Consider the following 72,089-nt stretch of genomic DNA (forward strand, 5'->3'; position numbering starts at 1 on the left):
GGGGCCCAGGGGCATGCATGCCCCAAACTGCTCTGTTTTAATAAAGTAATTACCAGCATCACCACCCCAGTTGTTACTGGACAGAGGATTTGACATTGTAAGAGGCATCGCCCATTTCCGGAATGGACAAGCTCAAGTGCTGGTAATCAACTTCCCCGAAGAATACTGGCATTACAATAAGGAACAACGGTCGCCTTTCTCGACGAATCATCAGACAGCAGCGATGCCTTTGTCCTCCCCGGCGAGCCCGCGAATGCCCTAAAAGACCGAGACCACCATCCCAGGTTCTATATTAATCCAGCACTACCCCGAAGTAGGAAAGACGAGATACAGGCCTTTCTTCAAAATTCCAGCGAATACTTTTCGGCAGCTTCGAAAGTGTGGCAGACTCCTTTGACCAAGCACCGCCTCATCACGGATGAACACGCGAGACCACTGCACAAAGCCACTACTATGTATTCTCACGAGAATGCCAGGCCATCCGCAATCAAGTAGAAGAAATGCTTCGGGACGACGTTATCCAGCAATCAAGGAGCTCCAGGGTGGCGCCAGTCGTTTTTGTACAGAAAGACGGCACCTTTGGCTTCTGCTTCGAGAACCGGCGCTTGAATAGCATAACGAAAGAAGACAACCACCCCCAGCATCGACGACACACTGTACCGGCTGTGCAACGCTAAATACTTTGATGGAATACATTTACATTGATGGACCTGAAAAGCGGCTATTGGCAAAAAGAAGGTCGACGAAAGAGGTCGCGAGAAGACCACATTCCACCCACTGGGCGGCTTATTTGAGTTCAAGGTGATGCTATTTTGCCTCTCCTCCGCACCAGTGAAGTTTCAACGGGTAATGAACACTGTGCTGGTGGACTTGAAGTGGAAAATTTATCTGGTATACTTGGATGATGTCGTTGTCTTCTACTCAAGCTTTGAAGACTACCTGAAAAGGCTTCAGACAGTGCTCGAAGCATACGAGACATCAGCGTAAGCGTTGACAGCAGAGAAATGGTACTTCACCTACGAGGAACTACATTTCTTCGGTCACATTGTTAGCAAGGATTGCATTCCCCCTGACCCAGAGAAAACAGCCGCAATCGCGCAGGTTCCACAGCCATCCGACAAGCAAGCTGTGCACAGATTCTTTGGGCTGTGCGCTTACTATCGGAGATTTTTCAGGTTTGTTTCGCGCATCGCCTGAACCGTTGAAGTTGCATACAAAACCTGACTAACCTTTTTGAATAGGAAGGGCTCAATAAGCACCTCTTACATTCCCCTCCTGTACTCGGGTATTTCGACAAAAATACGGAGACAGAAATTCAGTTCGACGCATGCAGCTTTCGCCTACACGCCGGTTTCTTCTGAAACTTGATTTACACGTAAAAGTTATCACGCACGCTAGGCTTTCCCTGTCGAAAGCTGAAGCCAAAAATTCGATGGCGGGAAAAAATGCCTTGCCATCATTGGGGCCGCATTAAAATTCCACCCACAATTAGACGACCAATGAGGGGTGTGAGCGACCATTATGCTCTGTGCTGGCTCGCCGACTTAAAGGATCACACAAGCCACCCTACGCAAAGGAGTCTGCGTCTTCAAGGATTAGAGATCACAGTCGGCTACAAGTCTGGCTGCAAGCATTCCGACGCAGACTGGTTACCATGAGCTCCCGTTGACGCGATGACAACCGGTGAGTGCCAGCAGTATTACACAGTATCACCGCGCGGACCCTGAGTTGAAAGCCTTAGCTGACTACCTCGAAGAAAAGCTTGCTTCTTCTGCTATGTTCAGGCGTCAGTTATAGTTATTCGTGTTAAACAGTGACGTCGTCGGGAGGAGCAACTTCGCAGCCAACACAATCGCGCATCTCCTTGTTCTCGAAAACCTCGGACAGAAAACTCTGCAGGTGCTTCACGAAGAGCTGACAGCCGGGCATCTCGGGTTGTCGCGCACGTTGCAAAGGATACAATGTAAATATTACTGGTTACGCTTACTTTCGACCTTTGCTCATTATGTGAAAACGTGCCGTGAGTGTCAACGACGCAAGACGCCCTAATCAGACGAGCTGGCGTACTGAATCCAATACCTACCCCGTTAAGCCCTTCAACAAGTTGGGATAACCTCCTAGTTCCCTTTCCAACTTCATCAGCGGGGAACAAATGGACCATCGTGGCAACCGATTACATGACCCATTACGCCGAAGCGAAAGCCTTGTGCAACGGTACTGCAGTGGAAGGTTCTAAGTTTTTTGTCGAGCGAATTCGCCAGCGACAAGGCCCAGCTGAAGTGCTGATCACGGACAGAGGAACTGCATTTACGGTGGAGGTCACGCAGGCAGTCTTTCACTACAGCCAAACGAGTCACCCAAGGACAACTGTTTACCATCCCCAGACCGTCGGACCTAGGGAGCGCCTCAACAAAAAAATCGCAGGCTACATCACAATGAGTGTCGACAGCGAACACAAGACCTGGGACGAAATACTGCCGTACATGATCTTTGCGTATAACACGGCCGTCCAGGGGATGACCACAGCGACCCTGTTCAAGATTGTGTACGGCTGGGAGCCCACGACGAAGCTAGACGCAATGCTGCCGAAGGCAACCGACGAAGAGAACCTGTCGTCACCGCACAACTTCACCGTGGAAAGGAAACCCAACGACATTCCCGGTTCCGCATAAAGGACCGGGAATACATTGACGCCCGACGATGTAAGTTGCAGCGAAGAGACGGGGTTTGACGCAGATATACCACCGCGAACTGAGTGTAAGACTCTTGCGGCGGTACTTCGGGAGATACAGCATCCTTCGAAACTTCGGACAGCTCCACTACGAAGTCATCCCCGACGGCCCGACCACATGCCAAAGGAAAAGGGCGCCCCCAGAAGTCGTCCATGTTGGGCCTCTGTAACCTTAGTACGCGCGCTAAGTTATTTTATTATCTAGTGTTTTCTTGACCTTGCTGTGTTTATTTCGTATCGATCGGGCCGATTCCTTTTTAAGGGGGGATTATTGTCTCAAACCGTTCATATTGCTCCGGCTCATCTGCGCTCTACTGTTCTCGCCCAACTTCACGACGCCCCTACAGCAGGACACTTGGGAGTATCACGCACATATGACCGTGTGCGACGACGATTTTTCTGGCCTGGTCTCTACCGCTCTGTCCGTCGCTACGTCGCCGCTTCTGAGCTATGTCAGCGCCGTAAGACACCATCGCTTCAACCTACTGGGCCCCTGCAACCAATCTCAGTGCCGACTGAACCGTTTTCTCGTATGGGCCTCGATCTTCTTGGGCCTTTTCCGACGTCGTTGTCATCTAGATATTGCGCACCGTAACAGTATCTTCATTTGTTATTTTTGTCGACAGCCGCCGGCATGCGACCTTATTACTCTCATTCCGGTACGCGTATCAATTCTGTGTTTTTTGCTTGATCATGTCAAGTTTAGTGGTATGTTACATGTGGGATTAGCCATGCATGTTCTGCCGGTAATGTCTGCACGGTAGCGTCACTTATAAGTTAAAAAATCCTAATATCCGTGAAATGTGCTACACTACGCGCACAGTCACTCATAGCACTGCACATTCTGCGTGTGCCGACCGCGAGCAAGATCAAACAACTGCTGGATTTGTTTAATTATGCTCGCAGTCGTCAGATGTAGCTTTTATCAGTTTCTGTGTCGCGTAAGATTATCCGAGATGTGTCTCGAAAATTCCGGACACTCGCGCCTGTTTCGGCGATGTTCTAGTTTGTGCAAGTCATCATTTTCATCTTTATCTATGTGTTTCTTCGCCGCCTATAAATTCATAAATTCAGGGTTTGTCGGTTGGACCGAGTTAGTAGATTGAAGACCGCCGAGCACGATTGTTGCTAACGCTGTCGCCGAGTTCAGTTCTTTTGCGGGCACAAGTCATCCCAATAAAGAGCTGATTTCTGTGAAAATCAAGTCTAATTATTTGTTCCTGACGACCTTGTCACCACTACGCGAAATATGCAACGTAGCATTATTAGCACTTTCAGAAATTCACAGGTGGAGCATGAAAGCTCGAAATGTAGACTCATATAGATAACCTGGTCGATTATCCATCTTCAGACACGGTTTTCCGAGGTTTAAATCCTCCATTCCCGTATTTCGAATTTCAAGGAAACGCAGCCGAAGTACTGGCTCGAGCGCCAACTCCCATCAGACCCTAAGGGCCTTAAGGACACAGCAGTCGGGTCCATACAACAACGGTGATGGTGCCAAGGGTATCTTGAAGTGGGTGAATTCACAGGAGGCGAGCAGGTGGGCTGCTGTGGCGGTGGAGGGAAATATTATTCGCAGGGAACTGCAAGGTTGTAGGATATTGTCAATTAATGTTGTATATTTTTGGAGATATGTTCCATTGCGAGTAAAGTTTGACATGCGTGTGAAGCAGCCGCAGTAGTAGGTGTGCGAAATAGAAGGAACAAGCGAAGCAGCAGAAGAACCGAGCGACGCCGGCTCCAAGAATCGCATGTGTGAGAAGCGCATGGCGCCGGCTTATCGTGGCGCCCCTGTTGTCAAATTCAGGGTGCCGAAGATATTGGCTCAGCGAGGCCTAATGCTTTCGCCTTAAAAGCCATTGCAGCGACTGGGGTTTGAATCCGCGCTAGAACGAGCAGATCAACATCTCTCGCTAAGGCGCTAGAGCATATGCTATTACCGCAGCTGATCAGGCATCTTGTAAAACTGCAACGCACTCTCGCACTGTGCTGTGAACATCGTTGCCTTCATAAAGTTCAATCTGCGCCGCTCTTTCATTCAACTAGGTAAATACGCTATATGTAGCATACAGGCTGCACCGCCGCCCGGCGTGGGATGGTGCATCTCAGACCGAGATGTGCCCTGCATGGCACAGAACTGCCGTCAAGATTGGTTTGCTGCCATCTTGTGGCACGGATTACGAGAGGCGCGCTTTGTGTAGGTAGAGCCAGGTTGAGCCAAGAGCAATATTGCTTTTTTAGGTAGAATGTGTGTTGTTTTTACGATCACAGCTTTGCAAAAAACACACAGGGACCATATTTAGTCTGTATTCATAAGCTTGTCGCCGTCGATATATTTGCTAATATGCTAATCTGTTACATATGCTACGCAAAAAAAAATATTTTAGTCGCTTTCCTTCTGATTTAAAGGTTAGAATGATCGTATTCTTATTTCCAGAAGAAACGATTCAAGATGATTCGATTAAAAAGCCCTCACTTGAACAGAAAATCGCGCTTTACACTCACATCATGCTAACTTATTCATTAAATATAATAACTTTGTCCCACGAGGCTCTGTTGTTGATTACCTAGGAACAGTTGGTGCTGAAGATGTCTTTCTGAGAGCTAAATGTCCGACGATGTTCACAGCACATCGAGAGAGTGCATTGCAGTTTTGCAAGATGCCTGATCACCTGCGGTGATAGCATATGCTCTCGCGCCTTAGTGAGAGACGCTGATCTGCTCGGTCTAGCGCGGATTCAAACCCCAGTCGCTGCAATGGTATTTTAAGGCGAAAGCATTAGGCCTCGCTGAGCCAATGTCATCGGACCCCGAAATTTGACAGCAGGGGCGGCACGATAAGTCGGCGCCGTGCGCTTTTCACACATCCGGCCCTCGGAGCCGGCGTCGCTCGGTTCTTCTGCTGCTTCGCTTGTTCCTTCTATTTCGCACACCTCCTACTGCGGCTGCTTCACACGCATGGCAAACTTTATTCGTAATGAAACATACCTCCAAAAATATACGACATTACCTGACAATACCCTACAGCCTTCCAGTCCCCTGAGTATAATAATTCCCTCCACCGCCACAGCTGCCCACCTGCTCGCCTCCTGTGACTTCACCCACTTCAAGATACCCTTGGCACCACCACCGTTGTTGTATGGACCCGATTGTAGTGTCTTTAAGGTCTTTAGGGTCTGATGGGAGTTGGCGCTCGAGCCAGCTGTACTTCGGCTGCGTTTCTTTCAAGTTCTAAATACGGGAATGGAGGATATAAACCTCGGAAAACCGTGTCTGAAGATGAATTATCGACCAGGTTATCTATATGAGTCTACATTTCGAGCTTTCATACTCCAACTGTTAATTTCTGAAAGTTCTAATATTGTCACGGTGTGAAGTCTCTGATCAGAAGTCACCGGGGGACACAGGAGTAACAGAAGTCACAGTGCGGCAGGAAACTAGCAGGCCCGCTTCGACAGAATAACTTGTTTTTTCGCCTCGAGGAGACGAACGTCGGTTTCTTCGCCTCGAGGAGGCACACGCTCGCGATCAGCACAGAGGGAAGATAAAGAATGCAGCGTGTCATTGCCCCCCCCCCCCCGGGTACAAGAAGCATCGTCCCGATGCTGGGAGTGTGGGTAGAGATAAAAAAAAAAACCATTGCACGAAGGGCAGTTGCTCACGCACAGAAAGAGTCAACACTATCGGTCGTAATACGGTTTCAGGCGGACCACGTGGACCACGTCCGGGAGCGTGGAGCGTCGGGACTTTTTAAATCCATGAGGAACAACCTCATAGTTTAGGTCCCCAACTTGGCTTGCCACTTTGTACGGGCCAAAGTAACGACATAGCAGTTTCTCGCTGAGGCCTCGTCGACGTACAGGAAACCAAACCCAGACACGGTCTCCAGCTGTGTACCGGGCGTCACGGTGTCGGAGGTTGTATCGTTGGGCATCGCCGCGTTGCTGATTCTGAATTCGCAGCCTGGCCAGCTGACGGGCCTCTTCGGCGAGGTGCAGAAAGGTGTGAACATCTGGTTGTTGGTTGCCGTCGTCTAGATGTGGTAACATGGCATCAAGCATTGTGGTCACTTCGCGGCCATGGACCAGACGGAAAGGTGTCATGTTCGTTGTTTCCTGGACCGCTGTATTGTATGCAAAGGTAACGTACGAGAGCACTTCATCCCACGTTTTGTGCTCTACGTCGACGTACATTGAGAGCATGTCAGCGAGTGTTTTGTTCAAGCGTTCGGTCAAGCCGTTCGTTTGAGGATGGTAAGGTGTTGCCTTCCTGTGTTCAGTATGACTGTGAATTAAAATCTGCTGCAGCAATTCGGCTGTAAATGCCGCTCCTCTGTCAGTAATCAAAATCTCCGGTGCGCCTGGAGCAGGACAAAGCAATTGATTAGAAACTTTGCAACCTCTAAGGCAGTACCGTTGCAGGTCCCAGCATGTCCATGCCAATCTGCTGGAAAGGCCTCGACGGTAGGTCTATTGGCTTCAAGAGTCCGGTGGGCTTAGTCGGCGGCACCTTACGACGCTGACAGTTGCGACACGTTTTCACATAATGTGAAACGTCGGAGGGAAGTCGAGGCCAGTAGTACTTTTCCTTGAGCCTTGCAAGCGTGCGGGTGACTCCCAAATGTCCAGAGGTTGGTTCATCGTGGCAAGCTTGTAAGATTTCATCACGTAGACACATAGGTACAACAATCAGGTACGGCGTTTGGATGGCGGAAACGTTTTTCAGAGGTCACCGCGGGACACAGGAGTAACAGAAGTCACAGTGCGGCAGGAAACTAGCAGGCCCGCTTCGACAGAAGAACTTCAGTTTTTTCGCCTCGAGGAGACGAACGTCGGTTTCTTCGCCTCGAGGAGGCAGACGCTCGCGATCAGCACAGAGGGAAGATAAAAAATGCAGCGTGTCAATATTACTACGTTGCATATTTCACGTAGTGGTGACAAGGTCGTCGGGAACAGATAATTATATTTGATTTTCACAGGAATCAGCTCTTCATTGGGATGACTTGTGCCCGCAAAAGAACTGAACTCAGCGACAGCGATAGCAACAATCATGCTCGCGATCTTCAATCTACTAACTCGGTCCAACCGACAAACGCTGAATTTATGAATTTATGGGCGGCGAAGAAACACATACAGACGAAAATGGTGACTTGCAGAAGCTAGAACATCGCAGAAACAGGCGCGAGTGTCCGGAATTTTCAAGACACATCTCGGTTCATCTTACGCGACACAGAAACTGATAAAAGCTACGTCTGCCGACTGCGAGAATGAATAACCAAATCAAGCAGTTGTTTTAATTTATAGGCGGCGAAAAAACACTTATAGACGCAAATGGTGACTTGCACAAACTAGAATATTCCAGAAACAGGCGCGAGTGTTCAGAGCCTTTGAGGCCCATCTCAGTTCATCTTACGCGACACTGAACAATTCCAGCAGTTGTTTGATCTTGCTCGCAGTCAGCACACGCAGAATGTGTAGTGTTATGAGTGACTGTGCGCGTAGTGTAGCAGGTTTTACGGATAATATAATTTTTTTAACTTATAAGTGACGCTACGGTGCAGACATTACCGGCCGAACATGCAAGGCTAATCCCACCTGTAGCATACAACTAAACCTGACATGATCAAGCAAAAAACACAGAATTGATACGCGTACCGGAATGAGAGTAATAAGGCCGCATGCCGGCGGCTGTTGGCAAAAATCACAAATGAAGATGTGAACGGTTTGAGACAATACTTAACCCTTAAAAAGGAATCGGCCCGATGCTTACGAAATAAGCACAGAAAGGATAACAAAACACTAGATAATAAAATAACTTTAGCGCACGTATTAAGGTTACAGAGGCACAACATGGACGACTTCTGGGGGCGCCCTGTTCCTTTGGCATGTGGTCGGGCCGTCGGGGATGACCTCGCAGTGGAGCTGTCCGAAGCGTCGAAGGATGCTGTATCTCCCGAAGTACCGCCGCAAGAGTCTTACACTCAGTTCGCGGTGGTGTATCGGCGTCAAAACCCGTCTCTTCGCCGCAACGTACGTCGTCGGGCGTCAGTGTATTCCCGGTCCTTTATGCGGAACCGGGAATGTCGTCGGGTTTCCTTTCCACGGAGAAGTTAGGCGGTGACGTCCAGGTTCTCCTCGTCGGTTACCTTCGGCAGCATTGCGTCGAGCTTCCTCGTGGGCTCCTTGCCATACACAAGCTTGAACAGGGTCGCTTAAGGTATCCCCTGGGCGGCCGTGTTATACGCAAAGATTATGTACGGCAGGATTGCGTCCCAGGTCTTGTGTTCGCTGTCGACGCACATTGCGATGTAGCCTGTGATTTTTTTTCGAGGCGCTCCATAGGTCCGATGGTCTGGGGAAGGTAAACAGTTGTCCTCGGGTGACTCGTTTGGCTGTAGTGAATGACTGCCTGCGTGAGCTCCACCGTAAATGCAGTTCCTTTGCCCGTGATCACTTCAGTAGGGCCTTGTCGCTGGCGAATTCGCTCGACAAAAAACATAGCACCTTGCATTGCAGTACCGCTGCGCAAGGCTTTCGCTTCGGGTAATGGGTCATGTAATCGGTGGCCACGATGATCGACTTGTTCCCCGCTGATGAAGTTGCAAAAGGAACAAGGAGGTTATCCATTTATTTATTTAACGGGAGCGCTATTGGATTCAGTAAGCCAGCCTGTCTGAATGGGGCGTCTTTCGTCGTTGACACTCACGGCACGTTTTCACATAATGAGCGAACGTCGAAAGTAAGCGTAACCGATGTATCCTTTGCAACGTGCGTGACAACCCGAGATGCCCGGCTGTCAGCTCATCGTGAAGCACCTGCAGAATCGCCTGTCTGAGGTTTTTGAGAACAAGGAGATGCGTGATTCTGTTGGCTGCGAAGTTGCTCCACACGACAACTTCGTTGTTTAATACGAATGACTATACCTGACGCCTGAACACAGCAGAAGAAGCGAGCTTTCCTTCGAGGTTATCAGCTAGGGCTTTCAACTCAGGGTCCGCGCGCTGATGCTGTGCAATACTGCTGGCTCCCAACGGTTGTCATCGCGTCCACGGGAGCTCATGACAACCAGTCTGCATCGGAATGCTTGCAGCCAGACTTGTGGCCGACTGTGATGTCGAATCCTTGAAGACGCAGGCTCCATCGCGTAGGGCGGCTCGAGGGATATTTGAAGTCGACGAGCCAGTACAGAGAAGAATGGTCGCTCACACCCCTGATTGGTCGTCTGTAGAATTAGGGGCGGAATTTCGATGCTGCCCCAATGATATGGCAAGGAATTTTTCGCCGCCATCGAATTGTTGGCTTCAGCTTCCGACAGGGAACGCCTAGCGTACGTGATAACTTTTACATGTCCATCTACCGGCGTCTAGGCCTAAGCTGCTTGCGTCGAACTGGATTTCTGTCTCCGCATATTTGTCGAAGAACCCGAGTACAGGAGGGGAATATAAGAGGTGCTTAAGATGCATGAAAGCATAATATTGCAGCCCTTCCTATTCAAAAAGGTACGTCAGCTTTTGTAAGCAACGCCAAAAGTTCAGGCGATGCGCGAAAAAAGCCTGACAAATCTCCGATAGTAAACGCACAGCCCAAAGAATCTGCGCACAGCTTTCTTGCCGGCTGGCTGTGGAACCTGTGCGATTGCAGCTGTTTTCTCTGGGTGAGGGCGAATGCAATCCTTGCTAACAATGTGACTGAAGAAATGTAGTCCCTCGTACGTGAAGAGACATTACTCTGGTGTCAACGCTAATGCTGATATCTCGATTGCTTCGAGCTCTGTCCGAAGCCTTTTCAGGTAGTCTTCAAAGCTTGAGTAGAAGACAACGACATCATCCAAGTATACCAGATAAATTTGCCACTTCAAGTCCACCAGCACGGTGTTCATTACCTGTTGAAATTTCGCTGGTGCGGATGAGAGGCCGAATGGCATCACCTTGAACTCAAATAAGCCGCCCAGTGGGAGGAATGTGGTCTTCTCGCGATCTCTTTCGTCGACCTTCTTTTTCCCAATAGCCGCTCTTCAGGTCCATCAATGTAAAGTATTTAGCGTTACACAACCGGTACAGTGTGTCGTCGATGCTGGGGAGTGGATATACGTCTTTTTTCGTTATTCAAGTGCCGGTAATCGAAGCAGAATCCAAAGGTGCCGTCTTTTTGTACGAAAACGACTGGCGCCACCCTGGAGCTCTTTGATTGCTGGATAACGTCGGCCCGAACCATTTCTTCTACTTGATTGGGGATGGCCGGGCATTCTCGCGAGAATACATTGTATTGGCTTTGTGCAGAGGTCTCACGTGTTCATCCATGATGAGGCGGTGCTTGGCCAAAGGAGTCTGCCACACTTTCGAAGCTAACTAAAAGCATTCGCTGGAATTTTGAAGAAAGGCCAGTATCTGGTATTTTCTAATTCGGGGTAGTGCTGGAATTATATAGAACCAGGGATGGTGGCCTCGGTCTGTTAGAGCATTCACGGGTTTGTCGGGGAGGGCAAAGGAATCACTGATGTCTGATGATTCGTCGAGGAAGGCGACCGTTGTTCCTTATTGAAATGCCAATATTCTTTGGGGAAGTTGATTACGAGCACTTGAGCTTGTCCATTCCGGAAATGGGCGACGCCTCTTACGATGTCACGTCCTCTGTCCATTAACAACTGGGGTGGTGGTGGTGGTGGTGGTGGTAATAACTTTATAAAACAGAGGAGTTTGGGGCATGCATGCCCCTGGGCCCTCGCACGGCCCCACTACACTCAAACGTTCCTGTTCCTATGGTTCATGACGTCGGCAGCTATGTCTGTGGTGATCTTCTGCTGAACCGGGTCTTCAGAGTGCAGCAGGGTCTCCCATTACTCCCAGGTGGAAAGGTACTCTAGACCCCGCGGGGAGGATCCACCGGGCATCGGAACAGGATGTGGATTAGGGTGGCGATGGGGTTGTTGCAAAGGGTGCAGGAGGGATCTGTGAGGGTGTGGTGGTAGCGAGACGCACTCTAATGGGACGGCAGGATGCGCGTTTTTAGTCGTCGCCAGCGCGTCTGGTGGTAGCTGTCTAAAGATGGTTTAGGTGGAGCGTAGAAGAGTCGCTCGACCCGATAGGCCTGCGTTAGCTCACTGAAGGAGTGCATGCGATCACGCGTGAATCCCGGATTGGAGGCCACCGGCGCTCCGTTTAAAGAACCTCGGGCTAAAGCATTGGCGACCTCGTTACCGGGATTCCCGGAGTGCGCAGGCGCCCATATCAGCTCCACAAGGCGGGGTGGGTTAGCGGCGGGCGAGCTCAGTATGCTGAACGCAGAAATGTGAACTCTACCACGCGCAAAATTGAGTATCGCAGTTTTCGAGTCGGAAATTATGTAGCGTGATTCCGTGTGGGCAAGCGCGTAGGCGATGGTTGCTTCCTCGGATGCCTCCGAGGAGATGACTGAGGGGAGGGGGTCAGTAGCAACAGGCTGCAGGAAGGAATTGGTGACGGCCAATACCACTCTCTCATTTGTGCATGCGGCGTCCACCCATAGAGTCCATTTCGGAGCCGTAGTATTGGTGGAGCGCCGCTGCTCGGGCTCGGCGGCATTGTTCGTGATACTCGGCGTGCATGTTGCGAGAAAGGCTTGATTAGAAGGCTTTGGTGGAGGGGGCGAGGTATGGGAAGGAGTGTAGGCTTATTTGCTGGGACGCAAATGTCAAAAGTCTCCAGGATATGGCGACCGGTGGAAATCTTGGTGAGACGCAAGTATTGGGCTTTGCGATGGGCCTCCACAATCTCCCCAATTGTGCTGTGGAGGCCAAGCTGTAGAATTCGTTCTGTGGAAGTATTGATTGGGAGATGTAGCGCCGTATTGAACGCTGAGCGCAACATGACATCCAAGGCATCCGTTTCCTGCCTGTTGAATCGGAGAGAGGGGACTGTGTATAAGAAATGGCTGAGGATGAAGGCGTGAATTAGATGACATAGGTCGTTTTCCTTCATATCTCCGTGATGGTCCGAAACTCGTCGAATGATCGAATGAGGTGCGATATCGAGCCTGTCACCCGCTTTAGCTTCCTGAAAGTTAAGGTGTTTTTGCCATTGTTCTTGACATGAAGTCCCAGAACCCGGAGCGTATTCACCTCTGGGACGGGACGGCCATCGACTTCAATGACAAACGATGTGATGGGGCTTCCGCGCATCTTAGGGTGAAGTATAAGTAGCTCAGACTTCTCTGGGGAGCATGAGAGTCCGATGCTCTGGGCGTGTTCTAGTGTGTGTGATGCGGCACTTTTGAAGGTACCCTCTATGTGGCCATCACTACCGTGTGTGGTCCATAGTGTGATGTCGTCTACATAAAGGGTAACAACTGGGTGTTTACTTCGCCGACCAGTTCAGCGATGTGGACTCTTTTTTTCTCCCCACAGGGACGCTGACACTTGATCGGGGCTGTACGTTCAATTCTCCGTCGATGATTATAGAGCGACATGCTGCGTCGAAGTTCTAGTAGCAGTTATGGCCTTGCCCGTCGAGAGCTTGATGAGTTTTGGACAAAGGTCCATGGTCGCGTGATGGCCATTAAGAAAATCCATACCTAAAATAACACCGCGCGAGCATTGCTGTAGGGCGACGAAACTGGAAGTGTAAGTACGTGCATTTACACTAACCGTTGTGGTGTATCGCCCCAACGGCATAATAAGGTTACCAGCAGTGGTACCGATTAGCGGGCCATAAAATAGTGGTCGTTATTTTCTTGAACTGGGCGGCGACCGCTCCACTAATGACAGAATAGTCTGCTCCGGTGTTCATTATGGTAGTAACCGTGCGACCGTCGATAGCAATTTAGAGGTCGCTTGTTCGTGTCTTCGTATTTAATGTTGGCTTCGGTGTTCGATCTCGGCTTCGTCGTTGGCTAAGGTCGTGACTGGGCACAACATTGTGACTTGACTGCGCGGCGGCATCCACGTGGAGTCCGGTCGTATTCTCGCGGACATTTCGTGTGGAGCTGCTATTTAATGGCGGCATCGTTGTAGCTTGTGGTTACGGCGGAGGAGCTTCGTGTTTTAACCGTGAAGCAGGCTCACCTCCAAAGGTTGCACTCTTAAGTTACCCCAGCGCGGGATAGGAGACATTCCATGCACATCGGTTCGTCTCGGCGACGCAAAGCGGGATATGAATGGCTATGGCGAGCATGACAGACGACTTGCGACGCGTACTCTTCCCTTCGCAAGAAGTCGTCGATTTCCTGTGGTTTAACGCCGGGACGGGGTCGTGGGGAATCGGTAGTGAAACCACGCATCCCGATATACCTGTACAGACAGTGACGATAAATGTGTCCAGCCTCACCATAATGGAAGCAGAGTGGTCGGTTGAGAGACGTCATTCAGGCGTCGCATTTCCCAAGGCTTGAAGGTTGTTCGTAAGCTTGGTGGGCGGGGACCCAGGGATGGCTTTCGGGAACAGGACGGTAGCGGCGATGGCTTGAAAGGTCACGTCGAGGAGCAGGACGACGTAATTGATCAGCGTAATTGATGTCTGTTGCCTCTAGCATTTAAGCTGTCGGAGCTGTTGCGTGAGGAATGCCCAATGCTTGCTGGGCTTCCTCGTGGATCCCGCTCCTGATTGACGCAACATGCGGCTGCACTTACGACTGCAGGAGTCGGCGTACTTCTTCACGAAGACATGACGGATCATCTCAGGGAGGTTAACTCTGCTTGTCGGTGTAGTACCGTAGAGGCTTGCAGACATCGTTTCAAGATGTTGGTTGTAGAGACGTGTCTTTTCTCCTAAGATGTTTTCAATATACGCTGCCTCCTGGTAGAATTCTGTCACAGTCTTTGGCAGCTGGCGAAGAACTGCAAATAACTGATCTTTCACACTGCGCATCAACAGGTTCACCTTGATATCCCCTGATATTATATTGCCAGGGAGCGCCACAATATGCTGCCTCCTGGTAGAATTCCGTCACAGTCTGCCCAAGCAGCATTGGCCGACTGCCGACCTATGGCCGGTCATCGGCAGCTGGTCGGCAGCCGACCTGCCGGCATTCGGGGCTCGGTTGAATGACGGCCCATGGTTGGCCATGTGCCAGGTAGGGCGGAAGTCGGCCATCAAGCAAGGCCCAAGCTCGAGCACCCGACTGTTGCCGACCAATTTGGCCATGGTAGCTCGACCATTGGGCGGCCCATGGTCGGCCATGTACTAGGTTGGGCAGAAGTCGGCCAGCAACCATGGCCCGAGCTTGTAACCCCAACTGAATGCCGACTTGTTTGGCAACAGTTGCTCGGGCATTTGGCAGCCCATGGTCGGCCGCGTGCCATGTGGGCCAGGAAGCCGGCTAGCACTCCCGACCCAATATGCTTGTAGTGGACGCCGATTACATCCCTGATCTACTTAACCTCTAGTAAAAATCCAGTTGTTAGTGAGAACGCGCATACAAAACGAAACCATGTTGTCATAGCACGATTATGTGACATTAAATTAAGATTAGAAGGTAGCTTTTTCATTGCCGAGAAAGAAAACGTTGCCGCAAGTTGATCGAACAAATGACCGTTTTCTCAGCCGTTTTCTTGTCCTAGTGGTTTTGCATTATCCATAAGGAACTACGCGCAGCATCGTCTGTTTATCTGGGGAAAGGAACGAATACGATGTGTGTACTTTCTAGACGCAATCCCTGGAAAATGAAAAGCCGGAAGACTCGACTTTGCCATTTCAGTTTTGGGCATTCACACGGTGGTAAAAAAAAGAAAAAAATGGCAGTTTTTCGCGCAGACTGCGAGCATGACAAGCCCGGGTACATTTATATGGCGCGCAACATATATATCGGCAAGAAATAACAAATTAGTTTGTTCCGCCTATTAGTTTAGAGTCCGATCATTCTAACCGCGCTAGGCGGTGGAATAGGAAGAAAAAAAATAGTAGAATGTTTCCACATAAGAAAAAAAAAGATTGTCGGTCGACCTTTCATATTAATTTCCAAATTTTATATAACATTGTCAGATAAATGGAAAGAAGAGATCTGCAATTGGTCTTGCTGCCAAAACATTTTTCCGGCCATACGAAATTAATAATGAAGAGGCGGAGTTTCGCGCTTATCTTCTCTGCTCTTTTGGACAACTTTGGTTTTGAATTACGCAAAATATGTTACAGTTAATTGAAAATTATCGCACTAAATATATGCATGTTTTTATTTGTATTCAGTTAATTTACGCTTTTAAAGGTGGTGTAGATGTTTTTATAAATTTTCACAAAATCGGCCGAAGAAACGAAATTTTTCTACTTTGCAGACCTAATTATTTCAAAAAAGGTTTATGTCAGAGCAGCAAAAAATCCACACTATGTTCTCAGCATAGTTATGTATTAAACAGCTAAAGCTTATATTTATATAACGTTTCAATACACAGATACGATCGCGCTAATTTAAAGAAAACAGCGAACATTGAACATTTCTTAGGAAAGTAAAAATAGTTTAAACATTGTTTAAACTTTTACTACGTATTCTCCACTATACCCCAGCTTTCGAAATCATTAAAACACCTTACATAATTTTGTTGTGCAACTAATTACGGCTACTTCAATAAGGCCCTGGTGCAAGGCGTAGCGCACCACGCAGATCTGAAGATTCTACGGCATTTGTGAATCGCCAACGACCTCATCGAGACGATGCTTCCTGAGGAGGGGGGCAAATGACACATAGAAGGCGAAGCAAAAGATGACATATGAGACGACAAGCGCGAGCCTGGAAGAGAAAGAAGCTTGAACGCAAGACTCGCTCTGGTCGACCATCCAAACCATCTATCGCTAGGCCCTCCTTGGCGTTCTACCGAGACGTGACAATATTATTGTAACAGGGAGAAATATATTTACAAAAGAGGAATAAAGATAAATACAATGAGAGACAGCCAAGGAGCTAGGCAATGAGGGCCCCCCGTTCGACGCACGTTTTTCTTAATCTTACGCAAACGAGCGCGCCACTTCGTCTTCATCATTCTCATCATCATCCAGTAACGTTTTGTCACGACATTGCAAACTAGCTGTGACAGACACAGCAAAGAATGGTTCGAAGTCGGGGCAACTGCACAGTGCCGCAAAACAGCAGCGGAACAGCGCACGCGTGCGAGTCACGGCAGCAGCGTCGCCGTCTTTGTCAAAGCGATCGCGCTTCTTGTTCGGGCGCTACAATATGCATTTATTTGCTGTCACGAAGAAACGCAACGTAAAAACACGCGTAACGGAATCCATAAAAGTAATATGACAACAGTTCAAACCCTGAAACGCGAAAAGGAGGAAAAATGCAAACTCGACTAAATAAGCGAATAAGCATCAATATCTATATATTACAGGCAGTAATAGCGAGATTATATATCTAGACAAAAAGAAACGAAAAAAAAAACGCACTCGGAGAGAGAACATAAAGGGACTACGGCGAAAGCGAAGGTTCGGCGATTGTCGACATCGTGCGAGCTCGAAAGCGGCGCGCCCAGTAGGATGAAACGCGCTCCTCGGCGCCTGCAATTTGGCCTCAACGCGCCCGCAGAGTAAACATCCACCCTCTTCCTCCGCCTGTTTCCCACCGCCTGTGCTGGCGCGTCTCACATGCGCTGTTGGCTTGCGCACGCTCTGCGCAGACTACCGGTGAACAGCAGGGAGGCGAGAGAGGCTGATAGAGGCAAGAACCTCCTTCGGTTTCACGTTCCAGCTTTAGTTCCCAGCATTGAACCAACACGTACAGCTTCGAGCAAACCGCTACAATTGCTTTTTTTTATTTTATACAAAACAATGCGCCAGACAAAATTGTTTGGGCAAGATGGCAAGTACATTTAGGAGAGTACCTTAAACAGAAATAACCGTTTCACCGTCAGAAAAGGCGGACGTGCAGACTTTTCAAAGCGCGTGGCCTCTCCACTTTTTCTCGCAGGTGTGCTTACCTCGCTAACACACGTCTCAAAAGGAAGGTCGTTTTTGTCGGCCTGTGGCCACAAAAGTCTCGTAAATTGCCTCTGCTCAACTGTTTTTAATGCCTGTGCTCAGTTGGTCCGTCGCTTCCAGCCCACAATCCACAAGGATTCCGCAAAATGTCTACAAAATTGATATCCGAATCTGAAGCGTATAAGGCGTGATGGCTCAGTGGTTACGCTCGAGTTCTGAATACAAGTGCGAAGGTACTTGTATTCAGCCAAGGAGCCAGGCAATGAGTTCGACGCACTTCTTTTTTTCTTTATTCTTCCACAAACGAGCGCGCCACTTCGTCCTCATCATCCTCTGTCATTTTTTGTCTCGACGTTGCAAACTAGCTGTGACAGACACAGCAATGAATGAATCGGAGTCAACTTTGTATGCGTAGAGTTCCTGATGCGCTGTGGCATAGGGCAGCCCACAGACGTTTTTCGCAATCACCTTCACCATTATTACAATGAAAATTTCTTAGGAGAATAAAAAAAACCGTTTATGATATCTTTTTAAACTTTGTTCACGTATTCTTCTCTACATCAATTTGCAATGTCAATAAAAACACATTGCACAATATTGGTGCACTAGTAGTTACGACCAGTCCAAAAGACCCTTAAACAGGAATTTGCAATTGCTGTAGGTCTGACTTCTTGGCCACTAAGCGAATAAAATGCAACCAGGATTGGATTTCAGGTTCTAAAAATATGTCCAACAGTAGGGAAAAGATGTCGACGGAAATGAGGACAGTAATGTTGAGATGTTGAGATGACCGGAGCGGCCATGAGCGCGGGGGTGTGCTCACCCTAGACGTTCGTTTTAAGAGGCGGTGCAGTGAGAGCTCGTTTTTGCGTCTTCAGACCGACAGACTTCGATACATATATTATGGTGAAGCTACCCAAAACTAATAAAAAATACTTCCTTGTAGCAGTTCAACGCATCGGCACTAGAGCTTCACTATTCTATCCGCCTGTTTTTCGCACCGCAACCGGACGCCAATAACACGGGGTGAAGTTAATGAGATGCGACCACTGTCGGGAAGCCCGTTTCACCAGCGCGGGCGACAGCCTCTGCCGCATGAGAAACTGCTGCGCCACATGCGATCGTTGGAAAGCATAACTGGTGCTGCAGTGGCAAAGCAAGGTATCGAATGCTAAAAAAAAGTAAAAAAAAAAAAAAAACAATTGGTAACCGGATGCTCGTGCCTCTCTCAGATGACGGCATCCAGACGGCCTGAAGTGGGCCTTTTGCCGCGCGTTCGATCTGCTGATCACACTTCATGCAGGCACGCTAGCCAGGACTGCATGGAAGAAACTGTACAGGAATGAAAATAATGTGCGCTGTCGAGTCATTCGAAAAAAAACGGATGCAGCCCAGAAACACTGTGTTTTACTGAGGCAGTTTTCCATGCCCTTAACAATTTTTTCATTCTACTAAAATTATTTGGAATACGTTGCTTGCTCATTGAACGTTATCGTCTCCTTCTGTAATTCGCGTTAAGGTGAAGGTGATTGCGAAAAACGTCTGTGTGGTGCCTGATGCCACAGCGCATCAGGAATTCGACGCGTACAAAACTGATTCTGAATCATTCATTGCTGTGTCTGTCACCGCCAATTTGCGAAGTCGAGACAAACAATAACCGAAGAAATACTTTTATAGCTGGAGAATGATGAGGACGAAGTGGCGCGCTCGTTTGTGGAAGATTAAGAAAAAGAAGTGCGTCGAACTGGGGGCCCTCATTGCCTGGCTCCTTGGCTGTTTCTCAATGCATATATCTTTAATCCTCTTTTATAAATGTATTTCTCCCTGTTACAATAATATGCCAAAATTTAAAAACCTTGAACGATTCACAAATTCCGGAGAACTTCAGATCTGCGCGGTGCGCTATAATTGGACAAAGGCGTTATCAAAGTGGCCATAATTACTAGCGCAGGAAAATTATGCGCGGTGTTTTTAATGATTTTGAAAGCGAGGTAGTGTAGAATAGGCGGAAGAAGTTTAAACAGCGTTAAAACAGTTTTTTTTTATTTTCCTAAGAAATTTTCAATGTTCGCTGTTTTCTGTAAATTAGCGCGATCGTATCTGTATTCAAATGTCACAAAAATATAAGATTTACCTGTTTGCGGATAACTATGCTGAGAACATAGTGTGGAATTATTGCTGCTCTACCATGAACCTTTTCTGAAACAAAGGCCTGCAATTTAGAAAAATTTCGTTTCTTGGGCCGATCTTGAGAATTTTATAAAAACATCTACTCTTACCCGAATAGCGAAAACTAAGTGAATACAAATAAAAACATGTATATATTCAGTCAGATAATTTTCAGCTAGCTAATTTGAACATAGTTTGTGTAATCTATAACTAAATTTGGCCAGAACAGCAGAGAAGCTCGGAACTCCGCCTCTTCGATATTATTAATCAGTCATCATGCAACAATATATAATATTTGAAGTAAATATAAAAGGTCGAACGACCGTCTTTTGTTCGATCATAGGTGGAAGCGGGAGGGGAAAGATGACTTGCGCATTTGTCGATGCACCAACTGTATAGATAAGATGGTAGATGGGGAGGCTTTCTATTTTTTTTTTTAGAAAATGTTATGTCCGCGGTTGGCTTGAAGAAACAATGCTTTTGCGAACAGAAAAAAGCTATTTATTAGACCTCGACTCGAGCGGTGCGCGCTGGCGGCCGCTCATCGGCGCGGTCCAATCTCTGGGCACGGCTGGCCGATGCAGACAGGAGAGGCTGGGGTAAAGGAGGAATGGAATGTCGAGAGGGTCGTTGGTCCTTCGTTCCCACGCGCAGCCCTTGCGAACACAACACCGCGGCGGGAATCGACGCGCACTGGTTGAGCAGTTCATTGTTCCACCTCGTCTACGAATCCCCCGCTGCGCGGCTGTGCGGCCTCCTCCCGAAGCGTTCATTTCAGAGCTTGATGAAGACGCTACAAGACTTGTGACTGCTTCTTATACCTTTCTTTAATTGCTTCCCTCGTTAATTTTCTTATTCATTGTGCGTGTATAATTTTTTTTCTTGCGCCTATATACGTTACATGTGCTCCGGTTTGTGCTTGCTACATATCTGTGAATAGTAGAGCTGTGAAATGTCGCCGGAGTACGGATTACAGCAACGGCGGGAAACCATCGGCATTCTCGGACTCAGTGAAAGCCGTCATCTTAGGCCGTGAGTATCTTTGCAGCATGCCATTGCTTCATAATTGGTTTTATATAATCTCCTACCAGTCCCAAATGTTCTCTTTCCGTATTCTCCTCGAAATAAGTGCGCGAAGCATGACTTCAAGAAATAAGCGAATTTTCGTCCGGGTTACATGCAAGCAAGTGCGTGGACTTATTTACTGGCTGCGATAGGAACAACATTTGCGCCGAAAATAGAGAAGCCGTGCATAACAGGTGTGTGTGCCACCAACGCGCGACAGAACACTATCGGCAGCCATTTGCGCAGTTTTTTGACTGCGCAGCGCGCCGCAATCAATTAGTAACCGAATACTACGCGCTCAGCTTTGTACATATATTTTAGACAGCGTCTTTTCTGCGCGCAGGAAGCCATGTTTGCTCAGTTTTTGGATTTTGTTAAGAGTTAGGGCAGTTTTTTGTTTTCAAATGTACAGACGATGCTTTGAAAACTGTCCGTGCGGTCTGTGCAAGCGAATTTTACAGTGGGGCAGACGTTATGTGCGTGATGCCGGTTGATGATTAGGCTATACTTTAGTAATAATGAACCCCCACTCATATTGAGGATTTGAAAGCCGTGAACAGCGCAAGTGAGCCCCTTTTCAAAATTTTCTTAATCGACGCCCGCCTTCTGAGAACGCACCTTCAGGTGAGGGCGCGCTGTCAGGAAGCGGCGACAATAGGAGAGCGGTTTCGCAGACGCGCTTCGAAGGCTGAGGAAAATAACAAAACAAGCAAAAAGGCGCATCAGCCGTGTGTGCACTGCGCCCCTGTCACTGGAAAGTAAACAACGTGCATGTGGGACACATTGTACAAAAAAATGACGGCCGGTATGAGGCGACCATATCGTCCGAGATATATAGCACGCGAAGCGCTCGATCACGGCGCGCACTTTAAATGGGACAGGACGTCAGGTCCGCCTGTTCGGCAATTATAGCTCTTTGTGCCTCACGTACTGTATGCATGAAGTGCACGTCATAGCCATCGTACAAAAATTTTAAGCCGAAGCAGCGACCCACGTATTCTAATTGTATAGGAAATCATTTGAGAGTAGAAAAGAGCATCTTAATAAGATGTGCATGGTTCTTTAATGAACAATATGTATAAATGGACGGTTGAATAGTTACAGTAATGGAGTATTGTGCTAATTCTTTACGGCCGTGACCGCTATAAATATTACTCAAATTGCTCTTAGCTTTAAGCTCTGGCATTGACAACCCTATCCAAAGAACCGACTAGTAGTGACAGGTTGTTTACAGCTGTTGATGAAAAGGTAGGTCATCATGCTATTATTGCAAGCATATTTGCTCCTTTTTGTACCTTTGTTTATTACAAGCAAAACTTAATTTTGTTCCCTATTCCTAGGGACGCTGCACCTCTAACAACACCCACTGTTCAGTCGCTTTCATTCAAGATACAAAAAGGAGGAAATGAACATGCACTCATAGGATAGCCTGTCTTACCGTTAGCAGCTGCAAATAACACGCCGCAGCAACCTTGGATGAGGTTTTCAATGGGGTTACCTGAGATGCCTAGCAATTTCTGCAATATTTATACCAACCGCTGCAGTGAAACAAAAAAGGTAACACTGCATCACTGTAACTGCTGCATGCACCTTTAAATGTGCCATAATTTTATTGCCTATTCTTATAGACGCAGGACCTCTTGCTATTGACTTTGTTCAGTAAGCAACCGTCTTTCATTGCTTCAATTTCTATCTCTCCATCACTTTATTGTTGCTCCGGGTGTGATCATTTGATTTTATTGTTCAAATAATATTGTTTTATCATGTGTGAATGATTTAGCCTACACATACATGCTTTCATTTTTTTAGATGTGCATCGGAATGTTTTCTACGTAGAAATGGATCGATTGAGTTGTATCACTGGTGCGAAAACCGACAGTTTGGCACCCCCAGAAGATCTGTGTCCTGTGGTTGGAAGGGGAATAAAGAAGAGGATAATCAGCGGAAAAGCCTGCCTAACAAAAGGTAGCACTGCATCACTGTAACTGCTGCATGCACCTTTAAATGTGCCTTATTTTTATTGCCTATTCTTATAGACGGTGGACCTCTTGCAGTGGCTTTTTGCAGTAAGCAACCGCCTTTCATTGCTTCAATTCCTATCTCTCCACCACTTTCTTGTTGCTTCGAGTGTCATCATTTGATTTTATTGTTCAAATCATATTATTTTATCACGGGTGAATGATTTCGCCTAAACATACATGCTTTCATTTTTTTTAGGTGCGCATCGAGAGTGTTTTCTACGTAGAAATGGTTCGATTAAGTTGTATCACTAGTGCGAAAACCAACAGTTCGGTACCCCCAGAAGATCTGTGTCCTGTGCGTGGCAAGGGTATATAGAAGAGGATAATCAGTGGAAAAGCCTGCCTTAAAACTTAGAAAGATGACACAAAAGCGAAATGCTGATCAGGGTGAGTGTCTGATTAGTTCTGTTATCCCACTTCACTTGCTAGGTGATGTGACTATACCTATATGAAGCACCTTAGTATATTTTCTGGTATACTCGCTGAAAATTGTGTAGACATTAAATTTTTCCTCGTTCAATTATTTTCAGTAACGCACGAATTGGAATAAAGCGAAGTCATCCACGCATCTAATGCCCATAGACATTAGATGCGTGAATGAGTTCATTAATTGTGTTCCTATGTGAACATGCAATAGTTTGTCGAATATATTAATATGGTAAAGGTCGACTTTTTTACTGTTAACCGGAGTAATACATATGCTCCGTATCATAGCCTTATTTGCCTATAGTTTGCGACTGCTCTTTCTTAAATTGTATTCTGCAGAGTACACGTGTGTCATCCCGTACGCCTATTTAACTCGCGAACAATTTGCAATGGAATTCCTTTTGTAATGTTGTTTCAGCTACAAATAACGAATGACAGTTGTGACAATATAGGTAGCTTTAGGTATAACGTGTAGCGCGGAAATCTTTAATATATATGATGATATTTTTATTCACCGCATTGCCTAAACCAGCCTGTTTGAAGAGACGAAATGAAAACAAATATGGATGTCTTTGGACAGGAACAGTAATCGTAGAGTCATGACCATTTTGTTTTAAATAAATTTCCCTATGTCGTGGGCTAATCTCTCGACACAAAGGAAAGACCCTTAGGTTTGCAAGATGCGGCGTAGTTTTCTCAGAAAAAAAAAAAAAACGCCTATCACTTAAGCTGGAAAACCCCGTTTTTGTCATTTCAAAATGTTGCACGTTTGGAGGCCTGCTGCTTGCGCACTAAAGTTTTGTCATCCGTTGTTTTTTACTCACCACATCAACATAACTTTTATTTGTATAAGAAGTATTGAAAGCTTGTTTCATTGATGCAGTTGAGTTAGTAAAATATTGCAAACTTTGCTTCAAGCGCAACGCGCTACAAAAATGTTTATTTTCAACCTTACATACTGGCGTGATGCGTTACGTTGTTTGAACTAAAATATTCTGTCTTTATTACGCAGGTTATATTGTTAATTTAAGGCAGAATCTGGAGATCTAAGCTGCTATGTGTGTTCTCTGTAACGCTGGAAAGCAATTTGCTTATGATTGCATTATAAAAAATTACACATTCAAAAACCATCTTCAAAAATATAGTATTGTTAGTTATGGTCAAAGCTGAGAAATGGAATAATATATTAATAGACTAGATTGAATACTACTGCACCTAGAAATAAAAAAGAATGAAAGACAGAGAAAAAGTGCTGCCTTCACTTGCGTTCTGCCATGAAATTGACAGAAATAGCGAATTAATACCATATTAAGCTAGATTATGTACTTGCTGACAAGCAGAAAAAGGCTTTATTAGCGCTGACAAGGCTTTAAATTTTACTTACAGTAAAATGTAACTAAATTCAGCAAATACTAAATTGAAGTTTTGATGCCTACTCTATAAGGGGGAGTCATATAAGCAAATCTATAGATTAAAAACAGGCATTTTTATAATTCTAATTTTACATTTTGCAGAACTCAATATATTTACTGACTCATATTAACAAAGTATTTTGCATTGTTTCCAGAGATTTCGATAAAAATCGGTGTTGCGGCATTTTCTTCAGTCCTAATCAGTTTTCCTTATTTTACCGATTTTTTTTTTAATTTTGGCCAATTTAAATATTATATGTAGAAAAAAACAAACCTAGAGCTTCAAGTTTTTCCAGAAATAAAGAATGGAACCTAGATAATGCAGAGAAATAGTTTCAGTGCCAGGATAATATTGGATCTTGCAAGAATGCAGGCTGAATTTGGCCAATATCAGGACAAGCACTTGGTTTAATATTTAATGTTATATTTTTAAACAATATAACGCAACACTTTTTAGTCCGCGATATTGTTGAGGTACTGAAGATTCGTGAGAGGTATTTGAAGATCGAAGATCTTTTTTTTTAGTCGCAGCAAATTTACCCTTTACTGCTGTTTTCGAATTTTGGGCAATTTTGATGCGTTGTGTAGAACACACCTAGCGGTCTGGAGCTCCAAATATTGCCTGGAATTAAGAACATGCGTTAGCAAGTGGAAACATATTTAGTGCAACCGACCTAATGCATCACATTCCAGTATACAAGGTTAAAAATGCATATTTTTACAGCGCATCGCTCCTGAACCAAAGTTTGCGATTTTTTAATAACTCAACTGCAAAAACAAAACGGGTTCCTAATACTGTTTGTAAATGTAAAACCTGCATATATTTAGTGAGTAAAAAATAGTAGATGACAAAATCATGGTATCCAAATTTGCAACATTTTGAAATGGCAAAAGCAGTGTTTTCTACCTCTAAAGATATACCGTAATATTTTTTTTTGTTTTCGAAGAAACTACGCCGTATCTTGCAAAACTAAGGTTAATTCCTTTGTGTCTAGATATTGGCCCACCACATATAAAAATTTCATTTGAAACGAAAGATGGTCATGGGACCTCTATTATGTTTCTTATTAAGGCACCCATATACGCTGTGAGAAAGCCACTATCAAGGGCTTATTTTTAAAATTACATATTTCGAACGGTTGGGCCATCTAAGAAAATTTGAAAGCTAGGCACACCTTCGGTGTCGCCAGCCCTCACTTTCTGTTACAGCTGCACTTGCGAAGCTGAATCAATACGTTGAGTACTTTATTTTAGCCACGAATATTGGTGTCAATTTTAAAGAAAGACCGCAGTGACGCGATTCTCGTAATATTTGTAAGTGAAATCTGTAAAGCTTAGAAATATACCTATATGTATGATCTCATGCAGGTTTTATTCAAGTTACATTACACCTGCTGTGCTTGATAGCTTGAGCCAAGGGTTAGAAATAAACCATTAGAAACAGGCGATGGAAACCGATGACGCATTGCCGGCAGCCTCTTAGGACAGCACAGTAAAGTTTTATTTTGTACGTAGGGAAGTGAGGTTATTCACTCCAAGTACTAAATATTCACGTTAGACAATAAATACGACTTCCAGAGTCGCTGAGCACGTTCGGAAACCTCTGTTTCGATACTTGCGGTTAGAAACCTCATGTGTACCATTTGTTTTCTATCTGCAGTGTTATGTAGATACCGAAACCGTTACCAGCCCATTCGCACACCTCAATTGTGCTGCTCTCAACATGATTTTGAGCAGACGAAACAATCTGCCGCTATGATGGCTGGTCCCATGCATGAGTAAGGGTGATATGCTGGCGATGGTTGCCTCGCGTCAGCCCTTTGGCGCACATGAAGGCGCGAGTTACACTGAGCGCGCTGAACTTTGCGCGCTCAGATAATGACTACAAAGCGGTAAGGATACAAATGAGTGGAACATTATTTTTCTGCTGTAAAGTACAAATACGGTCTTGTTGAACGGTTAGGCTGGCGCGGACAAAGAAACCATAGGCAACTTATAGGTCTAATGCTACACAGGGATGTCGAGCCAAGCCAAGACCTCAATTGTATTGTCCGGCAATCTGATTTTTGTATTTTCGGGGTTTCCTATTGTATCTGGGGAACGAAATACAGACGTGATGGTTCTTTATCGCTATAATGAAACGTGGTTTGTGCCGGTACTCTTCAAAGTAGCAACACCATTTATTGTGTAAGTCATTAATCAGTAATTTAAGTAAATAATGTCAATTAAGGATTCCAAACAAAACCTTTTCTGTGGCGCTCAAGGTAGCTTCCAGCAATATGTTTCTGGTTTCCTACCCCTGCCTCGGAAATGTCTTTTTTATCCCTTCGATCAAATTTGCTTGGACAAGCAGTATATGTGTAAAAATGGTGCACCTCATATTTCAAATGACTTCAGATATCATCGGATGACTACATCACTACTGATACCACTGAAGGTCCTTATAATTGCTTGAGTGACAGCCTTTTATCATTTTAACAGGCTAGGAAACTCATATGAATACGGAATGAAGGCTGATATTTTCTTTCGTATATTTTCTAGGATGCCTGAGGAGAGGCAGCGTGTACCTGAGTGACGTCCTCTCCAGGAAGACCGCGGCAGCAATCAAGCGATGGCTCGTGACAGTGAAGTAATAGGACGGCGGGCACAACGAGCAGGGAAACGTGACATCTTCAACTCAGTCTAGAAGCTGAAAGCCAGAATAAATTGATGTGAAGCCTCACAAACTTAGCTGTAAGTGACAGGGTGACAGGAACAGGGCTGTGGTCTTGACTTGAAGGGTTGTAAACTGGGACACGAAGGGCAGAACTTCCAACACATGTCAAATACTGGTAACAAGGCCTTCGGCAACACATGACAAGACTTGATGTCCACAGGAATAAGCTTTTTCTTTGGCTTTCTTGCGCCAGAAAAACAACTGAACAACTCAGCATCAGCGATAGCAACAATCGTTCTCAGAGGTCGTGGATCTCCTAACTCCGTCATACCGAAAAACGCTCAATTGAAAGGCGGCGAGGAGACACCTAGATAAAGCCGAAACCGGTGACTACCACAGCCTAGAACATTGCAGAATCATGCGCGAGTGGACGGAATCTTCGATACCCATCATAGCGCACAATGCGCGACAAAGAAATTGATAACAGAACACAGCATTGAAACGCGTGTCATAATCGGAGTGATAAGGCTGCGTGCCGGCGGCTGTGGATAAAAAGAACTAATAAATATCTGAATGGCTTGCGCCAATATTGAGTGATTCTTCACTATAACTGTGACTCAGGACAAAGCTTGAATTTTTCAAACTGTCAAGATTACAGCTGCGATTCATCGCTATGGGTATTCTTCTCTCATGTCCCCACATTACAATATATTTTGTACAAAGTTCTTGCTTCATTCCGTTATGACTCACTCAAGACTCTTACATTTAGTCATGATGATGCGGCCACTTTCTTAAAAAGTACCGCGCGAGCGGCAACTGCTCTGCGATGCTTCGCCGTAAGGTAAAGGAGAGGAGCAATCATGCGAGAGTAAGGACGCTCACAATCTCTTCTGCTGTGTAAACGTCGTCTGATAGTCCTGTCTAACTAATGCTACGTGACTCTTCCCATAAACGCCTGTTATGCATCGTGACCCAAGAGCTGGAATGCTTTTCGAAGCGAAAGCTTCACAACACCATGTAAAGGCAAGGTTGCCGTGCGTGGCACAAGCCGCCACTGCGCATACGCTGTAACCATGACAATCAGCGGCGCAGTTCCATAGGTGTTCCGCTGCTGTGCTTGCTACAGAGAGGAGGTGGGTAGCGGCATCCCAGAAAATGCCCGCCAGAGGAGCGAGGACGAGAACGATAGCTTCTCACTTGCCTGTGCACACCGCCGCGGAAAACTGCCGATTGGAGCAGGAAAGCTTCTACCAGCATCACACGCGCAGGGCGTGAAAGTGGGTTCTCTCTGCCAAGCAATGATTTCGATAACCTCGGGTGCTTAAAACGTGGACTATCGCACAGCGTACAGGCTCATCTCCATTTTGCCTGCACCGAAATGCAGCTGCCGGCGGACGGCTTCGCAACCGAATACTCTCGCAGTGGTGGCGCAGAGGAAAAACATCTCACTCGCGTACAAGAGAACCATGGTTCGAATCGCGGGGCGCCAATTCCCCATCGGGATAAAAAAATAGCTAGGCGATGGGATTCAATAAAGCGGTTTGGGTGCTACCTGTCTTGTGAACACCTCCAGAAACACGATCCTTCCCCAGAACAGGATTTGTCCACTCTGGTGTAGCAATTGGCCACAACCTCATATGAATACTCTAGGAAGTCCTGGCTCTAAGTCACCAGCGGCTGCGAAGCAACTGACCACGGAAGATGTGAGACCTGCAAGACAATAAAAGGTGATAGGAACCTATAAATCCGGACAGGCCGCCATTGGAAACTGACTCTGGTAATGTTTAACGTTAGAACCCTGTCTTGTGAGGCTAATTTAGCAGTACTGTTCGAGGAATCACATGTTATAAAATGGAATGTTATCGGGCTTACTGAAGTTAAGAGAATAAATGAACCATATACTAAATGAAGTGGGGACATGTGTTGTCGTCTCTTCGTCGCCGTGTTCACGAACTAAGGCAGATATTCATCGTATTGTCACGAAATATCAACTACAGCAGCAAATGCACTATTATTCTGCAAAACTTGTTGCGTTCCACGGCCCATTAAACCAAACACATCACCAGACAATCGGACCTTCCAGACGAGGGTGGCTCGAATAATCAACTCCTAACTTAAACCCATCATTCCACTATAACTCATTCTGTGCAGCGCGCAATAAAGTCACGTAATGCCCCAAAACAGCAACTCTCATCACGTCCATTGCCTACTCACTACGCTGCGTTTCCGCTTCGGAAAAAATAAACAGCCTTATGTTTTTAGAATTATTATTTTCAGTTTGCTTGATAGCCGGCAGTTAAATACAGTTTCCTATTCCTATTTTTCACCTAGTGACCCCTAACTTATTCTTCTATAAACCGGAGGGGGGGAGGAGGGGTACTAAGTAAAAAAATAAAGAAAACACGCTTAGGGTCGAACCTCCGCAAATCATAAAACAACCAATATGATCCACCCTTTATACCAATGAGCCACGATGCAAGGCGGAGTAATAAATCACTTTTGTTTTCTTTTTCGGCGGATTGCTTACATACCTTCGTCTGCGCTGACAACTATGCATGAAACGGAGGATAGCCTCTCGGAGCAAATGTCATTGGGTCCGGAAATCTATCCTCAGGTGGGACGCAAGATCCGGCTCCACGCTTCTTCGCACGTGCGAAGCAAGGAGCCAGTAGGACTGACTGCCTTCTTATACTGCTGCTGCTGGTCGCTTCTTCTACTACTTCGTACACATGCTGCTGCTGCTTCTTCTTCACACACCTGGCAAACGTAATTCGTACCGATACATTTCTCTACACAACATTGCCTTACCAGATGCCACACAGCCTTCCAGTCCACGACCTAAACTCTATATTTGCAACACCGCTTGCTCATTTGGCTGGCTACCTTTGAATCTCCCCGTTCAAAATGCCTTCGACACCTTCGTTCCGTCTAGACCATTCTCTGGTGCCTTTAAGGTTCGCAGACAGCCATGGAAGAGGCCAGTGCTGGAATCACTGCTTCAGCTGCGTTTATTCGAAGATCACTGACTGTCATGAAGGAGATAAATCAAGGGAGCTTCTGTCTGACCATGCCTGATCATGCAATCACTAGCTAAAATAGGTTCAGGTCTATGAATCTAAGCTGGTTTAGAAATACAGAATAACCAAGCCTAACGAATATTTCGCCTCCATAGCAGGGCTTGGGTGAGATAATGCTTCAGTAATTTTCTGTATCAGTCTGCCAGTACCCTACTGAAAAAATCCGCATATATGAAATCCGTATTTTCCGTTCATACGCAATTATTGGAATACGGAACTCTGTATGATACAGAAATCGTACGGAATTCCGCATGGTACAGAAATCGTACGGAACTCCGTTGATACAGAAATCATACAGATTTCGTACGATACAGAAATGGTACGGACTTCGTATGATACGGAGTTTATACGACTGCGCGTAGATAGAAATATGGTTCTACATGTTTTGCAGCATGACACTCTAGTGACAGGGATTCGACTGCTCCCAACACTGCGCCGCTCGCTCATCAGGCACCCGAGATGTTTTGCATTTGCTGCCCCATTGAGCAGTACAGCTAGAGCGAGTTTTAGATGCCAGCAACAAATGTTGCAGATGCTCTCCTTTCCTTTCGCGCGCTCTTCATTTCCGCACACTTCTCGCATTTCTTTTGCTTGGAGAAACTAAATGCAGCTTTGAGCCTTCATGCTTTTAACCCTGCAAAACTGTTAGCCAGGCAAGAGCTATTGTGTGACCTTTTTTTGTGGGCGTGGGTTTCGCAGACCTCCCTTTGAAAAAGATTGGTCTACAGGCCCTATGGTTAAGAAAGCCACACCTCGGCTTCAAGGTCGGAGACCTCAAAACAAAGGTGCAGGAAGCACAGAAGCAGCAGCGTCAACAGTAAAAAATTTTTTTTTTACTTGGCCCTCATTTCTTAACTTTCAACATGTCTGCGAGACAGCGGTTGACAGAGCTGCGCCGCTTCGAATTTGGTGTGCTCTCCAGGAACTTCAGGGTGTGCTGCTCAACTGCATCTGAAAAAAAAAAAAAGAAGCTTTTGATTTCAAGTGCAAAGTGTTTTCAGGCAATCAGAGTTCAAATGACATCTTTCAAGCTATGCAGAGCTGAACAGTATTTGCACTACCCTAAGTACTAACTCAGTGAAGCTTGGCTTATTCTATGGTTGTCAAATGTTGCAAAAGATAGCTTAAAAAAGAAATGAGCTTATGCCTCTTCTCATATGCTCAATTTGTGGCAACAATCAACTTTCTGCTCAGCAGTGTGTATAAGGTCTGCTCTGCAGCAATGTCTTTTACGCTGCTATGTGCAAGTCACGAGCGGCTGGTTCTTAACTCTAACATCACAGCCTTACAATATATAGTACCATACCATATCTGTGACCTTAGCCGTCTGGTATGTGGCTCTTGTGTCAGGCCAATTTAAGCACCTGCTCTATTTTCCTTACCTAAAGCTTCACGGCAGCTGGGAAAAAGCTGTTGTGTACCGCTAGATCTAGCCGAAGGCATCAAATTCTCAGATCTCTCTTGTGTCAGCCATCTGCTTTTGCTTAGTTCAAGCATAAAGAATGCTGCGCCATCTGGTTACACTGATGCTCGTCTCAAGTTGTTTCACAAAATGGCCCTTGCCATAAAAGCCATACTGCCCATTGAAAGGGCATACATAGTTATTCCCTTGCACTGCTGGTGAATTCAAATTCCAGTGGCCTACTTGTTATTTCCACGTTAACGCCTGTATTCACCTTTAGACCTCCCTATTGTGCCTCCACATACACACCACCTATATGACAAGACAGCAGTATTTTCGAACTAAGTAGGCTGTACAACACACAGATCCAGCACTAATGTTAACATCTACATACCTGCCAACCTTCTGATATCAAAAATTTGAAGATTTTTTTTTACTTGCACGAGAGGGAGGGGGCATGTTCAATGTTCCGACTTTCAGAGGAGGAGGAAGGGGGGTGGGGTGGAGTGAGGAGCACTTTGACACAGTGTGAATGAGTCCTAGAATAAACATACACACATACAGCGACAGAAAGCATGAAATGAGTCCTAGAGGTGCGTGCCAAGACATCTGCAAGTCGTCGCCAAGTGTTCTAGCTATGCCTCCACAGCCAACGCAAACTAATCGCGTGGCACTACCACCATTTTCCCTCGGCGCCATCGGTTTGCCATCGCAGTCCTTTAATGCAAGATCATTAATAGCCCTTTTACATGCAATTTCTTCTGGCTTTACTTATTCAGAGACCCAAGCCAAAACTTCTATATTTACTGTGGCAGCATGAACTGTGCACAGCCGCTGCCTACAAGAAAAAGACCACCACACCACTATTGCTCGCAATCTGCAAAGAGTTTTCTTTATGCTGATGCGATCGGTTTCGGGGGCCAAGGCTTCTGGGTAGTGTGATCAGCAGACAAGACATCAGACGGGGTGCAGCAGGTAGATTTGGCAAAGAAGAAGTCTTATATACACTATTTACATGTCAAAACAGGAAGAGGAACTCGGACGAGAAGAGCGGAGCTGAACTCCTTAGCTACCGAGCTACTTAGCTACCGTGGATACAGTTCCGCGCATTAATAAAGCGTCTGGAATCCCCAGTTCCCTAGGTGGAGAAATGAAGTTCAATTGGGCCAGTCCAATCAGTGGGCACGTGCGGTCAACAGAGGCCCGGCCCACTGCCAGAGGCATCACTGGAACCTCCTCGCAGCTTTTCAGAGGAGTGGTGAGGGTCAGCACTGCTGGTGGCAATGTCGATGTTGTGCCTGGTTATTGGTGCAAGTTCGGAACCCGCAGAAAACGCCCTCGGCTGAGGTGTCACGCCCCATGCTCTCGGGAATGTCAAAGCTCTTGACCGGTCATTCCGCTACTGGGGCTAAGCAGCGTGCATCTCCCGTTCCAGGAATCGGCTTCGTTCTTTTCTCGGCTCCCTCTATCAAGAAGGTTGGTTGACGCTCGTCAAGCAGATATGAACGCCTCACAAGAGTCATCTTCCTATGGGAGAATAAAGGCATGACGAGGGTCGCTTCACCCGTTCCGGCCCGGCAGGGTAACTGACCGCCCAGCATGTGGGAATGGAATGCCTGTTGTCGTCGCCGTCCTTGATGGCCGCTGCTCACAGGCAACCCCTTTGATTCTGCCTCGATCTGCTGGAAGCGCGCCACATGAACTTCGGCTGAGATCCCAGTCGTAACAGCTTGTCCACCGCCAAGAAGACGCCACGAAGAGGTCGCAGCTGATTGATTCACCACAAATGGGTGTCACAGTTGCAGTCTGGCTCATAGTCAAACCCTGATGACCTGTATAGCTTGCGAGTCCTCAGTGGAGCATTAGCGATCAGGTCCTAGCCCCCACCTCCGCCAAGGCAGTACATGGCCAACCAAAGAACACCACCTGGCTTTTAAGTTGAGCAACAAGAGTGCAATTTTGGGTGTGACATAGCCCTTGCTTATAGCACGAATCTGGAAACCTGCTCAACCGGAACTGGCCGATTTTTTTTTTCAGCAAAAGGTGCTATTCTGAATATTAAGAAAAGACTACTTCTCATTAGAGCAATGAGGCACATCTCAACATAGACACAAAGAAAGAAAATAACTTTTTTCAAGCACTGTGATCATTTCACGCAAGGTTATAAAATGAAGCTGCTGTAGTCAATGCAAGGTCTCAGGTCCTTGCCCGGTACCTGCACTAGCATAAGCAGAGACATGTATTCCTCTCTGAAGGAACAATCATCCCCAGCTCCAGCATTTGGCTTATTTCAGAAGCTAAAAATCCCTTCTGCTGCGGAGAGACTCTATGGGCACCGTGCAGAAGTAACTCGTGGTGCGGCGCGACGCGTGCGCCCCTCGCGGTGGGAATAACAGTTTCGTAGTGACCCGTGCGCTGGCCGTGCAACGGAGATGCGTAGGATCTGCTGTGTGCGAGGCGCATTAGCCGTTCTTTTGATTCGCGGCATTCTATGGTCACAAATGAATTTCTAGGGTGCAGTCCCTGGGTTGCTGCTGCTGCACACATTTATCACAGGCCTGATAAAATATTTTTCACATTCTCGAATAAGCTTTATGAAGCGAAGCTAAGTTTGGATCGCTGCCGTACAATGAGCAGTGAGCTCGCAATCATGCCAGTTTGCCGCATCCAGATTTTCCGCGAAGCATTTTTCCCGAAAGAGGACACACTACCTGCCCCTGCATTAGCATCCTTTCTCAACCCGTAAAAAAAAAAAAATGTTTAAAGAAATTGGGCGACTCATAGGCATTAGCGCTATCTGCATGGCGCCAATTAGCATGCCCGATAAATGGAATGAACGTCTACTGGGACCGCCGTGCGCGCCCAGCGGCCCGCGCTCGTGGGTGCAGTCGTTCATTGCATAATTTTTATTTAAGCTGTCCTGTGGTCTATATTTCAGTCTACGATAGCTTGCATAAGCACCAGTACAATGCAGAGCAATCAACGGGAATGAAGTGTTTTAATTGCGCATTTACAATGTTTTGAGCTTAGTTTCGTGAATTTGGCTTGGCAAATTTATTTTTTTGCTTGCTTGCTTTCAGTATTTTTTTCTGCCTCTCAGCTCGTTCCTTTTTTTTTTCCTTCCACACCCTTTCCTTTCACGCTTATGCCGCTACTTTCCTTCTCTTGGGCGGTTTCTTTTGTCTATCCCCCAGCCTCACGAAAGGGCTCTAAAGAATGTGAGAATAACGAACTGTTAGGAAAAGAAGTTAAAATAAGCTGAAATGAAACTTAATTTCATGAAGACATGTTACGCAACATACTAAACACGGGAAGCTGCCGAAAGCCTTGACAACCTACATTAGACGATTGGCCGATGTGTGACCCGCTTTAATCATTTACTCAAGTATTCGCTAAAACTTTCAGCTATGTAGATGAACCCCTTGTCTTCCTGGAATGTAATGCAAACCAAACGAAAGTATCTAAAAAAACTTCCCTATCTGACATTGAAGTGAAGTACTAGCTCTCCGCTTCGCCCTCCTCTGTAGATGTGATTCATAAAGCCCCTGTCTGATTCCATATGCTTTATTCCTTTAGTTGTGTTAATGACATTTCAATCTCTACTGAAATTTTGAACCTCGAATGATGAGCTGTTTATCATGCCATACTGCTCAATCGAGACTATAGTAAAAGGTAAGTAAAAAAAAAAAACAACAACAAACGTTAGTTTTTTTTTTTACTTATTTGTAGATGCTTTGAGCAATCTTTTATTTATTTATTTATTTATTTGAAAATACTGCAGTCTCAGAAGACCAAGCAGGTGGGAATATACAGAAACAAAGCAGGTCAGCTTTAAAAAAAAAAAAACATACTTGAAATGGGCGCTTGATTTAACAGAAGAAAAAATAAAGGGATCACACAGCAGCAAATCCAGACCAGTAAATGAATGCCGTACAAGAGCACAAAATATAACATTACACAACAATAGGACATGTAAATAAGGGTAAAAACAGCAGAAAAGTAAAAAAAACATCACAACTGTAATGCGTTTGTTACACCATAATCAAAACTTTCCAAAGAAAAAATGGCTGCAGGCAGTTTGTTCCACTCTATTATTGTTCGTGGAAAAATGGAGTATTCAAACAAATTAGTGCGCGCAGTATAAGGGAGCAAATTATGGGCATGCCTGTGTCTTGATGAGCGCTATAAAAATGGCTGAATATAATTTTGTGAGTTGATGTTCAGATACTTTTTGTAAATTGCAAATAAAAATTTAAGTCGTGCAATGTTCCGCCTAGTTTCCAGTGTTGGGATGTTATTATCTGACAGAACCTTTGATATAGAATCAGTAGCTCTATATTTATTAAATATGAAGCGAACTGCACATCTTTGGACCAATTCCAGCTTTTGTTTGTCTTTTACGTAGAAGGGATCCCAAACCACTGAAGCATACTAGAGTTTCGGCAAGATAAATGCTTTGTAGGCTTGAAGTTTTAGGTTGGAAGGTGCCTGTTTTAGCTTGTGTCTTAAAAAGCCGAGTTTACGTGTAGCAGATGCGCAAATGTTTGTTATATGTTTAAACCACGAAAGAGTGTTAGTAGTTGTAATTCCCAGGTATTTGTATTCATCTACTTGCTTTAAAGGGTGACCATCGATAACATAAGAAAATACACAGGGATGCTTTTTATTTGTGACGCAGAGCAGTACTGTTTTTTGGGAGTTCAGTGTCATGCCAGATACCGTACACCATCGCTGATATTCGTTAGACTGTCAAGTAAATTTCTTTGGTCTTGTTCACATGTTATTTGTTTATAGAGAAGGCAATCATCTGCAAAGAGGCGGATGTTAATATCGGGATGAATGTGAGTAATTATGTCGTTAACGTAGATTAGGAAAAGTATAGGCCCTAAAACGCTTCCCTGTGGAAATCCCGATGAAACTGGTAAAGTATTGGAACAATGCCCTCTGATGTCAACAAACTGGGTACGATTTGAGAGGTACGCATTGATCCAATTTATTATGAAGGAAGGAATACCGAAATGTTTAAGTTTAGTCAAAAGTTTTCTATTAGGAACCTGATCAAAAGCCTTGCTAAAGTCAAGAAAAATGAGATCGACTTGGCCAGCTGAGTCAAGAACTTTAGCAATGTGATGGACTGTTGTTACTAGTTGGAAACACGTAGATAATACTTTACGAAATCCATGTTGGAATGGAGGCAGCAAATGGTTACTTTCTAGAAAATTTGTAAGAAAATGAGACACCATATGCTCTAATAATTTACAGCACGTGGAGATTAAGGATATAGGACGGTAGTTTTCCATTAAGAGACGATCACCTTTCTTGTGAACCGCGATAACGCGAGCAATACGCCAGTCATCCGGTAAAATAGCAGTGCGTAACGAGAGGCTAAAAATGGACACTAATATATGCGACACTGGTTCAGCATAGCGGCGAAGGAAGGAATTGGGAATATTATCTAGACCTGAAGCCAATTTTTCTTTCAGGTTTAGTACGAGTGACAAGACTCCTTCAAACGTAATAAAGTCTGGGTCTGAAGTGGATGGCAATAATATGTTACCTGTCTCATCTCTGGGAGAGAACACAGAGTGGAAATAATTGTTCATAATATCAGCAACTTTGCTTGGGTCCATAATGGTTTCAGAATTTTTTAATATTCGACCAATTCCAACACTTTCAGTGCCAAGGTAGCATTCATTATACCCGCCATCCTGCTCCAAGCAAGTTGTCGAGCGGCTGGCTGCCACCTGTTACCTCCCGTCAAAACTTAATTTCAATTTTGTGACAGAGGACTTGAAAGCACTGTTAAAGAGGCAAATAAGGATCGTTAAAAAAAACGAAAGAAAACTAGCATTCAAGTCGGGATTTGAGGCAGGACGTTCTTTCAACGAAAGAGAAAATTAGACTTGCTACAATTCTGACAAGTGGCAGAGTCAGACATGCATGTGTATTAGAAACTCTAGATCGCTTGCTGTGCCGTGCTGTAAGGTAGTTTTCATTCTCATAGCTGTGTCACTGTATCAGCGACAGCGTGCCATCTGTCATCCTTTCCTTTATCGTCGAGAAAAGTGGCAACCGCCTCACCAAAAAACAACTTAAGCTCTTCAAAAGCCATCTGCTTAATATCAGTGCCTGCAGCATTTTCAGGCCCCGGTAATCTCGTTCTCGAGTTTCCAGGCTTGTCGCTTTTTTGGGGGGGTGGGGGGGGGGGGGGGGGCTTTTTTATCTTCTTCGACTCCAGTTTCATTAATTCCTATTCTTCTTCCATACTCGTTCCATCCTTCTCGGCCGCTCAATTCCCCGCAGCTTTCTTTTATTTTTTTCTGCAGCCACACTAGCTTGGGAGGATGTTCGCCACAAATGTTTTTTGTATTTATCTTCATTTCTACCATGTCTTTTACGGCTCGGCTGCTATCATCTATCAACTTTTGCCAGAGCTAACAAGGGTTCCACGCGTGGCTGCACTACAATAGACGCTATCTCCCTTGATTCATCCGGGGACATAGTGCCCGATTCCCTGCCTTCAAAGTCCTCTCTGTCGCTGACCTGAGCCACTCCGCCAGAATCTGACGCTACCTTGGTTTGCCACTGCCTGGCCCATCGCGCGAGAAAGCTCATTCTTCTTTCGGCTTAGTTCAGCTGCAATTTCGCGGGCTTTCAATCAAGTGAGCGCTTGGACGGCTCGGTCACTGAAGCTACGACCTTTCTCCTGCAGCATCTGCTCTGACCTGTTCGAAAAGAGGTACGGAAACTGCTCCGGCCGGTTCCGTGATACTGCTGCCTCTATTTCCAGAATGCTAAATGGGCCTATTCTGGCACGTGCGACCGGCAGACATGCGTTATTCTTTATGGCAACCTGTTTAATACACGCACAATCCCTCATTAAGTCAGCTGCCTTCACGTATGTGGAGTGGATTACGTTCATGGTGGCCGCGGAATCTCTAAGAACCCGACAATGCTTCCCATTAACCTGCATCTCTTTTAGGTATGGTTCTAGCAGGCGCATGTTTTTTTCATCTGAATCCGCCAAAGAGAAAAAAACCTTCAACTTCCTGCATGTGTTGGCAAAGTAGCCGGGCTCGTTGCGTCGGAAACAGACCGATTTTTATCTCGGTTTCCTTCCTATTGTCGGCTGTCACTTTAGGGTAGTTACTCGACTCTGCCCTGTGGCTTTCGTCTTGCTCCAAGGTGCCGCTTGCTAGGTTTGCAGTCTGGGTTCGCGGAACTTTTCGTTTGCTTTAGGGTTTCCCCGAGAACGCGATCACTCTGTTTCGCACCTAGCATGAATTTCTTCGGCCAGCTCTGCTGCACGTTCTAAGCTTTTATTTCTCGGCCTGTCTTGCACCCACACACGCGTTTCTGCTCCTAGACAGCTATAAAATTGTTCCAGGCAGATCACTTCTATTACTTTGTCATCAGTTCCGAAAGCCTGTTCTCCTCTTTTACCATTCTGTCAGGTCTGCCTTCAGATTGTAAGCGAAATGCGGAAACAACTGATTACGTTGTTACCTGGTTTCCCTGAAACGGCGGCAAAACGCATCTGAGGGATAGGCGGTACTTTTTGAGAAGTGCTGCCTTTGCTTTAGTATAGTCGGCCGCTTCTTCTTTTGTCAGCCGAGCAAGCACTTGGGCTGCCTCACATGGGAGGACGGTCAGCAGTTTCTGGGGCCAAAACTCAGACGATAACTCAACATTTTCACATGCCCACTCGAACTTTACGAGAAAAAGCCTTATATCTTCTCCTAGTTTGTATGGTAGCAAGAGGTTTTTTATTTTAACACTTGATGCTTCCTGACTCACAACGAAGTTTGGTGTGTGTCTCCCAGTGTGTTCTGCCTGTGCTAACTGCAGATCGAGCCGTTTTTTTCTTGATCCCCCTTTAATTCTATTCGCCTTCAAGATCCTTTTTGAGCTTCTCCTGTTCCTCAGCCTTCTTTAACTCTTCTTGAATAAGCTCCCAACATTCCGCTATCCCCTCCGCGTCCGCACCGATGTCCTCAATTGCCCTAATCAGTTCTGGTTTTCTGCGGATGGGCCCACAGTCAATGCCCAATTCCCCAAAGATTAAAACCAGCTCCGGTTTGTGCAACTTTTTTCAGTCCATGACTACTGCAGCAATGGCAAGTCCCTGCACTATGTGGTTAGAGAAAACCAATCTGCCTCTAAAACCACCCTTCATTTGCCGAAGTTTACAAATATCTACAAGTTGTAAAACCTGGCAATGTTCCAAGAGAAGGACCGTGTACTTACCGTACCAGCGTCAGGACTGGGGGCGCAGACCATTACACCGCAGCCATCCACTTGATGCGATCAGGTTCGGGGCCAAGGCTTCTGGGTAGCGTGATCAGGCGGACAAGACATCGGACGGGGAGCAGCAGGTAGAGCTGGCAAAGAAGTTTTATATACATTATTTACATGTCAAAACAGGAAGAGAAACTCAGACGAGGAGAGCAGAGCCGAGCTGAACTCCTTAGCTACCGAACTGCTACTTAGCTACCGTGGATAGCTCCACACATTAATAAAGCGTCCGCAATCCAGTTCCCTAGCTGGGGAAATGAAGGTCAATTGGGCCAGTCAGGGGGAGTAAAATTATGCTATATCTAGCTTTTAACACTAAACAGCATGACGTACGGTAAACAGTGATGAATGGTTTTGTAACGTATCGCGTGTAGAAAAAAAAAAAAGTCACAGCTCAGCGGTGCGCTACTACACTGCGATGCAAGCAATGACTTCCTCTTGCTCCTTTAGAAAATTAATATCTAGCCACACTAGCATTTTTATTTTCCTTTACTACCCTCCCTACCAAGCTTTTACTGAATTGTCTCGATGCGCTCATATATGCATGGATCAGACGAAGTGAGTGTCTGCAGGTTCTTCGCTAAAATCGGACTAGGAAAACCAACTTCGCTCACGAAAAAAAAAAAAAAAAGAACCAGGACGGAAATTGAGTAGCCCAAAGCCTTCTGCGATTGGCTGCCTAGCGAGCTGCTTCTGGGTGATACGTGAAATTTTCTACAAACCCAGAACCTGAGCGCGACAGCGCCGAGCGGAATGCTTTGGCGGCCCTCGGCCTGTCACGTCCGTCAACGCTCCACTGCACTAAGGGAGCTTTTGTGATAAGCGGAAAAGAATTCTCAGGAAAAACTAAACTTTATAATTTTTGAAGGAAGAACTGGGTAATGCTTGCCCGCTTCGCGTTGGCATTCGGCCCGACAAAAGCGTCCTCTAGCTGCTAAACGCATCGCATAAGCCGTTGGTCGCCGCCGCTGCATTCAACTATTTTGCGAACACCACATACACAACAAAAATCAGTCAATGCTTCGTGAATATGGCGCGACAAAACAGAACCATACAATCACTAAATTGCTCTTGCCGGTATGCACGTGCAGAGGGCAGCTGACTGAACCACGCCCAATAAGATCCATCAGCCCTCGCATGCGATCGGTGCTCACGTGACTGCTCCCAAGGTGAAAAACGACTGCGTCTCCGGGAATTTTGTAATCGCTCAGCACTGCATTCAGCACTTAATATAAGAACAAAGCGCTCGCTTGGAGCCCCTATCACTTTTCGGTAATGACCTTTGCCTTCGATCTTTGTGGTCAAAATTTCGACATATCCGCATTATGCCCGAAAAATGCTTCGAGATAAACGGGAGTTAATACATAGTACCTATGGGAGGTGAAAGCGCGACATAGAAAATTTTCAGCTTAACCGATTTTTCGAGATATGCGAGTTCGTGTTAACGAGAGTTTACTGTATTTTTTTTACTCACATACCTCACAGGCTCCAACTGGAGTATTATGCGAGGTGGGTTACATAAAAACCTGGGGTGCGAAAAGAAGCAAATAGAACACAGTTACTTGAACATTGTTATACAAATAGTTAACAACCAACCAGAAAGTTGAATGCAGTTAGAAAAACTTCAGATCAAGAGCTGAGCACCCCACCAATCAGCCACTCAAATGACACACTAAGCAATGCATTTTTAGCAAATAGAATCACTAGCCGCTATTTACAACAATGAATTAAGAAGTGAAGCTCTCATTTCCTATTTCTGCCGATTCATTTGGCCGTGCAATGCAAAAGAAAATACTCTTGGTAATGATATTTTTACTTCCATGACCACAAGCTATATAAACAGGTAATAAAAGAAAGTGAAGGAAAAGCCCTATGCTTATGTGTAGCAGACTGCGCACAAAATATCATGCAGTGGAATGTTTACTTCATGTGCCTACACTATGTACAAAGATACTGTCCATGTCTACCTTCTGGCTTCTTAAGTGTTATGGACAAAAGGCTGCCATCAAGGACAAAATTTACTGGACCACTCCACAGCAGCATATCATGCACACTCATGGTAACACACCAGGTGACGAGACTGGCTCTAGGACAATGCATGTCGTTCGTTACCAACAAGCATGCTATTTTTCTGTCACTAAGTGCTGCTTATTGATTGCCAGGGGCGTGCTGCAAGGCACTGTTGCAGCAGTGGCATTCTGCTGACTCACCAGCGCGAGCAGGTGCCTCTTGTTCCCTTGCACATCATTGTGATAATGTACATCTTCGGTACTGTGTATTAGCATAAATACACTGCCGCATGCAACGCATTCATTACAAAAAGTTCCAGTCTGCACGTCGCTGCTTCTTTATATTTGCACAGGCAGACAAATGTTGCAAACTTGAGCATGCACTGGGGAGCACCTATACACAATACCAATGAATCAGGGTAATATTGTAGGTAAAAACAAAATATAAAAAACTAGCTGTGTGGGTATTGCTCATACTTGCTCAAGGTATCAATTGCATCTGTCCATGAGTTATCACTTATGCAAACACCTGGTGCCGAATTCTCTAAGGTGCTGTATGTTTGGTAACGACCCCTTAACTGATGCAATAAAAGTACCAACCATTTTCCTTGTTGGTAGATCATTTAATATGTAGCTCTATTGCAAACTCTCTATTGAGCTCTATTTAGAACTGTGGCAGTGTCCATTCATATTGATACGCATGGAGTGTGGTGGCTCATAGAGGCACAACTGCTTTTTGCGACATTTGAATCAAATTAGCAGATAAGGCAGCTTGGGCAAGTTGGTGACAGTATTCTTGGTACCAGTGGCATAGCCAGAAATATTTTTCGGTGGTGTTATACAACAGAATACAACAGACAAAACAGACCAACCGGAAGGGGAGAGCACGGAAAGAAATGTGGGTGCAATGTTCAGAGAATTTCTCTATTTTCCTCAACGTTACACCAACTTATGGTTTCTGCTTGTATATAGATCCCAAGTACTATATCGAGACCACAGTTCTTACCTGGCCCTTCAAATGTAAGGAGACAGTAAATTACCATTTTAGAAATGTGCTGTTTACAGCACTGCATTTGTTGTTTTATTTTCCTAATATGGCCGTTTATTAAAATGCGTTTAAAAGTGCTGAAGGCAAGCATAATCATAATTGCATAAAAGCTCCGGGGTAAGTGCATGAGACGCGCCTGACCATGCCAATTAGTCAGCAGGGTGCCAGTAGTGCAACAAGAACCTAGAAGCACATTCTTGAGGACCAATAAGAAGCAACCCGAAGCATGAAAATTGGCATGCTTAAAGGGAAGGATTGGGCATGCTCCCAACATTGGCCTTGTCACAAGGTGTCTCACTGTTAGAGTATGTGCAGACATCTAATTAATGAGCAGCTAGTCAAGTTTAGGAAAGTAACCAACATCTTCAATTTCTTTTAGACACAGAATATTGCTAAGGACAATGAAGATGAAGCGAGCAGTGGCACAGGCATGAGCACTTGCTCCAGGCCTGCTCCCATTATTAAAAACCATCCCATCCCATCACCATCGGTCATGCTCTTTCTTCACTAGCTTCCCATCCTGTAACAATGTTTTTCTAATCTTTAGAGACAGGTAAAACTCAACACTGGGGCCCCAAAAGCCCTTCAAAAGAGGTATTCCAGCTGCACAACATCATGGCTTAGCCAGCTGCCAAGCAGCTCATCTTTGGGACTGCTGCAGGTACCACTTCTTACGTAACAGCAAAAGAAGAAGGCAATATTCAGAGATAAACACAGGGGTTTCAATCCTCAGTGCACTTACCTCTTGCTTCTCCCTGCCCTTCCGCCATGTGCAAGATGGGTATCCAATTCCATTTCAATATTCTCTGCAAACACATGCAAACAGAAACAAGTCAAGTAGAGTTTGCAACCTCGTTATAGGTAATTAACAAGAATCTGATGTTTGCAAGCTTACTTCATGCACTGCACAAACAGAGTAATGCATGCATCAATGCCAAACACTTTTTACAAGTGACCCACATTTGACAACTCCTTGCGTGCAAGCTACAATGAAAAACAATGTTTACAGCAAAGAGAAAGCCTTAATAGAGCTTCAAAATGCTTGTTAAGCACATTGTTCTGCCTCTTGGTTACGTAGATAGTGACACTATAACTGGTGGTTGTTTTGTGTATTACCAAGCATTTAATGCTTTAAGTTGCTCGCGAAAAATGAGTTCGGGCTACTGCGGGTGCTGGCACACAATGGCCGTTTTCGGCAGCGGATGTGTTATCACTAGAGTGGGGTTCGATGATTGGACGAACAATAAATTCATAGCTAAAAGGGCTCATAAGTAAATATATGTTCTGTCATATGTTTGTGTTTTCTATAGTATCTACAAAACCAGCATGTTTGCTTTCGTCAAAGTACTCCAAGTATTAAAAAAAATAAACATTGCTACAGGCTCTGGCTATTGTTCTGCCTCGGGGAACTTTGCGTCTCTCTACATAAATGGCTTTGGCAAGTATAGCTACCCTCTATGCACATGCAAACTCTTGCCTAAACAGCTGATTTCTCATAGGTGATGTCTCGAATTCTGTGCTGCCACGAGGACGAAAACTAGGCAGCACCATGCTACTCGAGCAGCGAAGGCAGTGGAAGAATGTTTTTTTTTATATATTTCCCTCTCAGAATGAGCGAAAAAAATATGGATGGAAGCTCTTGGCATTCACAAGCAACTGAAGCGGCGGGTGTGCTCGGCACATTTCACTCGAGCACGCCCTCGAAACTCCTCTGAAGGTTCACCAAAGATTCGGCATTCGCTGGCTACAAGCAACGGCGGCAACGATGCGACACGGTGCTGGCGGTGGCAGGCACTTATGCAAAACATCGATTGAAAAAAGTAACTATCGTGTGCATTGGCTGAGCAGTGAAAGCTCGTTCCGATCAGAGCTATCGATATTCATACATAATAGAGTTTGCAATGTTTTCACTGCTGTTCTTTTCTCAAAGACTCACCATCATGAGTAACGTCCCTGGCAGCAGCTCACTGTGCTCTCGCCTGTCTGCTTAGTTTTCAGTCAGATTAACGCGCGTGAGCACACTTGTTGAGAGCTTACATCCCTTTGGATTATTTATAATATTGCGTTACCATCGGCTGCGTGGATTGTCAGCGCCAGGCTACAGTCGAGCGCAGGAAGGTCAGCGAAATTTACCGCAAGTGCACCGTTCCTTTTTTTTTTCTTTGCTTCATTGTCACTAGGAAAAAATACTGACGTATTTACATCTATGGGACACGCATTTCTTTTTTTCTTGCCAAAGCGTCTGTTGACACAACATGGATAAAATGTATTTTCAGCCAATCCTGCTGTTGTTTTTTTTCAATAACTTGAACCCATGCATGCCAAATGGAATTGATCAAAAACTAAAATGGGAATTTATCACCTGCCTGCTGGGTGCTTTTTTTTTTTTTTTTTTTTGGAATGTGAACCTTTTGATTTTCCGTCGCAGGACGCAAATTCGGAACGCATTCACAGGAGTGAACCAGGCTGTATTCCATTTGAAGCAATGAAGTAATATGTCTTTTGAATGCATCTTTGCAATAGTTTGATACCTTGCTTGAATTTGCGCAACTGATTTAAGCGTCATCCTCAGTATTACTGGAAATGTTTCACTGCCCTTTGAGGTGTGCAGGCAATTTAAATATTAAAGCCATGAAAGATGAGTGTACACAGACAAAGCCTCTATTCACTGAAGATGGCCGCATCAAATGCAAAGCTGGTGGCACATCTGATGATGCCGTGGGCTCCTCACTGTAGATTGTTGGAGACTCCATCCTCCCCCCCCCCCCTTCCTGTTGCCTTAACACAAACCCCGATAGGTATGTACTTACATACAACTGGGCGCCGTGCGCACCGCTCTGAAAAAGTCGCCGCAAGCCACCAGCTGACAGCCACTTGACCCCCAGTGCTACGTAACGTGCGTCCCGATACATACAACTAGGCGCCGTAAACAGCGAGCCACCAGCTGACGGCTACTTGGCTCTTTCACTAGGGGACCCAGTAACTCAGCTTCCGACAATAAAGTTTTGTTTCTCTCTCTAGTGACGCGCAACTGCTGATACTGCTACTGCTAGCCCTACTGCCATTGCAATAAGAAACAGGAATAGGGAAAAGGTTCGCCCGTGTAAACATAGTTACAGCACTTACCTGCCAATTCTTCACCATTCCCATGATAAAATTTCTTCTCTTGCGGTCATCTCCTGGCATGCCAACACCAGTAAGCCTGCCTTTCGCAGCATTCTTTGTAGTCTGTGGCTTGTATGCTTTCACAAGCGATACGTTCACGAAAGCTTTCCCCCGTCGTCGCATACCGCATAGGCTATTGTGGAGCTTCCATGCCACGCGATAAACTGTCTGCAGGCAGCGACTGGCAGATATGAAACAATGAATACTTGCGTACAACAAGAGCATCGCACACCATGACTATCCATGACCGCGCACAAACACCGCCATTAACGCAGCCTCCCAGATATAGTGCTCTAGAAGATTGGGCAGTGTGTCGACCGCGCCGCGAAATGCATGGGAGCGAGGGGCCGCTTTTGCAATGACGGAGGCGCCGCAGCGCAGAGGGCGCCACCAGCAACTGGTGTGTTAGTCGTCCGGGCGCCCGCATATGCGCGCTGTGCGGCGGGGCGGATACCGCGCGGACTGTACGTTCTTGTTTGCTTGTGCGTCGTCTCGAGCTATTCCCGACAAGATTTTACTAATATGCCGGTTAACGGTGCTCAGTACTGTTAGCAATCACTTAATTTATTTTCCATTTTGGCCGTCGGCAACACCTCGGGGAAGTAACATGACAGGAGTTGGCTCCGAAGAAAACAGCTTGGAGAGGGCCGGCGTACGACTCGCACAGCACGCTTCGCTCGCCGTACAGCTTGCTTTATCATTCCTTCACGTCCAGAAATGTAGTCGTTTTGAAAAGAGGGCAGTGTGAAGGCAGGATGTATGAAGAAGTGAAACATACAGCACGTGCGTTCGAGCACTGACTAAAACTGGTCACAGTAACACCATTATCAAAACAGTCCAAAATGGTATATTCCATTGTTTCCCACGCCAACTATGCCGACTACAGTACGTCACTGAAGCCACAAGAGAAGTCGGCATTCAGTTGGAATGAATTAAATGTGGACTACCCCGCATGGAGGTATAGAGATGACCTAATTCTTCAAGAAAATGTTTTCATTCTAGGGTGCGCAAGCCACCGGTAATATGCAAGTCATTGACTCCAGAAGATAGCTCTAGTCCTGTTTTATGTACATACAAAATAAAAAAAAAAGGATAGCTTTGAAAAAGAAATAACGACGGAAAATAGAGGACGCAGAGGCTATAGGGTACGCTTATTCGCTTCCGCTAGATCATCCTTCTGCGAAAGAGAGGTTGTGAGGCCGGCACGGTTTCTCACCACGAACAAAAATAGCGCTATAGGTTCGAAGCTAGGTCGCAATTTACTCAAAAATTTGGCTCGGATGCACGGTCCTTTTCGACTGCTTTGCACTTCAGATTTTGCAAACTTCCTGTAAAATGTGAAGGTTCAAAAAGTTTACCTACTTAGAGCACCAGAAAAGCTCCCACTTGAAGCAATGAAATTTAATGTGTTTTTGCGGATTCGCTCTTTGCGAAGTAAGCGAATCACGACAAGAGTTCCCAAAGGGAAAATAATTAAAATTCCTTGGGAGTATTTCACGTGTAATATCAACCTTGTTAACAATTATAGTCTGGTTAGTATTGCAAAGAGCACCCGCGGCAAGTAGCCCGATTATATATAGTCCGGTAAGCAGTAGTTGCAAGTATATCCAGTCGATTACTCATATTTCATACCACACACTCAAAGAATAAACACGCATTATGTCCGCATTTGATTTCGGCATTATATTAATTTTTTGCGTATTAGGTGCTCGTAATCTTTTTCGCATTTTTCTGCTTTCTCTCGGTGCGCGCCAAGAACTGCATCGTACCTGCCAATTCGACGTGCAATTATCAGTGCTTTTATTTTTTGTTTGTTTGCTCTGTACCATTTGATGCCAATAAAGCGTCCGCACTCAAGTGCCCACTATGAACGTATTACGTATGTGACAGCTAGGTTTAATTTTTCACATTTTATTTGAAGTTTTGCCGTAACTGTACATGACTTTTTTTTTTTGTTTTTTTTTCATCTAAACAGCTGGTTCACCCTTTGGTTAGTGGCACGCAAACAAATGTCCATGATATACGTATATGTTAATCACGAACAAAGAATAAATGCTTGAGTCGCGTATACCTTGTTTATTTTTTTTTTTTGCCGGTAAATACCACAGTGCTTTAAATTAGTACGGTAGTGAATAAATGTGTTTTGCTCGCACACTGTATTTGTAATTTATATAAGCGGTGATTAGGGCACATAAAGAACACAGATTAAAGAGATATATTACAGATTACTGGCGATTTAAGATAAATGTTATGTATTAATAAGCGCAAGCTGCAAAATGTAAGCAGGTGTTCGTAAATAAGGTTTGCAAAAAATAGGTGTTCCTAAAGAGGCCTTACGAAGCACAAGCTTTGATTCGCATATGTACACTGTTTTTCTCCGCGTGTTAATAGCGCTCCTGGGCAGTAGCCTTTATTCCCTTACGGGAAAAACGAATGCAAAACACCACGCTTCGTTGCAAACAATAAGTACAAATTGCTCATCTGGACGATTTGTAACTGTCCGCAGGAAGAAATGTTGAGAGTTTCAAATAGCGATTCAAACATCGCGCGCTGCTCCGAAGGACAACCCAAGCGTGCACGATGTCTCCAGGTAGACGTAAAAGAATGGCAGGGATCAGTTTAAGCACCTGGAATAAGTCGCCTCCTTATTAATTATCACACTACTTGCGTAGCGCCTGAAAATCGCTCCAAAGAGAATTGCACCCCTCCTCTGTACCCCCGCTATCCCGCGGCCGCTACGCGCCGAGCGGCGAACGTGGCACCCCTGTTGCATGTCGCGCCCTCTCGCGGGAGTCGGTTCTTGTCATCGCAAAAGCGGCCCGCTCTCCGGCGCCGGTCGTCACACTGCCCAATATTCTAGAGCACTATATCCCAGACTCTCTTGGCTACAGGAATGCCTAAAACTTTGGATGACTCTGGCTTCGTTCGTTTTGCGACGGGATATCGTCTGCTAGTAAATTATCGTCTTCAGACAGGAAAACCGGTTAGGTCAGAGATTTGTCATGTAGTTTTAACAGATAAGAAGCTCTTGCGGCTATTTAAAGTGAAGAAAATTATCATTTTATTACTGATGTCCACCGTGGTCATATGGCCAAAGGAAACAAATATACACTCTCATAATCAAGGAGGTTAACATGACCGCGCGTTCACATTACCCCATTTTCTATGCGCTTTGGTGGAGGACGTGTTGCTCATTAACGTGTGCATTCATAGCAGCATACATACTACCGCGGTATTATTATATCACGTGATGCAAATTTTGTGCTATTAGAGATTTTTTTTTTTTTTTTGACCACCACATTACTGCGAAAGGCGCGGTCGCGATTCTACTGTATATTATACCATATATAGTGTATATATCTCTATTTTCTTATTTTTGCCTGCCCTGTCCTTTCTCTCTGTCGCTCTTCTTTGATTTCCTCTACCGCTTCCTCACTATCCTTTTATTTTCGCCGCCTCAGCTAGGTGCTGCAGGGATAGCAAACATCTTTTCCTTCCTTATTGATATCTAATGATAAATAACCACATACTACTGTTTAATTTTTGTAGCACAGTACGTCGATCCAAAGTCGATACCAGCGTAATTTTGCAGTAAATCTAAGTGCCCCGGCATATGTCAAGTTCAGTATCCCTGCATTAAATGTACAGTCCAATACCATCACAGCTAAAATCGAAGGGTTGGTCCCCAGCATGGTCTTCAGAATGGCGCAAGCTGTAACGAGGCCTGGAGACGAAGTGTTGCCGCGTTTCACGCCTTTAATATATAGCTTTATTTGCATGCAATGCTGCTATGTTCAAGTCCGACTTGCAGACTGCCACTTGATATATGACTTGATTCATACAGCTGCACAAAAATGAAAGTTTGAAGCCATATCAAGCCCTGTATGCCCGATGATATTAGCACACATTTTTTACCATAGGTTTCCTCTGCAATTATAATGACCATCACCTTAAATGCTCGTACTTCAATTTTGTCTCATTGCATTCAGCATTAACTCAGGAAAACAAAGCATGCAGTTACTATACGTCCTGTTACTATACTTAATCCCTCCCTCATAACATAACGAGAGAGGTGTCCCTTACAAAGATTAGGGCCCTTGCCCCGTCGGTGACGTGCCGACGGGGCTCTGAAGAGGATGCAGTGCAAAGCACATGCCCTAAGTTTACAAGGCCAACTGCCGAGGTGGATCTTCGCCCCCTTTTATGGACGTGCCCAAGAATGCAGCCGTCAAAAATAAGACAACTACAAGAAGTTGGACAGTCGGCTACAAGGGAGAAACATTTACACTTGTGGACAATGGACAATATTAAGAGCCGGAGCTTGCTCCGGTTTCTTGAAGAAAATAGACTGCATGACTTCCTTTAAGAAGACAGCCTCATTCTATGCCACATGGCAAGCCTTTGAATAATAAGAAAAAAAAAATGAGTGCACTTCTGGGTGACCATCTTCCTACTTGTGAAATGCAGGCCATGATGGGGGGGGGGGGGGGGGGGGGGGGGGGCATGGTCAAAAATTGTCAAATTTACAATAATTTATTTCTCAACTTTTGGTGTGAAATTTTCTCTTGCAATATTTTCACATCTGTCTGAAACAAGGCAAGGGAGCAAATAATACAAGTTGAAGTTCATATACATATATGTAAACAACACTGTTTTATACAACTCTGTTATCATTGTAGTATATGCTCTGACACATTATTGACCTGAGATGTACATGCCACTGCCAACCGGTGGTGAGATGTGGCTCCTATTTTACACTGTGCTGTGCTGTTCAGGCATCCTTCCCTAACCGAATTTAAACCATATTTCATGCTGTTTGTTGATGCAGTATTCATACTACTTTTAGAAGAGTTGAGTGAAGAACAGCTACAGCATACTGGTAAGTTGAAAACTTTTATTCAGCTATGTTGTTTCAATATTTTAATAGTTCACACTTTTCTAACAATTATGCATGACATAAAAGTAAATAATAAGAAAGATACATACTACATATTTCAAAATGTACAGGGATTGCAGTCGCTGGTTTCAATTAAACTAAGTGAGAGTTGTAAGTATTGTCATTTACACATTCCTCAGACAAAGCAGTTGCTGGATGTCACAACGTAATAGTAACAATATAATAATAGTCACAACATAATATGTCACAACATAATAATAGTAGCTGTTCAAATACTAAGTAACAGCTGGTGGATTTGCCCCTCTGCAAAGGATCATTGGTTAGGGCACTTGATTGCTGTGCCCAAGGGTGCAAGTTCAAACACAGGACATGACTGCTGCTTTTCATTGGAGATGAAAACCAAGGCACCCATGTACTGCATGACGCCAGTGCGCTTTGAAGAACCCCAGGGGGTTGAAATGACCCGGAGCTGTTAACTGGTATACGTCTACTATTGTGGATATTGCGCATTAAATAATGCAGTGCATTTTACAAAGCGTGATGTCAGTTAACAAGGTATCATTTCACTTTAATAGGGATAAAAAATTTGTTAAGCCATGCAGAGTATCAAATTTGATATCTGTTGGACAATTGAACGAACCAGAATCCATGTGTGAGATTGTGCATGAAGATGCCGATGTATGCTTTATAGTCATATTTTAGCATATAGCTAAAATTAATAATATTCCCCAGGAAAATAAAATGGGCACCCAGTCAAATTCAGCAGATCCTATCACAACAGGCTGAACAAACCAAACTTTCCTGCCTTTGCAATTGTTTTGCTTATTGTACAGAATGTTTTGCCAGTGCTAATACATGCTTTTTTTGTTTTTTTCTGTGGTGCAGGTCACTTGCTACAGGAGTTTGTTGGATGAAGACTCTATAACCGACAAATGATGATATTCAATCTGAATCAATTGCTTCACCTCGTAACAGCTATTAGAAACTTTGGATATCTGGGGGACATAGTGTTTTTGTTTTTGAGAATGGGAGTGGCAGGCTCGTTAAAATGATAACTGGTGCAAAATGGGTGCCAAATTAGGTGGTGGAGAAGCTGGTAATGCTGTAGCAGCTGTAGCTCAACACTTCATTCCTTTGAGAGATAAGTGAAAGACCTCATTAATGCCATGCTAGCTAATCCACTGACTGCTACAGCTACACACATATTGATGGAGCATGTCTTCTTGGTCATGCCAACTGCACACCTAGCCTGTCAGCAGAGGCCATCGTTTTGATGGTACTAGTACTATTTTTTTTGTAAGAAACTGGTGTGCATTGATAGTACACACAGGCTGCCAGGACACATTACTGAGTGCTTTTTGTCTCTTGTGACTGCTCCGTCAATATTGAAATTGAATGATATTGCAGCATCATGCCTTCTCATTGAATTTTCAGCGGATGACATAGCATATATGTATGTGATTTGCCAAATCTTATTGAGCGGGATTAAGATTTAATACTTTGCTTGTACTCTCAGTTTGGCTAATAGGGTTTAACATCCCAAAGCGACTTAGTCTATGAGAGATGCTGCCATGATGGGTTATGGCAATGTTCAAACATCGTTGCGCTTAAGAAAAACCGACGTAAAGAACGACACGAAGCACAAGAGCGCAAACTATCAACTGAAATTTTATTGCTATGAATATATAGCATTACACATACCAACATCACAAAAATCGACAAGTCAGCAAAATAGCTATTGTCTCAAGGGTGAACGTGATATCTCCTTCACAAAAAAAAAAAAAATATGAACGCTCTCATGCGGTCGTGCATACGTGGGGCAAACGGGAAGATGCCTTAACGAAAGGCTCAGAGAGCACAGGTACAACTGTAACCAGATTAGTGTATCTGGAAATCTGGTGCCGCACTGCGCTAGATGCAAAGATTGCACACCACTTTTCAATGAGACGGCGGTTCTTTTGAAATCTAAAGACAAGCTAACAAGGGTACTGTGGGAGGCCCACTGTATCGAATCCGGGAATGGGACATGTGTAAGCGACCCTTCGGTCCCCCTATCGAAAGAAGAAAGGGTATAGTTGGGAAAATAAAGAAAAGAAGACAAACGTTTTTTTTTTTTTTTTTTTTTTTGTGAAGGAGATATCACATTCACCCTTGAGACAATAGCTACTTTGCTGACTTGTCGATTTTTGTGATGTTGTTACGTGTAATGCTATATATGTATGTTCATCGCAATAAAATTTCAGTTGATAGTTTGCACTTCTGTGTTTCGTGTAGTTCTTTACGTCAGTTGTTCTTAAGCGCAACGATGTTTGAACATGTCAGTCCCCAACTAGCCCAACTAGAAACCCTCTTGATGGTTATGGCAATTTCAATCACCTGTGGTTTTTTTTTTAATGTGCAGTGGAATTGTACAGTAGACAGGCACCATGCTTTTCACCTCCATTGAAAAGCAACCACCGTGGCTAGGATTGAATTCTTCTTTGGGTTTATATCAAGCCCCGTAACCACTGAGCCACCATAGTGAGCATGTGTTTTGTACAGTGCACTCTGACTAGATTATGATGAAATGTCACTTAGTATGGCCCACAATTTTTAAGACGCAGTTACTGTTAATAAACATGTGGGAGTGCAGTGATAGCAAAACTTTGCTGCTAGCTGCTAACAGAATATTTTCAGTGTCTTGCTGTTTTGTATTAAGGTGTATTGAACTACTCTAAAGTTCAAGCTGGTTACTGTTTTCTTGAGCATGTTGTAAATCACATTATTGTCATTATACTCTACAGGGTGCAGGGTGTTTCTAACTGTGACTAAATACCAGCTGCTGCTTTCTCTTTAGTTGTACCCAGCAATAAATATGCCATAGATATTTTGAAGAAGTGCCTGCAAAATGAAGCTTATACACTTAGCTAAACAAAACTACACTTAAGCAAGTAAATTAGGTCTACTAGAAGAAATAGAGGACGTGAGGGATTGGCAGGATGCTGGTATACAATGCTATTGCCTTGCGGGAATAGCAAAGATTCACATTGATTTCCTATTTATGAAGTTATTGTCTGATATCAATGCTATAATTCAAAAAGCAGATGCCTCCAGGTCAATAATTAGCTTCCAAAGGAAGTCATGCAGCACCTTAGCATCAACTTGTGCCACAGGTAGGATGTGCACGTCTTTGTTTGAAGAACTCCTGGAGCATGAATATGTGGGCTGCTTTCGCAGGGCTTCACAACTAAATAGCAGCCAAGCCAGCTTTGCGATCAAAATATGCTTCAAGTTGCATTTCATCTATCATTAAAGTTGCTGTTTGTTCATGCTCTGCATGTGTTCAGAACCCCCTTCACTTAAGAAAGTTAGATTCCTGTTTTATGTAGCCGGACTTGGGTTTTGTGATAACATGCAGAGCCATTCTGACTGTATCAGTGTGAGACAACCTGCCTTCAAACGAACTTTTCAAAAACTTGTGAGCGTGAGGTGAAACTGTGAATTGACTTGCAAAAGCTAAAGAACCTGGGGGGCATCAGAGTGTTATTTAAAATGAGATTGACTTTGTTTTTGAAGAATTTTAGCACCTCCAAAATGCAAAATGCTCATCACTCACTTAATCCAGTAAAGTTGCTACCAAATCGTAGCATTGCATGTATTAACTGTCGCACCTTATTAGCACTAAATTCTTCATTTTTCAAGACGCAATATGTGGCACGCCCTGCCAAACACCATCGTATCATGTACTGATTGTAAATCATTCAGGGTAAAACTGAGCGACCAACTTTTGTGAAGGCATTGATGGTGACGTCGGCGGAATTGTGGGCGCGCGGGGGGGGGGGGGGGGGGGGGGGGGGGACAGCGCTTACATTGTCTTGCCTTTTTTCGCGTGTTTAATGCTTCATGCATATAACATAGATTTGTACAACAGTTTCGGCATCATTTACATATGGTATGTTGTTATTTTTGTTTTTCATATTGTTCCGTTTAACCCATGCACTATTTCTCTAGTTTCTGTTTTCTTGTTGTTCCAATGTTTTCCCGTTCTTGTTCGCATTGCATATTGAGTTTTCTCCGCCCTTATGTAATGCCCTCGGGGGAAAATAAATGAAATTAAATTGCAGAGGACGAACCCTTTCAGAAGGCTCACATGCATGCCGATATTCTTGTGAATCTCTTAATAAAACACATGTAGCACTATTTTCAAATCCCTTCGGTCACTCAGCTTTTCAGGTACAAGCAACTCATCACAATTGCGCAGCGTCACCAAAAAAACGCTTCTAAGCGAACGGACTGCGGAGAAGAATGAATAGGACCGTGCTATTTTTTTTCTTCCGAAGTTCGCGATAGTTTTCGGTACATATCCGTGCGTTCAATGAACGCTGATAACATGCAAAGTGATAGCGGCCAAGGCGTGGCGATGGTTCACGCTACCGATCGACTGCATTGCGTCTGCAACTGCTATTACCGCCGCGCGAGCCATTTTTTTGTGCGTCTTAATTATCGCCGCGAGCCATATTCTTTACGTGGCATATACATATATGTATGATTCTCTCAATAAATATATAAAAAGTTTGAGCGAAACAGCCTCATTAATTATTTGCAACGACTGCGTTCGGGACGTACGTGGCTCAAGCGACTAGCTGTGGTGAAGTCCGTTTCTTCCGCATTTGCCGGCCTGTACGGCGAGGTTTCCGCATACGCGGAACGGAGTATCCGCATCAACCGTACGCACTCCGTAGTTACCGCATCATGTCAGTGAGGAATCCGTATGCTCCGCACACATCCGTCCGCAATCGCCGTACATGCTCCGTACACTCCATTAGGACATCCGTATCGATTGCATGACGTCTATATGTTTTCCGCACACGACCATCCGCATCCGCAGCATGAATTCCGTAAGTTCCGCAAGGACTTCCGTAACGAACGTATGAAATCCGCTTGTTTTCTGTAAGTGCGATGCGGAAAACGTACGGAATCCGTACATTTTCTGTACTGCTGCATACGGAGTCGTTTCAATAGGGTACAGCTCTCATTTAGAACCAATTAACCGATCACAGACTGAGGTCACAGTCAACTGCGGCTGCTTGTCCGCTTCTTCACGAAAGCATTTTAACTCTTATACTATGGCACGCACTTCGGAGCCATGGCTTTAATCCCTGTCTTCGCCTTCAACGTTACGTCTGGGTCAGTATGAGCTAAATAACTGCCAGCATTTGCACAAACGTTTTTTTCATCTCCCTTAATCGCCTTTTCACAGCTTCAGAAAGTTGATACACGATAGACTATGGTCATCGCATCACTCAATCTCTAGGCGCTTGTTCGCAATACGATGACAAGGTGACAGAGAAATTGGGCCCTTTATTTTCATTTTTTTCAGTAGTGTCTAAAGTAAAACATATTCGTTACAAACATTTAAGGTTTGAGTTATGTATTCAAAGTCTCACGCGAATCAGAAGTTCTTGTCATTCACAGCCGCACATAAGGTTGGTCACGTCCTTGATTTCACGGAAGCCTTTCAAACTGCACATTGCCGCGCAAACATGTGTCTGTCCTCCGTCGATGTTCGGTGCACCATTCCAACGGACAACTTCATTTTTCTGCGTGATATCAGCCAGCCTTCGTTAACGTGCACTAAGTTGTTTCGTTTCTGAGATTCTGTATAACTGCAGTACTCATTATTTCATGAGGGAAATCTTGTGAGAGTCACAGGGCCGTTACTCGACGAAGTCAGTGCAACATACGCAGAGTCACCGCAATTCTGTGGTCGCCGCCAAACACCACCTTTTCTCACAGTTGACTGGGAAGACACACACATCCTTTTGAAGCAACCTCGACCTATAAAAACCAAGCGGGCAAAACAAGCCGAGAACGGCACTCAGTTCACCCGATCACGTTCACGTGGCTAAACAATGATGCTAAGCACGGTTATTTCGGAAAGGGGCCAGGGTTGCTTGATTGATACACCTTCAACACAACTGTCGCAGCGATAATACCGACGGTGATGCCCACCGCCATGGTCAACCACCACGTCTTGGAGGAGTATCCACGGAAGGTGAAGACCTCCACCAGGAACCTCTTGAACTGCGGGTTTTCGTCCACGTTACGGCGGAAGTCGTCCATTCTTCGTCTGAAGTCGGTATGCGCGCACGAACCAAAAGAGCTTTGCACGGCTTCTAGGCGAGATTTCAGTGACTTCGTCTTCTTTGCTCCTGTAACATTGCATCTTTTTAGTTAGGATCACCAAGACGCCAATTTAGGAGAAATTAGAGAATACATGCAGGGAAAGCTAGGTATAGTTCAAATTAAAAAGTACAAGTTTCTGTCCTCTCAGGTCGGCATAATTTAAGTTCTTTTCCGACGATACAGGTTTAGTATTTTGCGTTCGAAGAAGAAGAGAATTGTGGAAATTTTTCAGGACCTGTAGCAGTGCACCAAGCATCATTCCGTTTTTTCAACGGTAGTGTATCGCATGTGGAGACATTTTTGCATAATTCACATGATATGAAATTCCATACAGCATATAGAGAGACATAAAACTCACGCACTCAGCCAAATGGAGTGGGAGACTGAGCTTTCCCACAACAGCCTCTATCAGCTGTGAAGCTCCTCTCTAATGCCCGGGAAGCAGCCAGAGGCCTGGGCTGAGGAAACCTACCCAAGTAATTCCATGAACCAGCTAAATTTTAATTTCTCCATTTCTATTCTGAGCAGCATTACCTAACCTAGCGAGAAAAAGCAATATCAAAAAGTATGCTAAAACTCCCCTTCATGGATCACTGCCTTGTCGTGGCGGAGGGGCTTGCGAAACTCGATGAAGTCGTGAGCTCTGCTGTGTAGGGCCACCCAAGATAGACAGGTCACGGCAGAGAGTTCTGACAAAATGTGATTCACTGGAGAAGGTAATGGCAACCCACTCCAGTATTTCCTGCCAAGAAAACCCTATGGCCAGTCACAATACCATTATCGATATGGCGCCGGAAGATGAGCCCCCCAGGTTGGAAGGCGTCCCACATGTTACTGGGGATGAACAAAGGGCGATTCCTAGTAGCTCCAGGACGAATGAAGCGGCTGAGCTAAAGCCAAAAGGACGCTCAGTTGTGGATGTGTCGGGAAGCGACCGGAAAGTCCGATGTTGCAAGGAGATATATCAAATAGCAACATGGAATGTAAGATCTATGACGCAAGGTAAACTGTATATCGTCAAGCGAGAAATGGACAGATTGAACATTGATATCTTGGGTATCAGCGAGCTCAAGTGGACCGGAATGGGAGAATTTAACTCCGGCGACCATTATGTCTTTTATTGTGGGCACGAATCCAAGAGAAGGAATGGGGTCGCTCTCACAGCAAATAGAAGAATGGGCAAAGCAGTGCTAGGGTACAACCCCAAAAACGACCGAATGATTTCACTTCGGATCCAAGGTCCCCCTTTTAACATAACAGTTATCCAAGTTTATGCACCGACCACTGCTGCTGAAGAAGCTGACGTTGAGAGATTTTATGCGGACCTACAATGCCTTTTAGACCGCACCCCATCATCAGACGTCGTTTTTCTCATAGGAGACTGGAATGCTAAGATCGGGAGTGAAGAAATATCCGGAATTACAGGCAAGTTCGGTCTTGGTGAGCCAAATGAAGCTGGGCAGAGGCTAGTAGAGTTCTGTCAAGAAAACAACCTGACCATAGCGAATACTCATTTTCAACAGCACAAGAGACGCCTGTACACATAGATTTCACCGGACTGTCTGTACAGGAATCAGATCGATTATATTATTTGCCGGCAGAGATAGAGAAGCGATATACAAGCAGTAAAAACAAGGCCTGGAGCCGATTGTGGCACCGATCATCAGCTTCTTGTTGCCAAAATTAAGCTTCGATTGAGGAAAGCGCAGAAAACTAGAAGGCCTTTCAGGTATGATCTGGATCAGATTCCATTAGAATATGCTGTGGAAGTGAGGAATCGATTTCAAGAATTAGATCTAGAAGACAAAGAGCCCGAAGAGATGTGGACTGATGTTCGTGATATAATACAAGAAGTTGCTACTAAGGTAGTTCCAAAGCAAAAGAAATGCAAAAAAGCAAACTGTTTATCTGAAGAGGCTTTGCAAATAGCTGAGGAAAGGAGGATGGCAAAAGGTATGGGGGAAAGAGAAAGATACAAGGTGCTCAATGCGGATTTTCAGAAAATAGCAAGGAGAGATAAGAATGTCTTCCTGAACATACAGTGTCAAGCAGATGAGGACAACAGCCAATTAAGGAACACAAGAGCTCTGTATAAGACAATCAAAGATATCAAAGGAAGCTTCTGTGCTAAGCTGGGCGTTATAAAGGACAAACGAGGCAAGGACCTCACTGAAGCCTCAGAGATAAAGAAGAGGTGGCAGGAATACACAGAAGAACTGTACAAGAAGGACCCGGATGTGCAAACCCAACATAGGACGGTTGTGATTTCTGATCACGAGCCGGGCATCCTGAAGAGTGAAGTTGAATGGGCCTTAGCCAGCCTTGCTAAGAACAAAGCTAGCGGAATTGATGGTATTCCAGCTGAGTTGCTTCAAAACCTCAACCACGACGCTGTTAACACACTGCATACATTATGTCAAAAGATTTGGACAACCCTGCAGTGGCCACAGGATTGGAGGAGGTCAGTTTACATCCCCATTCCAAAGAAAGGCAGTGCCAAAGATTGTTCCAACTACCGCACGATCGCGCTTATTTCGCATGCTAGCAAGGTGATGTTAAAAATCCTGCAAGGTAGGCTGCAGCAGTATGTGGATCGGGAGCGTCCGGACGTGCAAGCTGGGTTTCGCAAGGGCAGAGGAACTAGAGACCAAATTGCCAACCTTCGCTGGATCATGGAAAAAGCAAGAGAGTTCCAGAAACCCATTTACTTCTCCTTTATTGATTATGCGAAAGCGTTTGACTGCGTAGATCACAGCAGATTGTGGCAAGCTCTCCAAGAGATGGGAGTTGCAATTCACCTCATCTGTCTCCTCAGGAACCTTTATGAAGGGCAAGAGGCCACAGTCAGAACTGGGCATGGTCTTACTGATTGGTTTCCGATTGAGAAAGGGGTGAGGTAAGGCTGCATACTGTCGCCCTGCCTATTTAACCTATATGCAGAGTGCATCAGGAAGGCCGGTCTGGACGAGTCTTCAGCTGGAGTGAAGATTGCTGGAAAACGTATCAACAACCTTAGATATGCGGATGATACCACTTTAATGGCAGAAAGTGAAGTGGAACTCAAGAGACTTCTGATGCGCGTACAAGAAGAGAGTGAGAAGTTTGGGCTTAAACTGAACATTAAAAAGACGAAGATCATGGCGTCTTGCCCTATCAAGTCCTGGAGCATCAATGGACAAGAAGTGGAAGCTGTGACAGATTTTCTATTCTTGGGCGCCAAGATTACCTCGGAAGGAAACTGCAGCCATGAAATTAGGAGACGCCTGCTTCTGGGAAAGAGAGCAATGGTTAGCCTTGACCGCCTAGTAAAGAGCAGAGACATTAGTCTACCAACCAATATCCGTATAACCCGTGCTATGGTCTTTCCAGTTGTGATGTATGGATGCGAGAGTTGGACTGTGAAAAAGGCTGACCGCCGAAGAATTGACGCGTTTGAATTGTGGTGCTGGCGAAGACTCTTAAGAGTTCCTTGGACTGCCAGATGATCAAATCAGTCGATATTGTCGACCATAAACCCTGACGGCTCATTGGAGGGTCAAATTCTAAAGTTAAAGCTCAGCTACTTTGGTCATCTGATGAGAAGAGAGGAGTCGCTGGAGAAAGATTTGATGTTGGGAAAGGTTGAGGGTCGCCGGAGAAGGGGTAGGCAGCGAACGCGATGGTTAGATGGCATTCTCGAGGCATTGCAGATGAAGCTATGTGATGTTAAGAAGATAGTGAGAGACCGGAAAGCGTGGCGTGACATGGTCCATAGGGTCACGAAGAGTCGGACACGACTGAACGCCTGAACTGACTGATGCTAAAACTAATAGCACTATTAAAGCCCACAACTCTTCTGCTTCTTTGGTGACGATGCGGCACAAATGGGAAGGCTTTATTAGTGCCCATACATCTTTTTGACGCACCCATCAAGGGTTCTGCTATTCTGTTTATTACAGGTGCCTTTCGTCCTGCTTCAAAAAACCTCTGTAAAAAGTGCGTTTAGCAACATTTAGCACTTGATTTGTACTAGACCGAAGTATCTATAAATAAATGTTGAAAAGGAGCTTCTAGTCCAGAGTTCAGCACTACACATTTAAAACCTAAAACATCGGTTCGAATAACTATTGCGGAACATTGTCCTGTTATATCTTGTACAATATAAAGGAATATAGAAACTGCTACATAATTTTGGGAACGTGTTCTCCTTCGAGTTGAGTAGTGAGGTTGCATAGCAGCCAAAGAGGTTCAACAAATTCTGGAGGCGACATAAGATATTCGGACGGGATAACTCTCATGCAATAATATTACATTTAATGTAAGGATTACCCGCCTCCGGTGGATTGTGTTACCTTTTATTTTGTGCTCAGAGACAGTTCTGCTCACAAATCACCGTTTAACTCGCTAACAAGCTACCAATGAGGAGATAGAAGAAGTTACGTGAAGCTGCCGTTGGAGAAATCAGAATTACGCGTGCGCGCTTTTAGTTTGAAAAAATATGGTCAAAGTACTTCTGGCGCTTAATATAAAGGGCTCATTTAAAAGCATTCCTTTTGGTTTGAAAACAGGATGAACGAATGCCACTAACTCCACTTCGGTACAGATGTATTGCCATGGAAGAGACTTTTCGCTTATATTTAAGTCCAATGTTTTAGCTCCCTGAATGTCTTTGGATACCGCGCACCTGTTAAGAACCCCAATTAGCGTCATAGAATTTATGCTTCTAGAGAACAAAACCTGTGCGGAAAATTATCTGCATAATCCCTACATATTTTATCTAACGTAGCTTTTACCCCCTTCGCTTCAATCATTCGTTTCTCGCCTCATCAGAACCCTTCATTCAGCGTGTGATTTACTTTGTTTACCTACGGTGGCCTCCTTTCCAGACAAAGGAAGAGGGTCGCAATTTCCGTGTCGGAAGCAAACGTGTCTCGCATCGGCGCCGTCAATGCTCGTCAGCAAGTACGGTCGATCAACTTGGAGACCTAAACAATTACTGTCATATGCTCTGCTGCACAAGTGGACAGATCCTTCGCCAAGGTGAGACTATTTTTAATGCCCTTCAGAGCGCTTGATATTTTCTCTGCCGCTGCGGCGCTCAGCCCAGGCGGCGAGGCTCCCCTTGGCCTCCGCCGGGAATCCTCTACAATGGCTGTAAAATACAATTACAGGCTAATACCCGGCCTGCATAGAATTCGTACGCATGAACGCGGTGCAAGCAAAGGACCTTCTGCCATCGAAAAGAATCCGAACGCGCCCAAAGTCAACGCCTCCACTCAAAAGCAAAAGGCGGCTGCCAACCTCACGGACGGTACGCAGGGGATAGCTAGTGACGTTGCCTTGAACTGCGGAGTTCACAACACCCAGTGGCGCCCGCAGGGACGGAACCGCGATCAGTGTATTCTTTCATCGGGGGCATTACGAACTTACTGTGACACTGAAGCCACGCTGGACCCTGGAGTTGAAGGCTTCCTTCGCTCCAGGACAAGCTGGTGTTGCTATGCTCAGCGCCATTCTAGAATGCGGGGAGGTGGAGTTTTTAATGTGGCCCATGTGAAAAATGTGCTTCCGTGTGGCCTCAATTCAGAAGAAGCCACCCACAACTTGCCGGGGAACTGATGTTGTTAATTGAAGGCCAGCAACTGACCTCCCAGAGCCACCTCAAGGCGTCTGGCGACATCTGCAAGGGGTCAGTCAAGTTGACCCAAGGAAAATATTGGCCAGAAAGGTTCAGGTAACCACTCGGTGACATCCTCTCCGTTAGAAATCTGAGCGCGATGCCTAGTATCAGTCGTCACTTTGAATGCGAAGAGCCACTCCAAAGTCTCTACAGTGACTAAGTATTTCTGACAGGCTGTAGAAAAAGACGATTATCGTCTGTCATGGCTGTGGTACGGTGGGTCACCGAGCCGACATTTACCTGCGGCCGCAGCTGGGTGCTGCGGGCAGTGCGACTGTCAAATGACTACCTTTTCAGAGGGCTCTTCAGAACATGAATCCACTCCACGCACCTCACTGGTGCCCCAGGATGCGCCGACGCATAAGCTGCGAGTGCTCGGCTATAAGCTCTTCATCGCCGTAAATTTGTTCGCACATGACCCCCTGGTGATTGCTGGGCACGGGGGTGCAAGCTGACGGAGCACGTCTCTACTCTGCACATCACATTGCTTAGGGATCCAGCTTGTCCCACACGTGTGGCCAACTCGGTGACCCAAGACATGTGCCCCAACATTTCTTTTGTCAAACATGTTAAGGACGCCATTTTGGAGAATATTGGCGACTCCCTCAGAAGCGACCACTGCCGATTCACAATCAAGCTTCTGGCGAGGCCAGCACGCAAGATGTGGGGTCAGGCCAAGCGCCCACATTGGCGTATTTTCCGAACGCTTGAAATTACACCCATATTGTTAACCCGCGGCTATTCGGAGAGGAAAAAAACTTTACTATATACATTGCGGACATAAGACAATGCTGCAAATTATTGAGCTCATCCCGCCGTGGACAGTCACGTCTTGTACTTGTGGAAGGACGTCGAAACCTCAGCCGTCGGTGAAAGTAAGCGGACAAATCGGAAAAATAAGGAGCGTATCGTAGAGCTAACAAAGCAGGCTGGAGCATATGCTTTCCAGCTCGCTTGTTCAAATTGGATAGAGCTTTGAATTTTAGCTGCTTAAAAGATGAGCTTCAACAGGAGGTGGCGTCTTGTTTGCAGTCTCATTGACCCCTCTCAAACGAGGTCGAGGGGGGGGGGAGGGGAAGGGGAGAGGGGGACTCAAAGTCATCTCCAATGAGCCTTGCATGGCTATCAAGGCGCGATGGCACATCTAGTGTGTACCGTGAGTGACAGGTGCCTCTGCACGCATAGAGGACTCGATCGGGCCCAGGTATGTGCGTTTAGTTAAGCCCAGTGAGAATAGAGACGCCCCTATTGCTTTGCATGAAGTTAAGGCGGCACTGGCAAAAATTCGCAGGTTTATGGCTCGCTGCTTGGATTGCCGAATAATTAATCTGTTGAGAATCTTTATAACTCAGCGTACCTACAGCTAATGGACTACATGAACCAGATCAGAGAAGGGCGTCCCCTTTCTTCAGGCTAGAATACACACTTTGGCCACGTTAACAACGAAACCAGGTAAACCAGTGATCACGGACAATCTACGCGGATACCTCTGACCTTGTGCGTGGGCATACTTATGGAGATGAGATTCAAGGACCGCTTGTCTCCATATATAGAGGGAGTAGGCCTCTTCCCTTACTTTATATTTATTTTCCGCCCACATAGGCAGCCTGAGGACATCCTCCTCCAACTACACCATTCCAAACTCTGACCTAAAGGTATGCACCGTAACGACAATGCCATTGTAGTTCATGAACTTACATGGCAGTAATTGAACTATAGTAGAGAATTCACTTCGATATAACTAATTTTTGGTCATTTTTATTGCAACAGGTTACTTTTTTGGGAGCAATTTCTCACCACAAGTAACTAATTCTCTTCGAAACATTTTAATTTAGGTGCACCACAGCGCTTTCAGTAACAACGCTCTAGAGTGCCGCGTGAAGAGGAACGACGTGTGGCAAGCCAAGGCCAACTTAAAGGTAAGCTGAAACGTTTTTCGCAAAAGAATAAATTTCGTTGCAGCATTTTAAAGTTTTTGTCCGCTGAACAAGTCTGTGTATCATACTGAATATTGACAGAAATGTACGTAAACGGCAGTTTTACAAGAAAACGAGCCCCAGCGGCTCCGTCCTCCAAGCAAACGCCTCGGTTGTACGTGATTGGCCGCACCCATCATGACGTCATTCTCTGTATGCCAGGCCGACGCCGACGGTGTTGCTGCGTGCGCGTTGCTTCAGGTGACTTGACAGCTCAATTTAAAATGTTATTTTTTATTCGAACAATGTGAAACACCTTGGACACTTACCATACGCGTTCGGGCGACCAGCAGTTACAAAAAACGGCTCAACAAAGTAGATGTCGAGTGCGTTGAAAGCAAAAGCGAAGTCAGCGCCATTGCGCGAGTGGGAAATCGGCCCCGAATGCGAATAGCGGAGAAGCTGGCCTGCTTTAAAAACTGCTCTTTGCACAGTGAATCCCGTTTCACTAGCAAATGGAATAATCACTGCATGGGATGCAATCCTAGTCCTCAGCGTATTTATACAACCTTCCAGTATCTCCCGACGGCGCAACGACAAACGCACGCGTACTGTAACTGTCCGTCCCGTCTTAGCAGCTTGGTTTGCGCGGGGCACTCTTCAACGCAACGCTGACAATGGTCCCGCTTAAGCCGCATAATGAAATCAGGCAAGTTCGCAGCACCTGCAGCGCCAGATAAGCAAGCTTACCGCAATTGTGTGACAGCGAGCGCGGCGGATGGGTGCTCTGGCCACGCGCACTCCCTGGTCGTCGCTAGGCCTACATTATTTATCATCTGAGCCCACGACGCTTGGGGGTGGAGCAGCACTGCAGTAAACTTGCTTACCCATAGAACATGCTACTGTAAATCACGTTGTTACCCCATGAAATGAGGATATCATTTTATTAGGGATGCCGCCAAAACAGACGAACTAATGTATACAAAATCGGATGAGTCGCGACGCACTGGTGACTGGCGCACTGCGCAGTTGAAAAGAGAAACTTTCTTGTATCGCAGTTATCACTCCTACCAGCATCAGCATCTTGGTACGGGTCGGCGACTCAATAAAGACTATTTTTTGACATTCCGTTATCCCTGGGGTTATTACTTAAGATAACAAGAAGTTTGAGCACGCTTTGATTTCGCTAGCGCAGGGAATCCTGGGACAGTTTGCGGAAGGCGTGGCCAGCGCGGAATGCCGAGGCAGGGCTGCGATAAGACGGTGCTTGAGCGCGCTTTTGCCGCGCGAGCATCGCGGCATTGTAAACGGCAGTAACGAACGGCGGCGAGCGTTTCATTTCTGAGTTATAACACAAAATAACACGACCACATTTTTTACTACATTTACAGCAGCACGAATGAGTCGAGTTGATGTGTATTCCCGTCGAACGAGCTAACTATACCAGAAAAAAAAAAAGGCGAGGCAGCACGGAGCGAACCCACTATTCGTAGGTCACGCTTTGCTGGTTAGGTGGAGGACGGATTTGCTCCTTGTCGCCTCGCGTTTTCAATGAGCTCAACAAGAGTACTCGTAATCTCAGTTCATTCATGCTGCTCCCATAAAGAAATATAAAATTCCCCCCAAACTGTGATGCTGTAAAGCGCTTTGCTTATGATTGTACTTTTGTGCACTCTCGAAAACTGGTCTTCAAAATTAGGGAATTGCTATTTTTTTTCACAACCATGGAATGCGCCCCCCCTCCCCCCCCCTCATTGCACCTCTCAATAAAAACTATACACAGGATGTAGTCGACTGTCACCTGCGTCCTTCCATAAATTGAGAGAAATGGCGAATTTATTTAAGGCGAAATATTTAATGGCTCATACTGTCGTCGACAAAATCTGCCCGCTCGAGCGGCGCACCTGATAGGTAGCCTGAGAAGTGACGTCACCAGTCGCATAATTCGAAACGACCATCCAGAAGTCTCATCTTGTCTAGCGTTCCTATCATCTGCAATCCCACACTTGGACTCGCTCCAAGGAACGCCACGCGACAGGAGCGATGGTCTACAATCCAAACGCACACTTTTCGGAGAAAGTGCGACAGATACTCCGCTTTTCTTTTCCTGTGAACCAATTATAATTATATGTAGCACTGCAGCGATCGCCGATAAAATGCAAACTATGAGAGAAACATTATAGGAGAGGAAGCGTAGGCTTTCTTCATTCTCCTCCAAAGAGACATCTAAGAGACTAATTTTTCCATGTTAAGCTATCATCAACTATGTCAACAAGCAGATAAAGGCCTTATAAACATTGGGTTTTATTTGGATACTGCATAAGAAGAAACATAACAAAATGCAGCAAAAAGTAAATCCAAAGTTCTATGCCCACTCCTTAAGCGGGAGCCCTAATCCCTCTCATAAAATAAAAATGCGTTAAGTTTATATTTAGTTTTATATTTAATTAACGTAGCGCAATACTTTTTAGTAAATGATATTTATAAAGTACTTAGGATTGTTTTCAGTTGATTTCGATAAATATTGAAATCGAGGTAGATTTATAAATTCCAATCAAATTTGCCCAAATTTTTATTTAAAGGTAATTTTGAGAAATAACGGACAGTTGTAGAACTTATTTTACTTTTCTAGAAATACAGAAGAGGGCATGGATAATATACACAAAAAGTTTCAGTGGCAACACTTTATTGTGACGTGACAGAATGTGGGGCTGAATATGGACGATTTTCACGACAAGTTCTTGGTTTACTTTTTATTTTTACACGTTTAAACAGAATAATGGAACTTTATTTTTCAGTCTTGAATATTTATCAGGCACTGAGGACTCTTGAGAAGGATTTTATTAAAAAGCGAACATGTTTTCTTCAACTGGAATCAAAATTCCTCCTTTTTTGTTGCTTTAAAATTTCGGGCGATTTTGATGCCTTGTGGGCAGGAGAAGCAGGAAACATTTATGTATAATCAAATGATTTGCGAAGGCAGGTGTGTATGGTTGTGGAGCTGAGTGGCAGACCCTATTCCGAGACGCCAATGGCCGCCGCCGCTGCCCGAGCTCTCTGAACCAGGGCACGCTGGGCCTACAGGTCCAAGCTGGACAGGGCCGCCTCCCAGCCCTCAATAGTTGGCTGTTTTATAACATTTATTTTTGTATTTTGCTGGCAGGTCCACACCATGTGGTATAGGTCAGCCTACTGCCCGCAGAATTCGCACCTACCCGTGAATGTTGGGTCTACGTGTTTTCGTAAGAGGGGATTTAGAAAAGACCCGGTTTGGAGCCGTTTAAGGTGGCATTCCTCAGACCTGTCGAGGCCTTTGGAGGTTTCCGGGAGTGCCCTCCTGCAGAGGCGTAAATAATTTGTAATGTCCGCATAAGTTATGAGCGAGATTAGTGTTGTTGCCGCACATCTAACAATCTAGAGCTCTGAACGTTACTTGAAAATTAGAACGTAACTCGTATGATAAGACAAAAATGTTTTGGTGCAAACACCTTGTCGTGATGACAGTATGTAAGATTGAAAATGAACTTGTTTTGCACCACGTTGCTCCTGAAGGAAAGCTTCGGACTTTTTACTAAACCAACCGAAACACCAATACCGGTTTGTATTTTTTTTTTGTAAAATCAATGGTTGCATAGGTGTAATGAGTAAAAGTAATAGACGACAAGATCTTAGTACGGAAGCAGCAGGTCTCCGTGCTTTCAACCCTTTGAAACGGCAAAAACAGCGTTTTCCTCGTCTAGTGCTGTACGAATTTTTCCGAGAAAGCTGCGCCATATTTTGGAAAAATAAGGTTGATTCCATTGTTTCGAGATATTTGCCCATCAAATATAGAAATCTCCTTGCAAACAAAAAATGGTCATGGGGCCTCGATTACCGTTCGTATCGGAACCCACTTATATATATAAGCCTTTCTTAAGACGACCAAGTGGCGTCCCGAGCGGTCGCCTACGCCGCCGCATGGAGCTGCTGTCTTCGCTCCGGCACGGAAGAAGCCGCTCTCCTGCCATGTCAACTTCAGCGGGATCTCTGCTGACCTGTGGGATTGCCGCGAACTGAACTTCCCGTCCTAGATGGTGGCTGCAACCCCTTGACCACCTTCATGAAATGTAGCGGCGTTTTTCCTTGTAAGACGTTTGCCCCGAATAAAAACTCTCCTTCGGCTTGAGAGGAGGAGGTAGCCTTCTCGTAAGTGTCGGCTAGATTATGTTAGATGATATAATGATGGTGTGCGACCATGAGACGGGGTGCTTTCTTATGCTAAGTCCTCTTTGTTTCTGGCAACGGCGAAACGAGTAAATAGTCTCAGACTGAGTCTAAAACAATTCCTTCAAACCCTGCAGTAGAACTACCCCAAAGGCTTTTGGCACATCGCTCTTAAAGGGTCTTTAGTGGCTCCAAAAGGTTTTGTTTATTGCAGCTGAATAACAATCATGCTCGGTGCGACAAACGTCATCGGGACGGTAACTGCCGGAAGAGACTTCACTTTGTCACTGCGGGGATACAAGATCAACAAGACTGGGTGAGCAACGCTGTAACCTTCGACGCAGCCATATTATTTTCAATTCTTACTTTGTGAAGAAAATATCGTCGGCAGGTCCCATGACTAAAAGCTATTATAACAGTTTGAAGAGGGTGCGGAACCCTTTCGCTTGGCAGATGGCACTACGACACCTATACGACAGCAACAAAGCAGAAAGAAAATATGCTCTTTGAGCGCAATAATCGAAATAAAGAGACAAAACAACAGTGCAGAATTGAAGCAAAATGACACAACAATACATATATAAAAAATTGCAACGACGAACACTTAAACAGTTGAATGTATTTACAATGCCAGGGAGACAATCGCAAAGGATACAATAACTCGTGGAAGGTACGTGCTGAACGTGGTTCTGAAGGTTTCAATGAGCCTGGCCTTGAAACCAGTTTGACACGCATCATGAAGACTGCAAGGTGTGGCTCGCATGGCAAAGAAACCTAGGCCAGTGATTCTTCATGATTCTTGTGACAAAACAAGAATACTAAAGAATTGGAGCAAGCTAAAAAGATCGAAATATTCTGTCATCGAAGATTACTCTGCTCTTGTACATCGCATTAGTAACAAGTGTTGGGACGCCGCGAAAGAATACAAAGATAAGGTTGATAAATGCACTTGTTTTCGACAAAGTGCGCATTAAAGGTGAACTTTTCAGCTAGGACGATAAGCAGAGCTGTATTAAGCCAGTGGAAACCATTCTCCGTTCTATCAACGCACCTAAAAACCGACAAAGCGAAACACTATTACTACGACCGCGCCATCCTTCCAAAAAAGACAAACACCTTTAGTTAATATATACGCCCTCAGCCTTTTGGTCAAATCAAGGCTGAGTCCTTAGAGAGCATACTTATCAACAAAAACCAGAATTTATGGCGGTAACATTAACAAGGCTCACATCTGATATAGAGGGTACTGAGGTTACTTCACCCCCCCCCCCCCCCCCCTATGCCGTCGTTCGAAAAGATAGAACAACACGTGGTGGAGAAGTTGCCTTCTTCCTTAATAAAAAAGTACAATTCACGGTACTTCCAGATATTTAATGCAAACAATCTTCGCAAAACCGCTACTTGCTTCCTACTCTATAGCTGTAGGATGTATTTACCGTAGCCCGGCACGTGATCGAGACTTCGTGTTGCCACTACACGCAGTCGAAAAAGGCAACAGAAATTTCTGTAGTACTACAGAAATTTCTATCGCGCTACAGAAATTTTTGTTGTTACCACCGACATTTCTGTCCCGACAACAGAATTTGTGTTGTTACGTTCGAACTTTGTGTCGTTACGTCAGAGCATTTTGTTGTTGCGACACAACGTTGTGTTGTCTAGACAACATAATGTCGTGACGTAACAACACAACGTTCTGTCGCGGCAACAAAATGTTTTAACGTAACGCCAGGGGTGTGAAACTCCCTATACCTCCCAGCGGCCACGAATTACAGACGCTAGCGCCAAACTCCCCATTAGAGGATTACAGCGGGAGGGGGCGCGTAAAAAATGGACTTGACGGGGGAGGCCGTATAGTGGACTGGTCAAAAAAAAACAAGTGCGCTGAAGGGGGTGTCGGTAGGTTGCTTCAAGCAGCGCGGGTCGCGCGCTCGCATGCGCCCGTGCCCGGGAAAACGCTCTGCCCGTGGATTTTCTACCGCATCATCGTTCTGCCGCGGCGCGACCGGCTCGCGGCAGGAACAGTGTGATGGAAAGAAAAACCACAAGCATAGCGCTCTCGAGGGCGCAGGCGCTCGCGAGCAAGCGTACCCGCGACCGCAGTATAGAAATAGCACAGAGAACAGCAGATATCGTTTCCCATTTTTATTAAGTGCACGTGAAACAGAAAATGAAAAGATGCGACAAGGTATCCCTCACACACACGCACTTTACATAGCTAACAGTTTACAGTAGTGTTATGTGTTCTGCGCTAACATTGTAATCTTGCATGCTTGCTTTATCACTACAAAATAACCCAGTTTGCCGGCACTGCTTCTGTCAGCATGTGTACAGTTGATATGAAATTAAATAAATGATGCACATATTCATCCTACGCATTCCATACCATCAAAGCAATGTAGAAACATGAGCAAATACCTGCGTTCTAGTTACCTAGTTTGGTATATGATGCAAGTAATCACGAGTCTTCAGCTGGAGTGAAGATTGCTGGAAAACGTATCAACAACCTTAGATATGCGGATGATACCACTTTAATGGCAGAAAGTGAAGTGGAACTCAAGAGACTTCTGATGCGCGTACAAGAAGAGAGTGAGAAGTTTGGGCTTAAACTGAACATTAAAAAGACGAAGGTCATGGCGTCTTGCCCTATCAAGTCCTGGAGCATCAATGGACAAGAAGTGGAAGCTGTGACAGATTTTCTGTTCTTGGGCGCCAAGATTACCTCGGAAGGAGACTGCAGCCATGAAATTAGGAGACGCCTGCTTCTGGGAAAGAGCAATGGTTAGCCTTGACCGCCTAGTAAAGAGCAGAGACATTAGACTACCGACCAAGATCCGTATAACCCGTGCTATGGTCTTTCCAGTTGTGATGTATGGATGCGAGAGTTGGACT

General features: G+C 45.3%; 1 protein-coding gene and 1 long non-coding RNA gene across 3 annotated transcripts; one reads left to right on the forward strand and one right to left on the reverse strand.

Moving 5' to 3' along the window:
• Positions 1–21,001: 21,001 nt before the first annotated feature.
• On the forward strand, positions 21,002–23,138 carry LOC146182713 (uncharacterized). The gene is made up of 3 exons (XR_014708383.1): positions 21,002–21,043; positions 22,659–22,814; positions 23,067–23,138. It is a non-coding gene; the product is annotated as an uncharacterized LOC146182713 (long non-coding RNA).
• Positions 23,139–31,131: 7,993 nt separating this feature from the next.
• Positions 31,132–46,619, reverse strand: LOC146182714 (uncharacterized). Of its 2 annotated transcripts, XR_014708659.1 has the most exons (4): positions 46,322–46,616; positions 43,938–44,001; positions 40,091–40,224; positions 31,160–31,392 (listed from the first exon to the last, which is right to left on the reverse strand). XR_014708659.1 is itself a non-coding variant. In XM_084608909.1 (3 exons), exons 1-3 carry the CDS (start codon positions 46,583–46,585, stop codon positions 31,286–31,288), a joined length of 435 nt encoding a protein of 144 aa, XP_084465035.1. In that variant the 5' UTR covers positions 46,586–46,619; the 3' UTR covers positions 31,132–31,285. The 2 variants fall into 2 exon arrangements, 1 of the variants encoding a protein (XP_084465035.1); XM_084608909.1 differs by lacking the exon at positions 40,091–40,224 and having other exon boundaries at positions 31,132–31,392; positions 46,322–46,619.
• Positions 46,620–72,089: the final 25,470 nt, after the last annotated feature.

Source organism: Amblyomma maculatum, chromosome 7 (genome assembly GCF_055883805.1).
Source record: "Amblyomma maculatum isolate TAMU_Amacu chromosome 7, ASM5588380v1, whole genome shotgun sequence".
NCBI lineage: Eukaryota > Metazoa > Arthropoda > Arachnida > Ixodida > Ixodidae > Amblyomma > Amblyomma maculatum.

What these genes read in the sequence shown, in the direction of transcription:
- LOC146182714 (XM_084608909.1), bottom strand. Translation starts at nt 46,585, where the DNA reads ATGCTCTTGTTGTACGCAAGTATTCATTGTTTCATATCTGCCAGTCGC. An exon ending in GAATGGTGAAGAATTGGCAG is followed by an intron (nt 44,002 to 46,321) that starts GTAAGTGCTGTA and finishes ATGTGTTTGCAG; the next exon opens with AGAATATTGAAATGGAATTG. An exon ending in AGGGCAGGGAGAAGCAAGAG is followed by an intron (nt 31,393 to 43,937) that starts GTAAGTGCACTG and finishes TTTTTTTTTCAG; the next exon opens with ATGCAGTTGAGCAGCACACC.